Source organism: Aegilops tauschii, chromosome 5 (assembly GCF_002575655.3).
Source record: "Aegilops tauschii subsp. strangulata cultivar AL8/78 chromosome 5, Aet v6.0, whole genome shotgun sequence".
In the NCBI taxonomy this organism is placed as follows: Eukaryota; Viridiplantae; Streptophyta; class Magnoliopsida; order Poales; family Poaceae; genus Aegilops; species Aegilops tauschii.
This window is the reverse complement of record NC_053039.3, coordinates 509,682,124-509,754,212: the sequence shown is the minus strand read 5'-3', so window position 1 is coordinate 509,754,212 and position 72,089 is coordinate 509,682,124. Positions and strand designations below refer to the sequence as shown.

Genomic DNA, 72,089 nt, shown 5'->3' with positions numbered 1-72,089 from the left:
GGCACAAGCATCTCCGCTTCCGCCCGACTCTCGATCTCTGGGAAGTTGAGGTGCGACCGAGGCCTCTCGGCACGCCACAACGCCACGTCGCAGGCACGCGCGGCCTCGTGGGCGGAGGGGTACGTGCCGATCCACCAACGCCTTCCGGCGTCGGAGAACTCCACTCCGAAGTTACCGGAGGGCTTCTGCCTCACGCCGAAGAAGCCCGACTTGCCCTTCGGCGTCTTCTTCGGCGCCATCGGAGAGCGGTGGAGCGGCGGCGGCGTGTGGCCGGGGCGGTGGCGGACGGAGCCGGGCGGGGCGGAGCTGCGGGGCGGCGACGACGTGCAGGGCGGTGGCGGATGGAGCTACGGCGGGTGGGGCGGTGGCGGACAGAGCCGGGCGGGGCGGATCTGCGGGGCCGCGGCGGCGTGCGGGGCGATGGCGGACAGAGCTACGGCGGGCGGGCGGGCGGCGGGGCGGCGTGGAAACAGCGGCGGGGGGCGGGGCGGCGCCGGATCTGATGCGGGCGGCGGCGGCGGGGTGTGGAGGCGGCGGGGCGGCGGCGGACGGGCGGGAGGTCGCGGGCGGGCGGGCAGGAAAGGAAATGAAGTGGCGGTTGGACGTTCGCGGGCGGCGGCTGGTTTGGACGAGATGCACCTCGTGATGTAAATTTGTACCGCGAGGTGTTGTATTTTACATCACGAGAAGGCCGCGGTCCAATTTTTTTTACATATGAAACGTCTCTTGGAATTGCGTTTTTGGCCTCAGACGGTTCAAAAGTTAGTTACTTTTATATTTAGACCATATATTGGAGATGCTCTTAGTCAACTAACATTTAGCTAATGTGTTCCGGTTTGGATCGATAAAGTCCCATGAGAGGGTTTTCTTTGAAATTTCCTTGCCAGCCCGAAACATGAAAAGTCTTCATGATTCCTTCAAGTAACGGGTTGAGAACAGTTCCGCCAGCCAACGCGTGCGCTTCAACTAAACATGCCGCCACCTTTCATTTAATCCGTGAACGATATGATAGCAAGAGGCGTACAGTGACTTTTCCAAATTAGGCAGATCAAATCTCTTGGATACATACACACGAAAAGCTATAGATATCGCCATATCAGCAGTGAGGCCGAGATCGAGATATAGTATCAACGACTCGATCCAAACAATATCTTTGGCGGACTGGTAGAGGGTAGATATCTGGTGATACGACCAAGAAAATGCTCCCGTGCTCCAGGTCAATTTGGAGCGTTCGATCTGTACTGACGAACAGGATTAAGCAGTCTCATGTCCTTCTAGTAAATATACAGAGGCACCCTTGGTTATTCAGCAATTCATGACGAAGTGCATACATGTTCCTTCCCTTCCTCCAGTACGACTCGTTCGCTTCGAGTGTTTCTCCACAGCCCCGACAAAAAAAAAACTGTTCCCCGCCGCCGCCGAACACATCGAGCATGTACCAATGCCACCGGCCACCGTAGCATATGCCTCGTCTGCTCTTGTTAGCCCCAATCCAGAAGCTGCTCACCATTTTTTGCAGTGAAAAACAGTCTCTGTCTTCATGGTCCTCTAACCAGTATGATGTTTGTGTTATTTATTTTAGTGAGCCCCATCTAGTGGGCTAGATCTTGATGTTTGCAGCACATGGCCGGCAGTGGTGTCGAGACCTTGAGGCTGAATGAAAGTGAGGATAGGCCGAACATAGATTAGTAGTTTACCTTTGTTTCTAACCGTGGACAGTACTGTTAGCGCGTCATCAGTTTGAGTGCTGAAAGTGGAGTGATGGAAGAACATCGATTAGCAGTTTACTTTTGTTTCTCTGAACATTTCATACAATAAGTGTCCAGTTTTCTCTAGAATGGTCACTCTGTTCCAAAGAAGTACCAAGTGATCCGCTCTTCTTTGAAACTTCACATTTAGATCACTAGGAGGAGATGTTGTTTGTTCTATTGTTTTAAAATTTCGGAGAAATTAGACACTGTTTCTTGCTTGTGCTGAAAGTGCATTTTTTAAGGCATATATTTGTTTATTGTAGTCAAGCACCTAGTTGGTGAAAGGAGATTTTGCATCACCCATCCACGCACATGTTGTCTACAGTGAGTTTGTATTTTGTTGTTTACCTTTTCGGAGTCAGGAAAGCTACTTTTCTTGGTTTATCTCACACTTATGCCAATTGGCTGTGAAATACTCTCCGGCTCTTTTGATTGAGAATAATGTCCTATGAGGTTGGCCATATATACTTTACTCAATGCTTGTGCGTGTGCAATTCATCATGCAACGATTCATATATGCCCATTTATTGTCCTGTATGAAATACGTCATGCAGCGATTCATATATGCCCATTCGCTGACCTGGATGTATGGTTGCAAATGCATTGGACGTGGGGAGTACATTGCAAAGACATGATGTTTCCAGGGGGCAAGATACAAATGTTTCAAGGGGGCATACTGAAATAGATCGGTCAGTTGATCCTGCCCCTTCATGCATATCTGACGCACCAAGAGGTACCGTAGCAGCGTAGCATCCCACCGGCTGGAGCACCCGATATTTTCCCGCGGACTGGTCACACTGGGACTGATATCGACATGGTTACACACAAAAAGGGCGTGGGTCACCATGCATTTCGTGCATGCAGATGCAGTACCCTCTTTTGAGAGGATCCTATTTAAATTTTGCTTCTATTGAGGCAAGCAAGTAGCGTCCTTGGGTTGTCGAAAAAAAAATGTAACGCCCTTGGACCATGGGCGCGGCGTCGAAGAATCGCTCCTTTGCATGCATGCAACCCGGGCTGAGTTATGGGTGTACGTGTCCGTTAGAATCGATAGATATAAGCATGTGTGAGTGTGAGTACTCCCACGTCGGGCTTAGTCTTTTCACGTTTGTCTTCACGGACCTTACATGCGAACCAGTGCGTGCGTGCGTGCATGCATGCACGGCCACCCAAAAACCAAAGCCACGCCATGCATATGGCGCTACAAAATATGGATTGAAGATTGAACCATGCATGCTTGCTTGCTTGTAGTATCAAAGTGCACGTGAACATTCACGCGATTACTGTTCCAGGGCAAGCTACAGCGTACGTCCTCGGCAGTAGGCGCCTACGTTTCGAATGGGACAAGCATGCACAAGCAGAGGCCACCACGAAGGCTACACGAGTTGCACCAAAATTAAGGTGTAGATAAACCGCAAGCCAGGTCTGTTTTACCCGGCCAGGCGCCACATGTAGTAAGTGAACGGAGAAGCGTACGTATTTGGTTTGATTATTATTACTACACGTACATCTACTTTTCCAACTTTAATTCGTGTACGTCTTGCTATACGTACGTACGTGTGTATGCGCAACAGTGATCGGATAGCTAGCTAGGAAAGGAAGCATGGATCAGCTTTAATTGCACGATGAGTCTCTGGGATAGGACACAGCTAGGGAGCTAGCCATGCATGCAGGAGGAGCCGCGCGCTAGCTAGCCTGTGTACACTGTACACATCTCCCGTCTCCAGACCTATACATCCAATGCACGTCCGTCCTGCCATGTACACATATCACGTGTCGCGTCAACATAGCATTCACCCACATGAAAGCGGCAATACCTACAGGTTTTTCCAAAGAACACCCTCAGAAGTAATGTAATGTACACACACTGTTAAGACGTAAATACAAAATCCTCAACACTCTGTACCTGCATGAATTGCGATGTGATGAACGTACCATTCTTAATTTGTGTTGAATTAGCGACAGTTATTTCGCAGTCGCTTGAGAAAATAGCGAAATTGTTTGTTACAACGTCAACGCCATCGAGCTAGCCGATTTTTCCACCATTTTTCCTAGAGTCGCGCCAGCGGTCTCCCTCCGACTCACGATCACGAGCCAGGCCGGCCACTGCCGCGGATGATGCGCGTGTGACGCTGCTGCTGCCCTCGCTCCATATGCTGATATGATCACTAGGCAGCAGCAGTAATTAAGCTGGCTAGCTATCCCAGCAACATGGTACTCCCTCCGTCCAAAAATACTTGTCATCAAAATGAATGAAAAGAGATGTATCTAGAACTAAAATACATCTAGATACATCTTTTTTATTTATTTTGATGACAATTATTTTCGGACGGAGGGAGTAGATCATATCGATCAGGAATGCATAACCCCAACACATGCATGATGCATGCACGAGTAAACATGCATTGCTTATGGGCAGGATTAGAGGTGGCTGCATGATGGGCGCGCGCAGGCATGCGTGTGTCTGTGAGACAGCCATGGAGCCCCCGTGGTTTAGATCTAGACCCCTGCCCTGCCCCGGCCCCGGCCGGCCGTCCGCGGCAGCTTCGCCGCTGGGTCCGCGCTCGCCGTACTCGGAGGAGGGATCATTCTGTTTGCTTCTTTCCTAACCCTATCCTGCTTAGTTCCCAAAGCAAATAGTTTATAGTTTATGTAGTCACTCTCCGATCCATGGCCTTGCACACTGGCCAGAGCGGCATAGGATCTTGCTTTGAGGCGCAGTTCATGGCTGGTCCCCGTACGTATCATGCATGCTCGCTTAACATAGCTCTCGTCCCCGTTCTGTTCTCCCATGCATGCAAATGGCTGGTCCCGGTGCGTACGTGCCACGCTTCGATTTTACTACCACTATGCATCTTGAGGAAACCTAGGATCCACTTGTGCTTCCCTTGGGCCCTGGACCCCCCGTGTCAGCGATCGAGAAGGAATTAGCGAGTAGTTCCTGCCAAGTTGAGACGCGAATGAGTGTTCCTTGGCAGAGGCAGTTCGCTGGCTGGTCAGAGAGGATGGATGGATCACTTCGCCGGTCGATCATGGTGTTATGCTGCTGTAGCCTGTACGTGCTGAGCAGTGGTGAGCGAGGAAGCAAGCAAGCATCAATGATGCACGTTTGGGATGGGTTGATCATCACCCGCCACGGCTTTTGGGAAAGGCGTGCAGGCGGTGGTAGAATCCTGGATTCGCTAGCTTTGCTACTACCTAGCTTCTCCGGCTCCATGCAAAGGGGGTGGGGCGTGGTGGCCTGCTGTGCTGGCTTTTCTATTCGCGTCGCGGGACGGGGGCGACTGGCCGGCCTCGCGGACCGTGCGCGGTGTGCCCCTCCGCTCCCCGCGCCTGCCCCCGTGCTCGGCGAATGTTTTCTATCCTGCCACCGGCCGGCCGCCGCCCCACACCGCCGTGCACATGGCCGGCGAGGTCGCATATTGAAAGGAGAAGAAAACTCGGTCCGGCCCCCGGCTGCCTCCTCTCGCCGGCAGTTTTTTAGGCCAGCGAGTCGCCGACGAGTGTCCTGCGCCACGTGTAGCATTCATGAGGCGATCGGGGAGAACACTTATACTTCCTCCATCCCAAATTGCATGTCTTAGATTTCCTTAGGATAGAATTATTTATCTTAAATTTATCTGTATTTATGAAGGGGCTGACCAGGGCATTCACAATGAGTATGAAAACACATATCAGTGTTGGAGCCGCGTCGAGTTCAGCTGAGGAGATTATCCGTCATTTTTTTCTTCGGTGGTTGTTGTGGTGGTGCCGGAGGCAAGTGAGGGGCGTTGATGTCAAGCTCAGAGATGTTTAGCTATCTTTTCAGTTTTGTCATGTCGATCCTTACTTGACTTGTACTTTAATCTTTATGATATGAATAAGACACATATTACCATGAAAAAAAAAACTCACGGGACCTCATACTCGGCGCGCTAGGTGCTGTCGAACGAGTCAGCGCGGAGCCCCATCCCAGCCCGCCCTTTTTGGGCCAGCCCATGTACGCCCAGTTTTTATCAATTCATTTTTTTGCATTTTTGTTTTTCTCTTCTATAAATAATTTTGGATTTCTAAATTTTAAAAATTTGTGATTTTTTTATAAAATACTCAAGAAATTTAAAATGTTCGTGGATTTAAAAAAAGTTCACATATTCAAAAACAATTCTTGATTTTGAAATGGACTGGACTAACGTCCGGTCGTTCTGTTTTTAAGGAACAGATCCGAACGCCCAATGTACATGCATGCATTCGCATGTCACGCGCTTAATAACCTAGCGTTTCTATTTTATTTGTTGACCTTTTGTGATTACGAGAAGCTTTCACGTGCATGTGTTGAATTCTCATATACAAGCATGCATATAGGACGAAGTTGCTGATGTCAATAAAGATTCTTATAAAATTCTAAATTCAAAATATTTTGTAGATCAAACTGTAGCTCCGATTAAAAATTTGTTTTGACATAAAAGACTCGTCTCGACGAGACGATCGAAACTAGATCCCATGTTGGTATCTTTCGATGACTTTTTTTCTCGTAAAAAGTTACCAGACCAAGACTAAGTAAGTTATCACGTCTATGATACATAAATTAGCATCTTATTTACATAAAAATTACCGGGGCATAAAAAGTGGTCCTCCAATTCTCCCACATGCAAATGGATTAGAAGACCGAAATGTTGATGTCATCCTTCATTCCCCCTTATTTTGAATCTTCGAAATGTTTTGTAGCTCAAACCTTCAGTCCGATCAAAAAATCATTTTTCACATGAAAAACACGCCGCGAAGAGGTCATAGAAAGTAGATCCTATGTTGATATGTTCCGATGACTTTTACTTCGGATCAAAAGTTACCACTTCTCGGCTAAGTAAGTTATCACACATGTGCTACATATGTTATCATGTTGTTTACACAGATATTACCGGGGCATAGACCTTCTAACCTTCTTATCAGCTCTGGTTAAGGTTACTACGGTGATTGTGCATTTGTTATCACGTATGCGATGCGTATAGTACCAAAATATTTACACGATAGTTGTCGGGGTATGTTTTTAAACAACTCACTCGCCAAAGTTATCAGGACCGAGGCACATAAGTTATCAGGTCTGAGATGTGTGAGTTACCATGCTATTCACACAAAAGTTAACGGTGGTATATTTCATCAACCCTCCCCCTCCACACACACCCCATGCCAAAGTTATGAGGACCGGGGTACATAAGTTATCAGGTCTGCGATATGTGAGTTACCATGCTATTCAGATAAAAGTTACCAATGAGATATTTCATCACCCCCCACCCTATGCCAAAGTTACCACGACCGGGGTACATAAGTTATCAGGTCTGCGACATGTAAGTTACCATGCTATTCACACAAAAGTAAACGGTGGTATATTTCATCAACCTCCCCCCTCCACACACACCCCCATGCTAAAATTATCAGCATCGGGGTACATAAGTTATCATGTGTGTGATGTGTGAGTTACCATACTATTCACACAAAAGTTAACGGTGGTATATTCCATCACACCCCCCCCCCCCCCCCCCCCCGCGCACACACACACCCCATGCTAAAGTTATCAGGACCGGGGTACATAAGTTATCAGGTGTGTGATGTGTGAGTTATCATGTTATTGACACAAAAAGTTAACGGTGGTATATTTCATCACCCCCCCACATACACCGCCATGCCAAAGCTATCAGCACCGGGGTATATAAGTTATCAGGCCTGCGATGTGTGAGTTCTCATGGTATTCACACAAAAGTGAATGGTGGTATATTTCATCAACCCCCCCCCCCCCCCCCCCCCCCACACACACACACGCACCCCATGCCGAAGTTATCATGACCGGGTTACATAAATTATCAGGTGTGTGATGTGTGAGTTACCATGCTATTCACACAAAAGTAATCGACATCAACCCCCCACCCTCCCTTCCTGGCGTGAGAAAATTACCACGGTGTGATCAACTCGAGACGAGTTGGTAAAAAATCATCATGAAACTAGATATCATGATGATTGTATGTGAGTTATCACGGAAATCCAAGAAAAGAACTAGAAAAATTGCATTTTTTGCTCGTATAGTAGTAAAAAGGTTCAAATACCTTGTTGCCTTCGTTTAGGCAACAACTAATAGGTGGTGAGATGGCAAGTGCGGTCGGTATAAATTCGGGAGGTGCTTGGTTTGATTCCCACACCAAGCAATTTTATTTATTTTTCGCACCAAGATTTTGGAGAAAAAAAAAGTAGGCGACAGTTGGGCTCGCGTGCAATTCGGTCAAGCGGGCCAATCACGATCCGTTTAATACGGTAAGTCAACTAATGGTGCGGGAATATAGCGATGACGTCGGGAAAGTGCAACGCGAAAAGATGGCCAACGCCGTTTGATCGAGAATGGAGGAAATCCACATCGTGCGGATCTGTTGCAAAAACAAGGACGGCAGGATTTTAGCTTTGTCGTCTTGAAATAAATCAGGAAATAAAAAAATGTCCATGATATTAGAAAAATGTTCGTGTTTCCCAAACTATTCGTGAATTTGAACAAACGTTCATAAATTCCAAAATATTTATGTGTTTTTAGAAAATGTTCAAAAAATCGAAATATAATCATAAAATTACATAAAAAATTCATCGATTAAAAAATTTACCTGATTCAAAAAACAATTCAAGCATTTCCGAATTTTTTTGTCGAAACTAAAAAAATGTTCGTGAATTTCAACATTGGTTCCTCAATTTCAATAATTAATCGTCTATTGAAAAAATATTCACGGGTTTCATTAAACATCTTCACGATTTTGTCAAAAATGTTCATGAATTCTTGAATTGGAAAAATGTTTACAATTTCATAAAAAAATTCACGAATTCGAAAAATGTTCATTATTTCAAAAATGAAAAGTAAATAAAATGAAAACTAAAAAAGACGAATATAAGAAAGGAAAAATGGAAAATGATAAAATAAAAGGAAAAAACAAAGAAAAAAGAGAGAAAAGCCGGCGCAAATGTATGTAGCGGCAACGGGGGGTACGCGCTCGGTCGCTAACTAGCGAGCTATTCACAAAATAGGATTCACTAAAACTCACAGCTAGGCATGGCCTGTGCGCTCCCTCCTTCGGGCTTCAAGCCTGCGGTTGTAACCGTAAAACCTATATCTCGCTTGCAGCGGGTGCCCCTTCCTTGTTTTACCAAAAAAAAGGAAGGGGCACCCGTTACAAGTGAGATATAGGTTTTAAATAAGAGTGCCCCTTCTATCTCGCCAGAAGCTTTCCACCGTGGTGTAGCTATTGCGTCGGCTGAGTTTTATCTTTTTTCCTCCGGTTTTCGTTCGGGGTGCCCTTGTTAGGTTTTTTCTGGTTTCCCCCCTTTTTATGGGTTTCTTTGTTTCCTCATTAGTTTCTTTGTTTTCTTCCTTTTCCATGGTTTCCCTTTTGTTTTATATTTCTTCACCAATTTTCTTTGGTTTTCCCTTTTCTTCTTCATTATGCCCTAGTTTTTTGTCTTCAACTTTGTTTTTTGTTTTTTTCCTTCTTTATGTGTTGGTTTTTTTGTTTCTTCATTTGCTTCTCTTTTTTTACTGTTTTTCCCTTTCATGTTTTTTTGTTTCTTTCTCGGTTTTCAGTGGATCCTAAATAGATCATGTATATCTTTGACATACAAGTTTTGAACATTTTTTTATTACATGGTATCCATTTTAAAAGCACACGGTGACATTTTTTAATGGGAAAAATATTTTTCAACAAACAACATACATTTTCTATATACATCATGAATATTTTTATATACATGTTTAATATCTTCTAAATTCAAAATTATTTTTCTAAATATGATTTTTGTCTTCTACTTTTATTCAATGTAAGCTGTATATTTTTCTGTGCAATAGGAACATTTTTTAATGCATGTTTAACATTTTTTAAATAAATGATCAATATTGTTTCGTACATGAGAAACATATTCTACACAGATTTAAGATTTCCAAATTCTTGATTAGCAGACTACAAATGCTTGATTAATAATTTTTCTTACACATTGTATATGTTTTATATAAATTTTTTGATATAGATTTTAGAAATTTCAAATGCTTGATTAACATTTTAAAATACTTGATTAACTATTTTTAAATGCTTAATGAAAATTTTCAAAAATACATGAAGAACATAATTCCACTATGTATACATTTTTCGCATGCAGGAGAAAGCTTTTTCTATAAATATTTAACATTTTTCAAATGTTTGATTAACATATTTGAAATGAATTTTGCATAGTATTTTTTGTAACATATATATCGAATATTTGGAAGTAGAAAAAAATAAGCAAGGTTGTGGCCTGGTGCGCTGAGCCGGTCAGTTTCGCGCTCGCGTTTAGGCAACCCCTGAGCGACCGCGGCAATCACGCGTAGCCATTTACAGGGTCGCTCAGCTCGAGTGTTTCATTCATTTTCGTATGTTTCTTAACAGTTTTTCATTCATTTCTAGATAAATAAACAACTACTTTTTTCTCTTTCATCTGTTTCTTTCTCATCCCTCTACCACTACAACAGGTTTGAACCAATTTTTTTCTCCTACAAATACCAACTAAAAACCAGCTATTGCTGAATTTTAAAATGTTTTCTAATTCAAAAAATGGTCATGCATTTAAAAATGGTGTGAATGTCAAGAAATGTTCGCGGATTCAAAAATTGTTCACTAACTCAAAACAATATTAGTAAATTTTAAAAATATTCATGAATTAAAATAATGATGCATTGATATGAAAATGTTTACAAATTTTGAAAATGTTCAAATTTCATAAAATGTTCACAAATTCAAAAATTGTTCATAAATTCAAAAATGGTAATGAATTCAAAAAATGTTTACAAATTTGAGAAATCTTCAAGAATTTCAAAAAATTATGACATAAAAAAATCATGAATTCAATAAAATCTAATAAATTAAAAATATTCTAAAATTTTAAAATGATAGTGTATTAAAATGTCCGTGAATCTGTAAAACATGGCAAAAATAAAAAATACAAAAGCCAAAAAATCCAAATGAAACCCAATAGAAAACACACAGACACAAAGAAGAATACCGTTTTAGGGAAGGTTCCCAAAACTGATGGAATGCATACAAGAGAAACAACAAAATGTGTCGGCCCATGTAGCAACGCGCGTTGCATGGTATTCACTGTGTTACATGGGGAATAGGATTGGCGCTGCTTGACCAATGTTAGATGGTTGATTTCCTAGATCGTGGTATGTGGGCTTGGTGGGTGTTACTCCAAAGTCCACAGCTGAAACAAATACTAGGTCTAAAAAATTGAAACAAGAACCATGGATGTTGATTTTTTTAAATATCGAGCATCACTCTTCGATTTCTTCTATTAAAGAAACCGATGTGTTGACCAATACAAAGTAGAAAAAGTGAAAAATGTTGGAAAGCCAAAAGGTAGAAGTGACATAAGGGATCAACACCACACAACCACACATGACTATTTATTACATCACAAGTCTAAGATTTGATCAAACCCTCATTACCATGCACATTTGTAATGTGCAACAAGAGGTTTTGAAAAGAGATTGCACAATCACTATGTAAGTATTTTGCAGACTTCATCTCGCGAGCATTCGTTTTAAGAAACTTTAGAGAAAGGACATCAAGGGAAGTATCAATGAAGAAGATCAGCTCCCCCCATATGTGATTCTGGAGATCATAGACTTCATTCACCACCTGCTTCATCTTAAGGAGCCCATCATCAATGCTTATTCGTTCTTGGCTTTTTCCACGGGATGACCCAGTTTAACTAGTCCCCAAGAAACGTGGTTGTTGATGAGAATGCATGATCCTTCGATCATGGAACTATGGTATGATGCAAGTGAAAGGATCGATATAGTTGACTAGAGTAACTATATCCACCAACTCAGCCCGCGACACGCGATACTACCGCGCCATACAAGCGGTACTACCGCAAGGGCCCGTGGTACTACCGCGAAGAACTGCGGTACTACCGCTGGCACGGTAGGGGCTAAGAACAGTCCTGATGCGCTAAGGCAGGGAGCGGTAGAACCGCTGGCGCGGTACTACCGCGCACCCTTGCGGTACTACCGCAAGGCAGGAATGGTCTAGGTTGGGAAGGCACGGACATATAAAAATACATCCGTGACTACTTCCGCTGAGTTTTGATCTATGCAAAAATCCGACACGGTACTACCGCAAGCCTGGAGCGGTACTACCGCGTAGGGCGCGGATGTAAAAAATTACATCCCCCTACTTCCGCTCATGCTGCTGTGCCTGGCCAGACCCCACGGTACTACCGCGCCCAAGGAGCGGTACTACCGCGTAGGGCGCGGATGTAAAAAATTACATCCGCCCTACAACCGCTCGAGCAGCTGCGCCTGGCCTGAGACCACGGTACTACTGCTCTCTAGGAGCGGTACTACCGTGAGCACCTGCGGTACTACCGCGCCGATGGCCGATACTACCGCAAGGTCCTGCAGTACTACCGCTCCGAAGAGCAGTACTACCACATGCCCCAGTTCAGCAACACTAGGAGTCCTTCATTTTGTAGAGACACGGAGAGACGGAGGATGCTCCAAAGAGCCAAAGGAAAGGTGGTGCAAAAAGGAACAGACGTGTACGTGTTGATTCCACCCAAACCTTTCCAACGCGGACCCCTTCTTAATAGTATGGCTTTCCTACGACTCAAATCCACTGAAAAGAAACATAGAGAAACGCCGTCTTCAATAGTCTTCGAGGGGCACCAAATCGTCTTGTGGCTAGACATGATATATCTGAAATGCTCAATTCACACGATTAGTCCGCAAAAGCATTGTCATCAATCACCAAAACAACTAAGGGATAAATATGCCCTTACAGTGATACGTCTCCAACGTATCTATAATTTTTGATTGCTCCATGCTATATTATCTTCTGTTTTGGATATTATTGGGCTTTATTATACACTTTTATATTATTTTTGGGACTAGCCTATTAACCGGAGGCCCAACCCAGAATTGCTGTTTTTTGCCTATTTCAGAGTTTCGCAGAAAAAGAATATCAAACGGAGTCCAAATGGAATGAAACCTTCGGGAACGTGATTTTCGGAACGAACATGATCCAGAGGACTTGGACCCTATGTCAAGAAAGCTACCAGGAAGCCACGATGTAGGGGGCGCGCCTACCCCCCTGGGCGCGCCCTCCACCCTCGTGGGCCCCACGCTGCTCCACCGACGTAATTCTTCCTCCTATATATACCTACGTACCCCCAAACTACCAGATACGGAGCCAAAAACCTAATTCCACCGCCGCAACCTTCTGTACACGTGAGATCCCATCTTGGGGCCTGTTCCGGAGCTTCGCCGGAGGGGGCATCGATCACGGAGGGCTTCTACATCCACACCATAGCCTCTCCGATGAAGTGTGAGTAGTTTACTTCAGACCTTCAGGTCCATAGTTATTAGCTAGATGGCTTCCTCTCTCTTTTGGATCTCAATACAATGTTCTCCCCCTCTCTCGTGGAGATCTATTCGATGTAATCTTCTTTTGCGGTGTGTTTGTTGAGACCGATGAATTGTGGGTTTATGATCAAGTTTATCTATGAACAATATTTGAATCTTCTCTGAATTCTTTTTGGTTATCTTTGCAAGTCTCTTCGAATTATCAGTTTGGTTTGGCCTACTAGATTGATCTTTCTTGCAATGGGAGAAGTGCTTAGCTTTGGGTTCAATCTTGCGGTGTCCTTTCCCAGTGACAGTAGGGGCAGCAAGGCACGTATTGTATTATTGCCATCGAGGATAACAAGATGGATTTTTTTATCATATTGCATGAATTTATCCCTCTACATAATGTCATCTTGCTTAAAGCGTTACTCTGTTCTTATGAACTTAATACTCTAGATGCATACTGGATAGCGGTCGATGTGTGGAGTAATAGTAGTAGATGCAGGCAGGAGTTGGTCTACTTGTCTCGGACGTGATGCCTATATACATGATCATACCTAGATATTCTCATAACTATGCTCAATTCTGTCAATTGCTCAACAGTAATTTGTTCACCCACCGTAAATACTTATGCTCTCGAGAGAAGCCACTAATGAAACCTATGGCCCCCGGGTCTATTTTCCATCATATTAATCTTCCAACACTTAGCTATTTCCGTTGCCTTTTATTTTGCTTTTATTTTACTTTGCATCTTTATCATAAAAATACCAAAAATATTATCCTATCATAAAAATACCAAAACTATTATCCCACCGTAAAATATTTATGCTCCTGAGAGAAGCCACTAGTGAAACCTATGGCCCCTGGGTCTATCTTCCATCATATTAATCTTCCAACACTTAGCTATTTCCTTTGCCCTTTTGTTTTGTTTACTTTACTTTGCATCTTTATCCCAAAAATACCAAAAATATTATCCTATCATATCTATCAGATCTCACTCTCGTAAGTGACCGTGTAGGGATTGACAACCCCTTATCGCGTTGGTTGCGAGGATTTATTTGTTTGTGTAGGTGCGAGGGACTCGTGCGTAGCCTCCTACTGGATTGATACCTTGGTTCTAAAAAACTGAGGGAAATACTTACGCTACTTTGCTGCATCACCCTTTCCTCTTCAAGGGAAAACCAACGCAGTGCTCAAGAGGTAGCATACAACAAGGCTTTGGATCTCGCCTTTGATCTTAACATCAGGAAACCAAATATTGCTTCAGATCACTAGAATGTAGTGAGTGACATAAACATGGGAAGCCGAGGTATTTACAACACCATTCTCCTAGAGACTGACCATTATCGTCATCAACTTGAGGATATTTTCCTTTCACTCTCAAAGAAGGAAGTCGAATGCTAGACATATTGTATAGGAAAGTTTGCTCTATCTCTGTCCGCATGTATGTTTGTTAGATTCTCTAGATTTAGTTTTTATACCTCAAAATATTAAAAACTGGAATGAATAACAGACAACAGCAAGAGAGCAGGTTAAAACAGAGGCACATCGTTTCCTTTTCTATTACATTCATTATGGGGAGGTTAATACATGTGTTCATAATTATTCATGAAGCACTTTTGGCATGGTGGTTGAGGAGAGATCCAAATGAGGAGAGACCTTTGATGAGGCAAGGTTTAAACATGGAGTTAGAGGGTCAAACTTTGAGGCACAGGCTTTAGCTAAGGTGACAATCATCATTTGCGTTGTTGTTATTATTGGATGGAGCTCCCCAGGGCCCAGACATTGCTTGTTTTCATGTATTCAGCGAATTAATCAATAAAGCAAGCTGGGGTAAACAGAGGCACATTAGGCGAGGCACATGACACCTCCAATTGTTGAATTGCCTGAACATCTAAACATGTCTACTCTCTTGACCCCTCATGATACTATTGTGCCTCACCGGATGCCCGACCTAGGAAATTCCCAAAGATCAATATGCGAGGCTTTTTAGAAGAAAAAAGTTTAGGGCTTTTGCATCCGCAATGAGCAAGGCATGAGAACGGAGGGGCTCAACATCATTTAAGACACTCTTCATGCGAAAACTAAATCTCCTCTCAGGGTGTTGCATTGCAATTTGCGGCCGATACAGGTATGGGTTGTGTGATGCTTGAAATTGATGTGACTCTTAGGAATGCATTGATGAGCAATGACCTTGAATAATCTAGGAACATTGTCATTGTTGGACTGATTTTTGGCAGATCCGCCAATAGGGTGTATCGGCTAGACAAATAGATTAGAGGGGAAACATGAGATGGTTTACCCAGGTTAGGCCCTCGGGATCGAGTTAAAACCCTACTTCCTGCTCATTTTGTATTGGTTGATGTATATGGGTGTACAATGATGATCGATGGATTGAGAATAATCTCTAGGTTCTCTGTCTACCAACTAGCCCTCCCTCGGCTTATAAAGGATACTTGGGTCTAGGGTTTGCAAGCTCCTAGTCGATTAAGATAACGGAGGTGTCCTTCTGGCCGTCGGCCTCCTTGTCTTGTATTCCAAGTCTACTGGGTCCTTCTTTCTATATGGCCCATAGGACGGGATGTCAGCCCAGGGCATAAACCGACCTAGGGGGCCACAGGCCAGCCTACTTGGGTCGGCTTCCGGTATGAGGAGGCACCCCTAGGCCGTAACACCGTCAGTCATCTTCCTGAACATGAATAATCTTTAGTCCGACAGTCTGCAATTCTATTTCTCACATGGGATGTGAATTATCTATTATTTTCCATTTTGAAAATGATTTTTTAGCCTTTCATTGATCCCTGATGTTTTACTAGCTTCATAGAGCCCAATGTTGTTTATTGTGATCGCATAGTTGATGTATATTTTAGCTATCATGATTGTAGTGGAAATAATTTGAAAGTAGGGGGTATATCATTGTTAGTGAAGTAAACTTAGCGGGTATGTGTATGTGGGTCTTATGTGAAGGCCCCCGTACAACAAGACAAATTCAAAACATCTATGTTTTTTGAATGGATTCTCTTGCCTCGTCAGTGTGCGATTTCATCCTATGTTGGGTGAGGCCACGAATGTAGAATCTCAACTACTGGCTCAGAACAAAGATAAGGTCGCCTCGAGACTCCGCTCGCTTTGACAGAAGTGTTCGACTGGTGGCTTAGGTTGAAGATAAGACCACCTCAAGGCACCCCATCTCTCAATGTCATCCATCCTTTTCGTGGCCCATCTTTGGTCTTCATTGCTGGCCGCTCGAAGGAGCATGCCTGGAACTGATGCCTGTTGTTGACTAGAGGGTGAAGAATGGGTCGCGCTATTCGTCACCCTGGGTGAGGAATAGTTATTCTTCACCCCCTCTCTATTTTGACGTCAATGCACTGTATTTTTAGGTTTCATAAATTTTGTCTTATTTCATACATAAAAAGAGAACGTAAGAAAATATATACTCGCAGTAAAAAATATTTTATGTTACGTAAAATTACGAACGTAAAAACATAGTATAAAACATTCACAAAATGCGATATTTCTGGTCTTATAACCTTTTTTGTTTTCTTATACCAAATTTTACGTAGTGAATCAATATGAATGTAACTATTTGTATTCCAAACGTAATTTATTTATGAAGCGATCTTAAGATTACCTCGGGTGAAGAATAACTTATTCTGCATCATGAGTGATGAATAGTATTATAGGGATTGACTATTCGTCACCCTGGGTGAGGAATAGTTATTCTTCACCCCCCTCTATTTTACCATCAATGCACTGTAATTTTACGTTTCGTAAGTTTTGTCTTATTTCTGACGTAAAAAGAGACCGTCAAAAAATATATAATTGCCTAAAAAATATTTTATGTTATGTAAAATTACAAACGTAAAAACATAGTGTAAAATATACATAAACTCCAAATTTTCTTGTCTTATGACCTATATATTTATTTTCTTATACCAAATTTTACGTAGTGAATCAATAGGAATGTAACTATTTGAATTTCAAATGTAATTTAATTATGAAGTGATTGTAAAATTACCTCGGGTGAAGAATAACTTATTCTGCACCCTGGGTGATGAATAGCATCATATATATATATATATATATATATCATATATATCATATATATTCACATTTTTGAATGGCGCCTCAATGGATGCTATTACATCTATCCACTACCTTTCCCGAGATCTGTGCAGGTGAGATAATGAAAGTGAAAATACTCATATCGTGTACATGGTGTATATATTTATCATCTCAACATACCATACACATATTTGTAGTAGGAACATACTTTTGCAACAATACTTGCATACAAAAAAATTGGCATCAAATAAGAGCCAATTCAGATTACAATTTTAAAATTTGTTGCAACAATATTAGGCACATTGACTATGCATGTTTACTATGTACATTGAAGATGTTGCATCAGTGTTCCTTCATAGCAGCAAGTTGTCTCGGCATCGGGGGCATATCAATCTCCCGCAGACCCTCGAGAATCTTGACCACTTCACCCATCGTTGGTCGATCAAACTCATTATCTTGGATGCACCAAAATGCAACTTTGCAAATCCGTTCAGCCTCTTCCAAGTTGAAGTCACCATGTAATTTCGGGTCCACCAAACTTCCCACGTCACCACCCTGAAGCTTGTTGATGGCTTTAATTGGAAAATATTTGACATAGTAGCTCTCACTAGTATTGTATGTTTCTGGCGAATTCCTACTTCCAGATAAGATTTCCAAAAGTACCACACCAAAACTATAAACATCAATTTTCGGTGTAATAGCAACTCCGCTAAGCCACTCTGGGGCAATATAACCCGCAGTTCCTCTTAATGTGGTCAGGATTCGACTAAAATCCCTTCCCACTAATGTTGCCAACCCAAAATCTGCAACTTTGGGAACAAATGATGCATCTACAAGTATATTCTCTGGCTTAATATCACAATGTATGATGCATTCATGACAATTATGATGCAAGTAGGACAATCCTCTCGCAACTCCAAGGGTTATTTGATATCTGGTGTTCCAACTTAGGACAACAACATTAACATTGTCCTTCTTAAATAGATGGCCATCAAGAGATCCATTTAACATGTGTTCATACACAAGTAGCCTTTTATCACCTTCGCTGCAGAAACCAATCAATTTGACTATGTTGATATGCTGAATCAGCCCAACTGAGCTCACCTCTGCCCTGAATTGCTTCTCTCCTTGATAGGCACTATCAAGCCTTTTCACTGCTATACTAGTCATGTCACTTAGTATTCCCTTGTATACAGAACCAAAACCACCTCCTCCTAGCTTTTCTGAGAAGTTTCTAGTAGCATGGACTAAATCAGTGTATCTAAAGACTATAATCCCTCCACAACTGCCTTGATTATCATATAAAGGCAAACCAAACCGCTTGAATCTGTTCCTCCAAATCAGTAACAACACTATGAGCATTATTAATCCAAAACCAATAATGCTTGCAGCAGCAATAACTCCAATGTTTGGTTTTCCTTTGTTTTTTCTCCAACTTAGTAGAAAATAATTTTTGGCAAGGCGAACGTAAAGAACATCTTCAGCTCTATTATCAGTGCCATAATTCAGATTTACACTAAGCAATTCTCCATTCCAGATAGAGCATAGTTGATTGGTAAAGGAATACGCAGTGCATGAGCAGGAACTAAGGCAAACTTCTTCGCAGTTTCTTTGACTGCTAACAACGACTATTATTTGGGGCTTGTAAGGCAATTTAACTTGAGCAATGCGGTGAAACACGTCTGTTGAACTTGTCATGTTTCTGTCACTAGTGCTGCAATGTAGTGGTGTATTTCGGATGCATCCCCCTGTTCGATCATTAGACTCCCAGTCCATCGGTGACTTCTTAGAGAATCCCTCCATACAATCACATAATCGATATGCATTGTTGTTGCAGACTGTGAAAGGTCCGCATGTAGCAGGAGTAGTGCATGGATCGTAAGGTTGGGCATGTATGGTTTCCCAAGACTGTTTGGCTTGCGACCAAAAGTTTAGTTTTATCCGACCAGAGATATCTAGTGACACAAATATGGAAGATGAATCATCCAAACAAGTGTACATGTAGTACTCCTCTTGCTTGTTATTAACATATGTTGGGTTAATCAATCGTTTGGCCAGAGGATCCAAATATACCAGTGACTTGAGTATCAATGATGATTGTTTGGATGATGCATATTGCCAATACACTACGGAAGGGTCGTTGCGGCGCTTGAGGACGACCCTGCTGGTGCCTTCTAGTTCAACACTATATGAGCCAAGACATGGATCAGTGAGGCTCTTCTTTGAAATGATTGAACAACTCAAGCCGGTGACCTTGTTCCGACCAAACTTGGCGCCGGGAAGCAAAACATCTGTTGGGTAGTCGAAGCTCTGCCACACGATCTCTTGGCTATTTGTGAGTAGGGCAAGGTTTCCACTGTTCAAGAGAACAATGGCACTACTATTTTTGTTGTTGGTTTGTGTCCTATTGACAATATGAGTGGACCAAACAACGGATTCCTTGCTGGCATCAGCATGGTTTACGACAATGACAAGATTTCCATCACTTGAGATCTTGAGCTGTGTTGAGTTGAGTTTGGGATGTGTGATGGGCTCCACCCTATTAGCTACCCACACAGTAGTAAAAACAGGGATTTTATTGAACCATATGCCAAGGTACCAACTGGAGCTGGTGTTGTGGTGGAACTTACTACCGCTGCTGGTGCATGCAGTGTTAGCTGGCTGGAAGAAGCCCAACGCGAACTTGCCGTTTCTTGAGATGAGCTTGCTGCCACCGACGGCAGCAAGCACTTGGCCTGCCATGAGAGTGTCCCTTGCAGAAGAGCACCGAGGAGCTGTGTGCGAGAGTAAGAGAAGCCCGAGTAACATGTAGAGGAAAGCAGGCATGGAGAAGTGTAGTGTGAGGTGAGTTGTTGGAGAAGAGAGGAGGTCTGGATGGATGGATGAATGTTGTGCTCTGCTATCCGGAGAAGGAAGAAGACGATGTGTGTGTGTGTGTATATATAGGGAAGGAAAATGCATCATCCTCCTACCTACTAACGGGTGTACGTACGTTGTTACAAGGCTGAAATCAGTAAGCAGGCAGGAAGGTCACCACTGGGTTCGGTTAACATATATTCAATCAGCTCATCTTCTCTTGCTATACCAAGTCCTTCTGTTTTACGCAGTCAACTCTTGCTTCTTGACCTTCAACGTATGGACGGACCGCCGCCTTGGACGACAGTTCACGCACCATGCATGCACCCAGCTGTTCACCATTGTCCTAATCCAGGAGCCTAATTTAGTTAGCATATGGAGCTGCGCCGAAGTCACCACCCAGAAGCCCGGGCAGTTCTACATGCAAACACAACCTGTTGAGCCCTGTGACTCCACTGGAACAACCTGGCTCTCCACTTCAACTTCAACCAACAAAGAAGATCAGGCGTCCGGGTGCCGGGATGCCTCACTTGGCTGGAATCTGAAAGAGCCTGGGGATTCTTCAATTGCCTGAGGAGACTAAGCAAGATGCGCCCGCTGGCGTGGAGATCCCAGTTTGATTGTTCTGATGCTATGTCACAGTCTTGTAGCAGCTATGAGGGTGGTCTTAGCCCGTAAAATGTATTTTTTTTCTTTTTGAACCTGCTTTGGCATGCTTGTCGGACTCGGGAGCTCTGATTTCGTTATGTTAATAATGGAATCGGGGGGGGTTTCGGCCCTCCTTTCAGTCTAAAAAAATTTAGTTAGCATATTCATACAGTTTTGTAGGATTCTGAAAGTCCACGATGCTGGCTAGAGAAGACCTAATTTAAACCTCTTTTTTTGACAGATCAATGTTTCTGTTGGGTATAGAAAACCGTTCCTTCAAATAACAAACGGACAAGTTGAGTACATGAAATATTAGTCAAAGGTCATGTACGTACTGTACTAGCTAACCATGTAAGTTGAAGCTTCCTATGAAGAATTGCGAAGGGTGATTGGTTTGCGCTCTATCAGGTGTTAATTAATCACTAAACAAATATTTCATCTACAGTAAACTTCATAAATCAAATCAATGTAAGAATGTTTATCAAGATCTAACGAATTCCAGTTGCTAAATTATATTATCGATCGTGGGGAGTTATAACTCCATAGGTCCACGGTGAGTGAGTGACGAAAAAGATTTATTTGACTAAGTAGTGACAAATAAAATTAATCTCCCCGCCGGCACCATTTTCATATAGGGTTTGTACAACTGTATACACAACTATTATTATATATCATAGCAAATAGACCACACTTTCGTGATAATTTTATAGATGTGTACACTGACCGTACGATGCAGATGTTGAGAGCAATTTATGTACATGTACAAAACTGTTGCACATGTGTCAGGTGGTTAGCGCGTTGTTAGCCAGCCCAGTTGATAACTTGAGTTTAATTTTAAACAAGAGTATAATTTAATGGATGGCGGCTAGCTAGTCCTATGTTATTATTATATACGGTTAGGAGAATTCGACCTTTGACTAGTGTTTTCTTTAATAGTTTCACAGCTTATTGACCTCTTTGCTTTTCATTGTTCATATATATTACTGAATGATTTAAGGGCCTCTTTGATTCGCATCTCAACACGTAGGTAGAAAAAAAATTCAAGAACATATATCATGATGGGAGAGTGTTTGATACCATAGAAAAAACAAAGACATTACATCAATAGGTTTGAGTGGACGGAAGTTTTCCTCTAAAATATAGCACAAATGAATCCTCCAGAGAAAAATACTAAGGATTTCAATCATTCTAATCAAACAACCATTATACGAAATATTCCTAAAGATCCAAATCCTCCAAAATTCCTATACAACTTTCTTTGAATCAAAGGAGGCCTAAGTGTGTTTGCTAGCTAGTAAGGTTCATTTTGTTGTAAGAAAGAAAACTCTCTATGCTAGTACGAAACACCATGGCCCACATGGCTAAAATGACTCACTGCACATAGAACTTGGGCCCATTCCTACCACCATGTTGCTAAAATCCGCTTCATTCATGTGCATGCTGCTACTGCTACTGCTACTGCTACTACTTATAAAAGCATGAGTTTGGTGAATCCAAACGATCTCAACCATGCAATCACCTATGTCCAACATTCCACGTCGCTCCATTGATGTATCCATCACATCACCACAATTTGGAAACAACATTGATTGCATTAATTGTAGTTATCTATTACTACTTATAAAAGCGTGAATTTGGTGAATCCAAATGATCTCAATCATTCATCACCTATATCCAACGTCCCACATCGCTCAAATGTTGTATCCATCACATCACCACAATTTGGACACAACATTGATTGCATTAATTTTAATTAACCTTGAAAACATCATTAATTTCATTGGTTGGAATTAATCTTCAGAATAAAATAAATCTACCACTACTTATAGAAGTATGAGTTTGGTGAATCCAAACGATCTCAACCATTCAATCACCTATATCCAACATCTCACGTTGCTCCAATGATGTATCCATCACCATCACCACAATTTGGAAGCAACATTGATTATATTAATAGTAATTAACTTGGAAAACATCATTAATTTCATTGGTTGCAATTAATATTGAATTTTTTTGCATAAATTATCTTTGCTTAAACATTTACTCATTGCTCTCTCTCCCTTCAATTGTATTAGGCCACGACCAATTTTAAGAATAAGATGGGTGGGACGAAATGTGTTCCTACACTGTTGAGTACGCAATCTCTATTGTAGGCTACATGGCTGCCCGATCCCCCACAATTCAATGGTAGCGCATTGTCAAGCCACCCTACTGATGGTCCAAGCTGAGTCAACACCTAAAACTCAACCACATCAACCGGGAAGTAGCATCCCTAGATGGCGACCCCTATACCACAAACGAGGACCTTGTCACGCTGAGAAGCTGAGACAGAATGGCGTGACAGATCATTTAAAAGAGGACAGCCCTATAGGTCTACAACTAATGCACAGTGAGCATGACCATGTCGGCACATGACATAGCTCAGATTCCCAAGTGGCCAAACAATAGGCAACATCTGTTCGTCAACATGGGAGAGTTACGAGAGTGGGAGACCACAATGCAAAACTCCTTAAGATCATATCAAACTAGAGGTGTGTTGTGAAGGAAATATGCCCTAGAGGCAATAATAAAGTTATTATTTATTTCCTTATTTCATGATAAATGTTTATTATTCATGCTAGAATTGTATTAATCGGAAACTTAGTACATGTGTGAATACATAGACAAAAACAAAGTGTCCCTAGTATGCCTCTACTTGACTAGCTCATTTATCAAAGATGGTTATGTCCTAACCATAGACATGTGTTGTCATTTGATGAACGTGATCACATCATTAGGAGAATGATGTGATGGACAAGACCCATTCGTTAGCTTAGCATTATGATCGTTACAATTTCTTTGCTACTGCTTTCTTCATGACTTATACATGTTCCTCAGACTATGAGATTATGCAACTCCCGAATACCGGAGGAACACCTTGTGTGCTATCAAACGTCACAACGTAACTGGGTGATTATAAAGATGCTCTACAGGTGTCTCCGATGGTGTTTGTTGAGTTGGCATAGATCAAGATTAGGATTTGTCACTCCGTGTATCGGAGAGGTATCTCTGGGCCCTCTCGGTAATGCACATCACTATAAGCCTTGCAAGCAATGTGACTAATGAGTTAGTTGCGGGATGATGCATTACGGAACGAGTAAAGAGACTTGCCGGTAACGAGATTGAACTAGGTATTGAGATACCGACGATCGAATCTCGGGCAAGTAACATACCGATGACAAAGGGAACAAAGTATGTTGTTATGCGGTTTGACCGATAAAGATCTTCGTAGAATATGTAGGAACCAATATGAGCATCCAGGTTCCGCTATTGGTTATTGACCGGAGATGCGTCTCGGTCATGTCTACATAGTTCTCGAACCCGTAGGGTCCGCACGCTTAACGTTTGGTGACGATCGGTATTATGAATTTATGTGATTTGATGTACCGAAGGTTGTTCGGAGTCCCGGATGAGATCACAAACACGATGAGGAGTCTCAAAATGGTCGAGACATAAAGATAGATATATTGGAAGGCTATGTTTGGACATCGGAATGGTTCCGGGTGAGTTCGGGCATTTACCGGAGTACCGGGAGGTTACCGGAACCCCCGGGGAGTCAATGGGCCTTAATGGGTCATAGTGGAAAGGAGGAGGAGGCATCCAAGGTGGAGGGCGCGCCCCCCTAGCCCAATCCGAATTGGGTGGGGGGCCGGCCCCCCTTTTCCTTCTCTTCTTCTCCCCCTTCCTTCCCTCTCCTACTCCAACAAGGGAAAGGGGGAATCCTACTCCCACCGGGAGTAGGACTCCCCCCTTGGGTGCGCCTAGGAGGCCGACCCTCTCCCCCTCCTCCACTCCTTTATATACGGGGGAGGGGGACACCCCATAGACACACAAGTTGATCTTTGATCTTTTAGCCGTGTGCGGTGCCCCCCTCCATCATAATCCACCTCGGTCATATCGTCGTAGTGCTTAGGCGAAGCCCTGCGCCGGTAGCTTCATCATCACCGTCATCACGCCGTCGTGCTGACGAAGCTCTTCCCCGACACTCTGCTGGATTGTGAGTTCGTGGGACGTCACCGAGCCGAACGTGTGCAGATCGCGGAGGTGTCGTACCTTCGGTGCTAGGATCGGTCGATCGTGAAGACGTACGACTACATCAACCGCGTTGTCATAACGCTTCCGCTTACGGTCTACGTGGGTACATAGACAATACTCTCCCATCTCGTTGTTATGCATCACCATGATCTTGCGTGTGCGTAGGAATTTTTTTGAAATTACTACGTTCCCCAACAGTGGCATCCGAGCCAGGTTTATGCGTAGATGTTATATGCACGAGTAGAACACAAGTGAGTTGTGGGCGATAATAGTCATACTGCTTACCAGCATGTCATACTTTGATTCGGCGCTATTGTTGGATGAAGCGGCCCGGACTGACATTACGCGTACACTTACGCGAGACTGGTTCTACCGATGTGCTTCGCACACAGGTGGCTGGCGGGTGTCAGTTTCTCCAACTTTAGTTGAATCGAGTGTGGCTACGCCCGGTCCTTGTTGAAGGTTAAAACAGCACATACTTGACGAAAAATCATTGTGGTTTTGATGTGTAGGTAAGAACGGTTCTTGCTAAGCCCATAGCGGCCACGTAAAACTTGCAACAACAAAGTAGAGGACATCTAACTTGCTTTTGCAGGGCTTGTTGTGATGTGATATGGTCAAGATGTGATGAGATATAAGTTGTTGTATGGCATGATCATGTTTTGTTAAAGTTATCGGTAACTGGTAGTAACCTTATGGTTGTCTCTTTATTGCATAAGATGCAAGCGCCATATAATTGCTTTACTTTATCGCTATGCGATAGCAATAGTTGCAAAAGCAATAGTTGGCGAGACGACCATGTGACGACACATTGATAAAGATCAAGATGATGCAGATCATGGTGTCATGCCGGTAACGATGGAGATCATAATGGTACTTTGGAGATGGAGATCAAAGGCACAAGATGATGATGGCCATATCATGTCACATATATTTTGATTGCATGTGATGTTTATCTTTTATGCATCTTATTTTGCTCAGTACGACGGTAGCTTTATAAGATAACCCCTTACTAAAATTTCAAGGTATAAGTGTTCTCCCTGAGTATGCACCGTTGCAACAGTTCTTCGTGCCGACACACCACGTGATGATCGGGTGTGATAAGCTCTACGTTCACATACAACGGGTGCAAGCCAGTTTTGCACACGCAGAATACTCAGGTTAAACTTGACAAGCCTAGCATATGCAGATATGGCCTCGGAACACTGGAGACCGAAAGGTCGAGCGTGAATCATATAGTAGATATGATCAACATAGTGATGTTCACCATTGAAAACTACTCCATCTCACGTGATGATCATGCATGGTTTAGTTTATTTGGATCACGTGATCATTTAGATGACTTGAGGGATGTCTATTTAAGTGGGAGTTCTTAAGTAATATGATTAATTGAACTTTAATTTATCATGAACTTAGTCTTGGTAGTATTAGCATATCTATGTTGTAGATCAATAGATCGCGTTTAGCTCCCCTGTTTTATTTTTGATATGTTCCTAGAGAAAACTAAGTTGAAAGATGTTAGTAGTAATGATGCGGATTGGATCCGTGATCTGAGGATTATCCTCATTGCTGCACAGAAGAATTATGTCCTTGATGCACCGCTAGGTGACAGACCGATTGCAGGAGTAGATGCAGACGTTATGAACAATTGGCAAGCTCGATATGATGACTACTTGATAGTTTAGTGCACCATGCTTTACGGCTTAGAATCGGGGCTTCAAAGACGTTTTGAACGCCACGGAGCATATGAGATGTTCCGAGAGTTGAAATTAGTATTTCAGACTCATGCCCATGTCGAAAGGTATGAGACCTTTGACAAGTACTTTGCCTACAAGATGGAGGAGAATAGCTCAGCTAGTGAGCATGTGCTCAGAATGTCTGAGTACTACAATCACTTGAATCAAGTTGGAGTTAATCTTCCAGATAAGATAGTGATTGACAGAGTTCTCTAGTCACTATCACCAAGTTACTAGAACTTTGTGATGAACTATAATATGCAAGGGATAACAGAAACGATTCCCAAGCTCTTCGTGATGCTGAAATCGATGAAGGTAGAAATCAAGAAAAGCATCAAGTGTTGATGGTTGACAAGACCACTAGTTTCAAGAAAATGACAAAGGGAAGAATGGGAACTTCAAGAAGAACGGCAAGCAAGTTGCTGCTCAAGTGAAGAAGCCCAAGTCTAGACCTAAGCCTGAGACTAAGTGCTTCTACTACAAAGGGACTGGTCACTGGAAGCAGAACTGCCTCAAGTATTTAGCGGATAAGAAGGATGGCAAAGTGAACAAAGGTATATTTGATATACATGTTATTGATGTGTACTTTACTAGTGTTTATAGCAACCCCTCGGTATTTGATACTAGTTCACTTGCTAAGAGTAGTAACTCGAAACAAGAGTTGCAAAATAAACAGAGACTAGTTAAGGGCGAGGTGACGATGTGTGTTGGAAATGATTCCAAGGATGATAAGATCACATCGCACACTCCCTTTACCTTCGGGATTAGTGTTGAACCTAAAATAAATGTTATTTGGTGTTTGCGTTGACCATGAATATGATTAGATCATGTTTATTGCAATACGATTATTCATTTAAGTTAGAGAATAATTGTTATTCTGTTTACATGAATAAAACTTTCTATGGTCATACACTCAAAATAAATGGTTTATTGAATCTCGATCGTATTGATACACATACTCATAATATTGTTGCCAAAAGATGCAAAGTTGATAATGATAGTGCAACATATTTGTGACACTACCGTTTACGTCACATTGGTGTAAAGCGCATGAAGAAACTCCATGCTGATGGGCTTTTGGAATCACTTGATGCTTGCGAACCATGCCTCATGGGCAAGATGACTAAGACTCCGTTCTCCGGAACAATGGAGCGAGCCACTGACTTATTGGAAATAATACATACCGATGTATGCGGTCCAATGAGTGTTGAGGCTCACGGCGGGTATCATTGTTTTCTGACCTTCACAGATGATTTGAGCAGATATGTGTATATCTACTTGATGAAACACAAGTCTGAAACACTTGAAAAGTACAAAGATTTTCAGAGGGAAGTAGAGAATCATCGTAACAAGAAAATAAAGTTTCTACGATCTGATCGCAGAGACAAATATTTGAGTTACAAATTTGGCATTCAATTAAAACAATGTGGAATAGTTTCACAAACTCATGCCACCTGGAACACCACAGCATAATGGTGTGTTCGAACGTCATAACCGTACTTCATTGGATATAATAGTGCAATCTATGATGTCTCTTACCGATTTACCACTATCGTTTTGGGGATATGCATTAGAGACAACTACATTCATGTTAAATAGGGCACCGTCTAAATCCGTTGAGACGACACCATATGAACTATGGTTTGGCAAGAAACCTAAGCTGTCGTTTCTTAAAGTTTGAGGTTGCAATGCTTATGCGAAAAAGTTTCAACCTAGTAAGCTCAAACCCAAATCGGAGAAGTGCGTCTTCATAGGATACCCAAAAGAAAATGTTGGGTACACCTTCTATCACAGATCCGAAGGCAAGATCTTTGTTGCTAAGAATGGATCCTTTCTAGAGAAGGAGTTTTCTCGAAAGAAGTGAGTGGGAGGAAAGTAGAACTTGATGAGGTAGCTATGCCTACTCCCTTATTGGAAAGTAGTTCATCGCAGAAATCAGTTCCTTTGACTCCTACACCAATTAGTGAGGAAGCTAATGATGATGATCATATAACTTCAGCTCAAGTTACTACTGAACCTCGTAGGTCAACTAGAGTAAGATCCGCACCAGAGTGGTACGGTAATCCTGTTCTGGAGGTCATGTTACTTGACCATGACGAACCTACGAACTATGAGGAAGCGATGACGAGCCCAGATTCCGCGAAATGGCTTGAGGCCATGAAATCTGAGATGGGATCCATGTATGAGAACAAAATATGGACTTTGGTTGACTTGCCCGATGATCGGCAAGCAATAGAGAATAAATGGATCTTCAAAAGGAAGACAGACGCTGATAGTAGTGTTACTATCTACAAAGCTCGAATTGTCGCAAAAATGTTTTCGACAAGTTCAAGGTGTTGACTACTATGAGATTTTCTCACTTGTATCGATGCTTAAAAGTCTGTCCGAATCATGTTAGCAATTGCCGCATTTTATGAAATTTGGCAAATGGATGTCAAACCTGCATTCCTTAATGGATTTCTTAAAGAAGAGTTGTATGTGATGCAACCAGAAGGTTCGATCCTAAAAGTGCTAACAAAATATGCAAGCTCCAGCGATCCGTCTATGGACTGGTGCAAGCATCTCGGAGTTGGATGTTTTGATAGTGTGATCAAAGCATATGGTTTTATACAGACTTTTGGAGAAGCCTGTATTTACAAGAAAGTGAGTGGGACCTCTGTAGCATTTCTAATATTATATGTGGATGACATATTGTTGATTGGAAATGATATAGAGTTTCTGGATAGCATAAAAGGATACTTGAATAAGAGTTTTTCAATGAAAGACCTCGGTGAAGCTGCTTATATATTGGGCATCAAGATCTATAGAGATAGATCAAGACGCTTAATTGGACTTTCACAAAGCACATACCTTGATCAAGTTTTGAAGAAATTCAAAATGGATCAAGCAAAGAAAGGGTTCTTGCCTGTATTACAAGGTGTGAAGTTGAGTCAGACTCAATGCCCGACCACTGCAGAAGATAGAGAGAAAATGAAAGGTGTTCCCTATGCTTCAGCCATAGGCTCTATCATGTATGCAATGCTGTGTACCAGACCTGATGTGTGCCTTGCTATTAGTTTAGCAAGGAGGTACCAAAGTAATCCAGGAGTGGATCACTGGACAGCGGTCAAGAACATCCTGAAATACCTGAAAAGGACTAAGGATATGTTTCTCGATTATGGAGGTGACAAAAGGTTCGTCGTAAAGGGTTACGTCGATGCAAGTTTGGACACAGATCCAGATGAATCTAAGTCTAAATCTGGATACATATTGAAAGTGGGAGCAATTAGCTAGAGTAGCTCCGTGCAGAGCATTGTTGACATAGAAATTTGCAAAATACATACGGATCTGAATATGGCAGACCCGTTGACTAAACTTCTCTCACAAGCAAAACATGATCACACATTAGTACTCTTTGGGTGTTAATCACATGGCGATGTGAACTAAGATTACTGTCTCTAGTAAACCCTTTGAGTGTTGGTCACATGGCGATGTGAACTATGGGTGTTAATCACATGGTGATGTGAACTATTGGTGTTAAATCACATGGCGATGTGAACTAGATTATTGACCCTAGTGCAAGTGGGAGACTGAAGGAAATATGCCCTAGAGGCAATAATAAAGTTATTATTTATTTACTTATTTCATGATAAATCTTTATTATTCATGCTAGAATTGTATTAACCGGAAACTTAGTACATGTGTGATTACATAGACAAAAACAAAGTGTCCCTAGTATGCCTCTACTTGACTAGCTCGTTTATCAAAGATGGTTATGTTTCCTAACCATAGACATGTGTTGTCATTTGATGAACAGGATCACATCATTAGGAGAATGATGTGATGGACAAGACCCATTTGTTAGCTTAGCATTATGATCGTTACAATTTCTTTGCTACTGCTTTCTTCATGACTTGTACATGTTCCTCAGACTATGAGATTATGCAACTCCTGAATACCGGAGGAACACCTTGTGTGCTATCAAACGTCACAACGTAACTGGGTGATTATAAAGATGCTCTACAGGTGTCTCCGATGGTGTTTGTTGAGTTGGCATAGATCGAGATTAGGATTTGTCACTCCGTGTATCGGAGAGGTATCTCTGGGCCCTCTCGGTAATGCACATCACTATAAGCCTTGCAAGCAATGTGACTAATGAGTTAGTTGTGGGATGATGCATTACGGAACGAGTAAAGAGACTTGCCGGTAACGAGATTGAACTAGGTATTGAGATACCGACGATCGAATCTCGGGCAAGTAACATACCGATGACAAAGGGAAAAAGTATGTTGTTATGCGGTTTGACCGATAAAGATCTTCGTAGAATATGTAGGAACCAATATGAGCATCCAGGTTCCGTTATTGGTTATTGACCAGAGATGCGTCTCGGTCATGTCTACATAGTTCTCGACCGTAGGGTCCGCACGCTTAACGTTTGGTGACGATTGGTATTATGAGTTTATGTGATTTGATGTACCAAAGGTTGTTCGGAGTCCTGGATGAGATCACGGACATGACGAGGAGTCTCGAAATGGTCGAGACGTAAAGATCGATATATTGGAAGGCTATGTTTGGACAACGGAATGGTTCCGGGTGAGTTCGGGCATTTACCGGAGTACCGGGAGGTTACCGGAACCCCCCCGGGGAGTCAATGGGCCTTAATGGGCCATAGTGGAAAGGAGGAGGAGGCGGCCAAGGTGGAGGGCGCGCCCCCCTAGCCCAATCGAATTGGGTGGGGGTCCGGCCCCCCTTTTCCTTCTCTTCTTCTCCCCCTTCCTTTCCTCTCCTACTCCAACAAGGGAAAGGGGGAATCCTACTCCCACCGGGAGTAGGACTCCCCCCTTGGGCGCGCATAGGAGGCCGGCTCTCTCCCCCTCCTCCACTCCTATATGGGGGAGGGGGGTGTTGGGGATCATAGCAGAAATTAAAAATTTTCTACGCATCACCAAGATCAATCTATGGAGTCATCTAGCAACGAGGGAGAGGAGTGCATCTACATACCCTTGTAGATCGCGAGCGAAAGCGTTCAAGTGAACGGGGTTGATGGAGTCGTACTCGTCGTGATCCAAATCACCGATGACCGAGCGCCGAACGGACGACACCTCCGCGTTCAACACACGTACGGTTGGAGAAGACGTCTCCTCCTTCTTGATCCAGCAAGGGGGAAGGAGAGGTTGATGGAGATCCAGCAGCACGACGGCGTGGTGGTGGAAGTAGCGGGGATCTCGGCAGGGCTTCGCCAAGCTCAGCGAGAGGGAGAGGTGTCACGGGAGGGAGAGGGAGGCGCCAGGGGCTTGGGTGCGGCTGCCCTCCCTCCCCCCTCTTTATATAGGGCCCCTGGGGGGGCACCGGCCCTAGGAGATCCAATCTCCAAGGGGGTGGCTTCCCCCCCAAGCGTCACCGAACCTTAAGTGTGTAGACCCTACGGGTTCGGGAGACATGCAGACATGACCGAGACGACTCTCCGGTCAATAACCAACAGCGGGATCTGGATACCCATGTTGGCTCCCACATGTTCCACGATGATCTCATCGGATGAACCACGATGTCGAGGATTCAATCAATCCCGTATACAATTCCCTTTGTCAATCGGTACGTTACTTGCCCGAGATTCGATCGTCGGTATCCCAATACCTTGTTCAATCTCGTTACCGGCAAGTCACTTTACTCGTACCGTAATGCATGATCCCGTGACCAAACACTTGGTCACATTGAGCTCATTATGATGATGCATTAGCTCCAGTGTTGTCACAGAAGAGGGTGATTGGCCCCGACGCATTGGGTATGACTCCTAGGTCGGTGATGAACTCCTTCATCCAGATTGCTTCATGCGCTGCCTCTGAGGCTGCCATGTACTCCGCTTCACATGTAGATCCCGCCACGACGCTTTGCTTGCAACTGCACCAGTTTACTGCCCCACCATTCAAAATATACACGTATCCGGTTTGTGACTTAGAGTCATCCAGATCTGTGTCAAAGCTAGCATCGACGTAACCCTTTACGATGAGCTCTTCGTCACCTCCATAAACGAGAAACATATCCTTAGTCCTCTTCAGGTACTTCAGGATATTCTTGACTGCTGTCCAGTGTTCCATGCCGGGATTACTTTGGTACCTTCCTACCAAACTTACGGCAAGGTTTACATCAGGTCTGGTACACAGCATGGCATACATAATAGACCCTATGGCTGAGGCATAGGGGACGACACTCATCTTTTCTCTATCTTCTGCCGTGGTCGGGCATTAAGCCGTGCTCAATTGCACACCTTGCAATACAGGCAAGAACCCCTTCTTGGACTGATCCATATTGAACTTCTTCAATATCTTGTCAAGGTACGTACTTTGTGAAAGACCAATGAGGCGTCTTGATCTATCTCTATAGATCTTGATGCCTAATATATAAGCAGCTTCTCCAAGGTCCTTCATTGAAAAACACTTGTTCAAGTAGGCCTTTATGCTTCCCAAGAATTCTATATCATTTCCCATCAACAGTATGTCATCCACATATAATATGAGAAATGCTACAGAGCTCCCACTCACTTTCTTGTAAACACAGGCTTCTCCATAAGTCTGTGTAAACCCAAACCTTTGATCATCTCATCAAATCGAATGTTCCAACTCCGAGATGCTTGCACCAGCCCATAGATGGAGCGCTGGAGCTTGCATACCTTGTCAGCATTCTTAGGATCGACAAAACCTTCCGGCTGCATCATATACAATTCTTCCTTAAGAAAGCCGTTAAGGAATGCCGTTTTGACGTCCATTTGCCATATCTCATAATCATAGTATGCGGCAATTGCTAACATGATTCGGACGGACTTCAGCTTCGCTACGGGTGAGAAAGTCTTATCGTAGTCAACCCCTTGAACTTGTCGATAACCCTTAGCGACAAGTCGAGCCTTATAGATGGTCACATTACCATCCGCGTCTGTCTTCTTCTTAAAGATCCATTTATTTTCTATGGCTCGCCGATCATCAGGCAAGTTAGTCAAAGTCCATACTTTGTTTTCATACATGGATCCTATCTCGGATTGCATGGCTTCTAGCCATTTGTCGGAATCTGGGCCCGCCATTGCTTCTTCATAGTTCGAAGGTTCACCGTTGTCTAACAACATGATTTCCAAGACAGGGTTGCCGTACCACTCTGGCGCGGAACGTGTCCTTGTGGACCTACGAAGTTCAGTAGGAGCTTGATCCGAAGTACCTTGATCATCATCATCATTAACTTCCTCTCTAGTCGGTGCATGCCCCACAGGAACATTTTCCTGAGCTGCGCTACTTTCCGGTTCAAGAGGTAGTACTTCATCAAGTTCCACTTTCGTCCCACTTACTTCTTTCGAGAGAAACTCTTTCTCCAGAAAGGACCCGTTCTTGGCAACAAAGATCTTGCCTTCGGATCTGAGGTAGAAGGTATACCCAATGGTTTCCTTAGGGTATCCTATGAAGATACATTTTTCCGACTTGGGTTCGAGCTTTTCAGGTTGAAGTTTCTTGACATAAGCATCGCATCCCCAAACTTTTAGAAACGACAGCTTAGGTTTCTTCCCAAACCATAATTCATACGGTGTCGTCTCAACGGATTTCGACGGAGCCCTAGTTAAAGTGAATGCGACAGTCTCTAAAGCATAGCCCCAAAATGAGAGCGGTAGATCGGTAAGAGACATCATAGATCGCACCATATCCAATAGAGTGCGATTACGACGTTCGGACACACCATTTCGCTGAGGTGTTCCAGGCGGCGTGAGTTGTGAAACTATTCCACATTTCCTTAAGTGTGTGCCAAATTCGTGACTCAAATATTCCCCTCCACGATCTGATCATAAGAATTTTATTTTCCTGTCACGTTGATTCTCAACCTCACTCTGAAATTCCTTGAACTTTTCAAAGGTCTCAGACTTGTGTTTAATTAGGTAGACATACCCATATCTACTCAAGTCATCAGTGAGAGTGAGAACATAACGATAGCCACCGCGAGCCTCAACACTCATTGGACCGCACACATCAGTATGTACGATTTCCAATAAGTTGGTTGCTCGCTCCATTGTTCCGGAGAACGGAGTCTTGGTCATCTTACCCATGAGGCATGGTTCGCACGTGTCAAATGATTCGTAATCAAGAGACTCTAAAAGTCCATCAGCATGGAGCTTCTTCATGCGCTTGACACCAATGTGACCAAGACGGCAGTGCCATAAGTATGTGGGACTATCATTATCAACCTTACATCTTTTGGTACTCACACTATGAATATGTGTAACACTACGTTTGAGATTCATTAAGAATAAACCATTAACCAGCGGGGCATGACCATAAAACATATCTCTCATATAAATAGAACAACCATTATTCTCGGATTTAAATGAGTAGCCATCTCGAATTAAACGAGATCCTTGTACAATGTTCATGCTCAAAGCTGGCACTAAATAACAATTATTGAGGTTTAAAACTAATCCCGTAGGTAAATGTAGAGGTAGCGTGCCGACGGCGATCACATCGACCTTGGAACCATTCCCGACGCGCATCGTAACCTCGTCCTTTGCCAGTCTTCGTTTATTCCGCAGCTCCTGCTTTGAGTTACAAATATGAGCAACCGCACCGGTATCAAATACCCAGGTGCTACTACGAGTGCTGGTAAGGTACACATCAATAACATGTATATCACATATACCTTTGGTGTTGCCGGCCTTCTTGTCCGCTAAGTACTTGGGGCAGTTCCGCTTCCAGTGACCACTTCCCTTGCAATAAAAGCACTCAGTCTTAGGCTTGGGTCCATTCTTTGGCTTCTTCCCGGCAACTGGCTTACCGGGCGCGGCAACTCCCTTGCCATCCTTCTTGAAGTTCTTCTTACCCTTGCCTTTCTTGAACTTAGTGGTTTTATTCACCATCAACACTTGATGTTCCTTTTTGATCTCCACCTCCGCTGATTTCAGCATTGAATATACCTCAGGAATGGTCTTTTCCATCCCCTGCATATTGAAGTTCATCACAAAGCTCTTGTAGCTCTATGGAAGCGACTGAAGGATTCTGTCAATGACCGCGTCATCCGGGAGATTGACTCCCAGCTGAGTCAAGCGGTTGTGTAACCCAGACATTTTGAGTATGTGCTCACTGACAGAACTATTTTGCTCCATCTTACAACTGAAGAACTTGTCGGAGACTTCATATCTCTCGACCCGGGCATGAGCTTGGAAAACCATTTTCAGCTCTTCGAACATCTCATATGCTCCGTGTTGCTCAAAACGCTTTTGGAGCCCCGGTTCTAAGCTGTAAAGCATGCCGCATTGAACGAGGGAGTAATCATCAGCATGCTGCTGCCAAGCGTTCATAACGTCTTGGTTCTCTGGGATGGATGCGTCACCTAGCGGTGCTTCTAGGACATAATCTTTCTTGGCAGCTATGAGGATGATCCTCAGGTTCCGGACCCAGTCCGTATAGTTGCTGCCATCATCTTTCAGCTTGGTTTTCTCTAGGAACGCGTTGAAGTTGAGGGCAACATTAGCGTGGGCCATTTGATCTACAAGACATATTATAAAGATTTTAGACTAAGTTCATGATAATTAAGTTCATCTAATCAAATTATTCAATGAACTCCCACTCAGATAGACATCCCTCTAGTCATCTAAGTGAAACATGATCCGAGTCAACTAGGCCGTGTCCGATCATCACGTGAGACGGACTAGTCAACATCGGTGAACATCTTCATGTTGATCGTATCTTCTATACGACTCATGTTCGACCTTTCGGTCTCTTGTGTTCCGAGGTCATGTCTGTACATGCTAGGCTCGTCAAGTCAACCTAAGTGTTTTGCATGTGTAAATTTGTTTTACACCCGTTGTATGTGAACGTTAGAATCTATCACACCCGATCATCACGTGGTGCTTCGAAACAACGGACTTTCGCAACGGCGCACAGTTAGGGGGAACACTTTCTTGAAATTATTATTATAAGGGATCATCTTACTTACTACCGTCGTACTAAGCAAATAAGAAGCAAAAGATGATAAGCATCACATGCAATCAAATAGTGACATGATATGGCCAGTATCATATTGCTCCTTTGATCTCCATCTTCGGGGCGCCATGATCATCTTCGTCACCGGCATGACACCATGATCTCCATCATCGTGTCTTCATGAAGTTGTCACGCCAACGATTACTTCTACTTCTATGGCTAACGTGTTTAGCAATAAAGTAAAGTAATTTACATGGCGTTATTCAATGACACGCAGGTCATACAAAAATAAAGACAACTCCTATGGCTCCTGCCGGTTGTCATACTCATCGACATGCAAGTCGTGATTCCTATTACAAGAACATGATCAATCTCATACATCACATATATTTCATTCATCACATCCTTTTGGCCATATCACATCACAAGGCATATGCTGCAAAAACAAGTTAGACGTCCTCTAATTGTTGTTGCATGTTTTTACGTGGCTTCTATAGGTTTCTAGCAAGAACGTTTCTTACCTACGTAAAACCACAACGTGATATGCCAATTTCTATTTACCCTTCATAAGGACCCTTTTCATCGAATCCGATCCGACTAAAGTGGGAGAGACAGACACCCGCTAGCCACCTTATGCAACTAGTGCATGTCAGTCGGTGGAACCTGTCTCACGTAAGCGTACGTGTAAGGTCGGTCCGGGCTGCTTCATCCCATGATGCTGCCGAAACAAGAGAAGACTAGTAGTGGCAAGAAAATTGACAACATCTACGCCCACAACAAGTTTGTGTTCTACTCGTGCATAGAAACTACGCATAGACCTAGCTCATGATGCCACTGTTGGGGATCGTAGCAGAAATTAAAAAATTTCTACACATCACCAAGATCAATCTATGGAGTCATCTAGCAACGAGGGAGAGGAGTGCATCTACATACCCTTGTAGATCGCGAGCGGAAGCGTTCAAGTGAACGGGGTTGATGGAGTCGTACTCGTCGTGATCCAAATCACCGATGACCGAGCGCCGAACGGACGGCACCTCCGCGTTCAACACACGTACGGTTGGGGAAGACGTCTCCTCCTTCTTGATCCAGCAAGGGGGAAGGAGAGGTTGATGGAGATCCAGCAGCACGACGGCGTGGTGGTGGAAGTAGCGGGGATCTCGGCAGGGCTTCGCCAAGCTCAGCGAGAGGGAGAGGTGTCACGGGAGGGAGAGGGAGGCGCCAGGGGCTTGGGTGCGGCTGCCCTCCCTCCCCCCTCTTTATATAGGGCCCCTGGGGGGGCGCCGGCCCTAGGAGATCCAATCTCCAAGGGGGTGGCTTCCCCCCCAAGCCAAGTGGGGCGCCCCCACCCCTAGGGTTTCCAACCCTAGGCGCAGGGGGAGGCCCAAAGGGGGGCGCACCAGCCCACCAGGGGCTGGTTCCCTCCCACTTCAGCCCATGGGGCCCTCCGGGATAGGTGGCCCCACCCGGTGGACCCCCCGGGACCCTTCCGGTGGTCCCGGTACAATACCGGTGACCCCCGAAACTTTCCCGGTGGCCGAAACTAGACTTCCTATATACAATTCTTCACCTCCGGACCATTCCGGAACTCCTCGTGACGTCCGGGATCTCATCCGGGACTCCGAACAACTTTCGGATTTCCGCATACTAATATCTCTACAACCCTAGCGTCACCGAACCTTAAGTGTGTAGACCCTACGGGTTCGGGAGACATGCAGACATGACCGAGACGACTCTCCGGTCAATAACCAACAGCGGGATCTGGATACCCATGTTGGCTCCCACATGTTCCACGATGATCTCATCGGATGAACCACGATGTCGAGGATTCAATCAATCCCGTATACAATTCCCTTTGTCAATCGGTACGTTACTTGCCCGAGATTCGATCGTCGGTATCCCAATACCTTGTTCAATCTCGTTACCGGCAAGTCACTTTACTCGTACCGTAATGCATGATCCCGTGACCAAACACTTGGTCACATTGAGCTCATTATGATGATGCATTACCGAGTTGGCCCAGAGATACCTCTCCGTCATACGGAGTGACAAATCCCAGTCTCGATTCGTGCCAACCCAACAGACACTTTCGGAGATACCCGTAGTGCACCTTTATAGCCACCTAGTTACGTTGCGACGTTTGGCACACCCAAAGCACTCCTATGGTATCCGGGAGTTGCACAATCTCATGGTCTAAGGAAATGATACTTGACATTTGGAAAAGCTCTAGCAAACGAACTACACGATCTTGTGCTATGCTTAGGATTGGGTCTTGTCCATCACATCATTCTCCTAATGATGTGATCCCGTTATCAATGACATCCAATGTCCATAGTCAGGAAACCATGACTATCTGTTGATCAACGAGCTAGTCAACTAGAGGCTCACTAGGGACATGTTGTGGTCTATGTATTCACACATGTATTACGATTTCCGGATAACACAATTATAGCATGAACAATAGACAATTATCATGAACAAGGAAATATAATAATAACCATTTTATTATTGCCTCTAGGGCATATTTCCAACAGGGGGTACCCTATAGACACACAAGTTGATCTTTGATCTTTTAGCCGTGTGCGGTGCCCCCCTCCACCATAATCCACCTCGGCCATATCGTCGTAGTGCTTAGGTGAAGCCCTGCGCCGGTAGCTTCATCATCACCGTCATCACGCCGTCGTGCTGACGAAGCTCTTCCCCGACACTCTGCTGGATCGTGAGTTCGTGGGACGTCACCGAGCCGAACGTGTGCAGATCGCGGAGGTGCTGTACCTTCGGTGCTAGGATCGGTCTATCGTGAAGACGTACGACTACATCAACCGCGTTGTCATAACGCTTCCGCTTACGGTCTACGAGGGTACGTAGACAACACTCTCCCATCTCGTTGCTATGCATCACCATGATCTTGCGTGTGCGTAGGATTTTTTTTGAAATTACTACGTTCCCCAACATGTTGCGCGTACATAATAACTAGTAGTACTAGGTGGGACACCCGTGTAAGATTATAGCAATTCCCTCGTTCCATTTTGTGACGATTATGGAAGCCATCAACGAGAAATTAGGCAAGTAAGCAGTGTTGAAAGTCGGTGCTTCGACTTGGAGAGTTGATGCGGAACTAAGTTGACAGAGGTGAGTGGCTTCACGGCTCAAAGGGTCCGACTGGCTTTGAGTGGGCGAAGGCCAGTGAAATTGTGGTATCAAGGCTCTGTGTGAAGGTGACGGATAAGACCGACATCGTAGCTTCAAGGGTCCATGTAGCTTTTAGATTGGTGAAGGCAAGCTACGTTGCAATGTCATAGCTTCATGCGAGCATCAAAAGTGATGCGGATGAGCGACATCATTGCTCCAAGGGTACGCGCCTTCTACTTGGTGAAGGCGAGCGACTTTATGGCATTGAGCCTCCATGCCATACGAAGGCAAAAGAGACAAGTGGCATTGTAATATCGAGGCTTCATGAAGTATCATGGCGATGGAGACTACTGTCGTCACAACTAGGGTCCGCATAGCTTCTGGTTGGCAAAGGCAAGTGGCATAGCAACATGGAGGCTCCATGCGGCATTAAAGCGACCGATATGAGTGCCGTTGCGGCTCCAAGGATCTCTTGAGGAGTCTATCGCTTTCCTGAACCTGCAAGGGTATGTATTCTATACTTTCAGCATGTTAGATGTCAACTTTACCTTATTCATTTATTTTATGAAGCTTTAGGTTGATGCGTCTTGCTTTCGGTGAGTGAAGTTTCAGCTTTGGTCGGAACTTGCTTAGGCAAGGCCTTCTAACTTCCTTAGCTTAACACAATGGTTGATCTCGCACACGATGGCGCTAGTGTTGTTTCCATGCAAACAAAATGAGAGTAGGGGGTAACTCATCATTAGTACTCACGGAGTAAAGTTAGCAGGGGTGTACATGCGCCTTCGTTATACTCAAAGATAAAATTTGACATGTCGTTGTTTCTTAATAGGTTTGGTCTCTTTACTGGAGTGCAATTTAATTCTATGTTGGAGAGGTGACGAGGAGACCATTTCGAGTAGCAGCTCATATCAAAGATAATATCGCCTCCAGACTCCTTCCTTTTGACGAGTGAAGTGCTTGACTAGTCACTCAGATCGAATACAAAGCCACCACAAAGGTCCGCTTCCCTAGATGTAATCTAAGCCTTTTGAGGTCCCTCGAGTTTGTCCCAAAACGCTGAGCCATGAAGGGATTCTATTCAAGTGCAAGTGAATGTTTATATGCCCATGTGTGGCTTATATATGCTAAGGGTTTTTGACATATGGTCAAGAATATCATGGTAGTGGTCGGTAGAACGGTACAATAACAAGGTTTAACATTTAATTAAAACTTGTTCACCGTGTTGTTTAAAAAATATTCAACATGATAAAAAATGTTCATCATGTTGCAAAAAAATTACTGTGTATTCAAAAAATATTATGTATAAATATTTCATTTCTTAATAACAAAAAAACCCAAAGAAAACAGATAAGAAAATAAACACAAAAGAAAAAACGGAAATCATTAAAAAAATGAACAGAATAAAAACAGAAAATAATAAGCGAAAAAGAAAACCTGGCATGAAACAACGACCGCAAAAGAAAATCTGTTAAAATGGTCCGGCCCAGAATGTATGCAAGTTTTAGATATTATTATTATTGGACGGTATGAGTGGCGAATCCTATATGACGCCCGTGTGCGTCCGATCGGCGCTTCCTCGCTGAAGCGAAGGGAGCGAAGGAAGCGACACGGGCTGGCCCACTTCGAGTAGGTTCTCTGAACTGGGTTTTTTTATTTGTTTTTGTTTATTTTTACCGGTTTTCTGGTTTTCTTCATGTTTTTCCTTTTTTGTTTTTTGCTTCTTTCCTTATTTTCTTTTCTGTTTTCCTTTTTTTTTGTTTTTATAAATTCGAATTTCTCAAAAAAGTGTCTGTTTTTATTCATAAAGGCCTTTCCATAAAAAAAGTTCTCGGGGAACTAGGTAGGCCCACGTCGAAAAGTGCTGGGAATGCTTAACTGGGCCAAGGCCCACGCTGATGCGCCCTACGCGCTGCTGCGCCAACTGGCGCATAAGGTGCCGAAGAGGAGCTCTCTGTTGGCTCTATCGGTTGCGCAGACGATCTTCTTTCTTTCTTTTATTTTCAAAATAACGTCCCCCCCCCCCCCCCCCCCCCCCGCGACCCGGGGGCGACTAGGGTTTCCCCCCGGCACCGCCACCCCCTCCAGCATCTCCTCCCCTTGCCGCCACCTGAGGGACGCCAGGCAAGCCGTGGCGGCCGCCGATGAAGGTGGCGGCGAGGTCCCTCGTCGCTTCGTTCCCCTCGCGAAGGACCACGGACTCCGGGGCGGCGGCCTCGGTCGGCGAGGCGGCGCGGCCTCTGCGACAGGCGGCGTGCGCGAGATGTGGCGGCCGGCCTCCTCGGCTGCTCGGGCGGGGCGGAGCCGGCGGGGGGTGGTCGAGGCGCGGATTTCTTCCGATCCAGATCTGAAGGTCGGGCTGTTTTCTCCTCCTCTGCTCACTCCTCCCCTCTGGCTGTCCGCTCTACAGCTCTGGCTGCCAGTTCCGGTGCCGGCGGTGTGCTGGTGGCATAGTCTGAGTCCGGGGGAAACCCTTGGTAGGCTCTCCGACCACGGCGGTGATGGCGCGTGCGCGCATCGCCTTTCTCCTTCGAGGCACTGCTGAGGACTCCCCTATCCATCCCCGTCCCAGATCCCGGGTGAAAACCCAAAACTCGTCTCGGGTTGGGCGGTGGCGGCGCCCTGCGCGTCGTTCCCTCCTTGGAGGCGCCGCCTTGGGTCGTCTGGTTCTCCGTGTGAGTGGCGCCGAGGTAGGAGAGCGCCCGTCGGCTGCGAGTCCAAGCAGAGGCTTCTCCAAGCTTCGCCCTTGGGTCTTTGCAGCTGGTTTCTTCGACAATCCCCCCAACGGCTTTCCTTCTGTTCTCGGTTGCCCGGGCGGGTGGCAGTGCAGCTAGTGGTGTGAGCCTACGACGTGGTGAGAAACATGAGCTATGCCTGTTCTGGGTTACGACCGGCATATGTCCGTGCTCTCGGGTGAGCGCCCAACGACCCGCCGGTGCGGCCTTCGAGCCTAGGCGAGAAGATTGGGGTCTTCTTCGGCGTTGGAAGACAGGTTGCGGGGTCTCAATCCCATGATCCGGCTACTCTCAGTGCTTGCAGGCCTTTGGCTGATCCCCGAGGCTACTCTGCTTTCCTGCTCTTGGTGTCGATGTGCAGCAGGTTTCGACATTACTTGCAGATCTTTCATGTCTCTTCCTTTGTGTGCAGTAGTGTGCGTTGCGTTGTAAGCTGCTCAATCAGCTCCCTTATATCTTTCGGGCGCTCTTGCTTGGTGGCCTTGTGCAATCCTGGCCGGTTGATGGCTTTGTTAATTCAAAATCGGGCTCCTCTTAAGCCTTCGTTCTAGAAAAAAAATAAGGCAACGTTCAAGGTCCGGGTGTCAACTAAGCGTGTCACGTCTCGTACCCGAGTTTGTCTCTGGGATCCGTTGGTACATCTGGTGGCAACGTCGCCTGATCAGTAAAGATGAACAGGTGCAGATTCCAGTTTGTACCGAACCAGCGATTCTAGCACTGGCCTTGAACTGTGTTCGCGCTGCTAGGAAACATGTATCTAATCCGAGAACAAATCGCTGGAAGAAGCCATTGGCAGGAAACCAAGCTCTAAATGTCGACGCTTCTTTTTCAGAAGATGATCACTCGGGTTCATGTGGTGCCATTGTCCGGGTCACAAAGGAATTTTCATTGGTGCTTCTACAGCTAAACTGGAGCATGTCGCGATTGTAGTCTCGGCAAAAGCAGCAGCAGCAGCTCTTACGGAGGGTTTAAAATCTGCTCTTAGCTTTGGGTGCAATTCATTTCGTGTGCAAAATGGATAATCTGGTGGTTGTAGAAGCCTGAATTTAAACACCAGACACTCAATGGTGGCAGCTCCTATACTTGATGAATGTCGCAATATGTTGAACGATTTCGGAAATGTTTTAATCGAACACTCTAATAGGGAGTCAGAAATGGTATGGGCTAGCTTAGCAGGGGCGAGTTGACCCTCCGCCAGTGTGGTCGGACTTTCCCCTTGCTTTATTTCTAGTTTATTAGCTGACTATGTAAGTGTTATTTTAACTTAATAAACCGAGCCATAAAGGCCTTTCCATAAAAAAAAGTGTGCCTACCCCCGCAACGAGTCATAGTAGGCCAGACTAGTTCTTGCTCGTGTATCTTGTGTCTGTTTGTTCGCTGTTTTTTCTTTTTTTTCCATTGTGGCTTTTGTATTTTGTTTTTTATTCTCCTTTTGTTATTTTTTACAATTATTTATTTATTTAATCATTTTCCTTTTTTTATTTTCCTTTCTCGGTTTTCTCCTTCTGTGTTTGGTTTTTCTTAGGATTTTTCTCTTTTTTGATTTGTTTTCTCCTGGTTTGATTGTTCTTTTTTTCTCTTTTTGTAGGTTTCCACACTTTCAATATTTCTTCTATATAATATACTAAAAACATATTTTATATGCAGTGAACTTTTTCTAAAGTATGCCAAACTTTTTATTTAATGTACGATGAACATTTTCAATACAAATCAAACTTTTTAAATTTAGAAATTCTTTTCTATATACAGTGAACTTTTTTGACATATGGTGAACACTTATTTTATGCAAACTAAACTCTTCTTATGTATGGTAATTTTTAATATGTATTAAAATTATTAATACACATGAAACTCTTTTGAAAAAAAGGAAAAAAGCTGATAAAACACCCAGTAGCTAGTTTTTCAAAAACAATTGAACCGAAAAAAATCACTAGAATTATCTCGCCAGATTAAGTCCGCCCAGTGCACTTTTCGACGCCTATGGGGCATTGACTAGGAAAGGTCTGCATAGCAACTCATACCGAGAGTCCCTAGCCGCCGCTCGTGTGCGGCAAGAAGCTGCGGCTTCGCTGAAGCCTGGCAGGAATGGGCGGGCCCACCCTGATTGCGCACGTTTTTTTTCTCTTTGTTTTTTGGTTGATTTATTGTAGTGGTACATACTGTAGCATCTAGTTTACAAAAATGGGACATGTTTTTATTTTGAAAATATTAAAAAATCACATTGAACATTTTGTAATGTCTATTGAACATTTTCTTAATGTAGGATAAACATTCTATTAATACATGACAAAATTTATTGTATTATATGATGAACTTTTTCAATATACGATGATCACTTTTGAAAAAAATATGAATATATATGCTGAACGAATTTCGTATACGCATTGAACATTTTGTAATATACGTTGAACAATTTTGGAATACACATTGAACATTTGTGTAAAGATATGCCGAACAAATTTTAAAAACGCAGTGAACATTTTTATATTCATTGAACAATTTCTAATGTACAATAAACATTTTTATAATGCATGATGAACTGTTTTTAGCATTCCATAAACTTTTTTGAGAAATTCTAATTTATAAAAACAAAAGAAAAAACAAAAAACAAAAAAGGAAAACAGAAAAGAAAATAAAGAAAGAAGCAAAAAAGGAAAAAGGAAAAACATGAAGAAAACCAGAAAACCGGTAAAAATAAACAAAAACAAATAAAAAAACCCAGTTCAGGGAACCTACTCGAAGTGGGCCAGCCCGTGTCGCTTCCTTCGCTCCCTTCGCTTCAGCGAGGAAGCGCCGATCGGACACACACGGGCGTCATATAGGATTCGCCCTAGCTCAGCCTCCCTCAATCGGCCACCGTTTTTTTTAAACGATCAATCACACTCCTTTGCTAGTTGCTCGCTCGGTTAGTATAGTTCACTTTTTTTTTCTATTCGTCTTTTGCTAGCTAGTTTCATGTTTTAGGAAAATTCCATCGGGTTTCTTCGGTTAAATTACAAAATTTGGTAAAAAAAGTGTTCATGTATTATGGAATAAGTTTACAAATTTGTAAACATTTCCTGAATTATAAAAAGTTCATGAATTTAAAAATGTTCATGAATTTGAAAAGGTTCACGAATTTGAAAAAGGTTGACGGATTTAGAAAAAATAATAATCAGTAGGAAGAAAAGTTCAAAAATTTGAAAAACATTCACCAGTTTTGAAAAAGTTCATTAATTTTGGAAAAATTTCATCAATTTTGAAAAGAGTTCAGACAATAATAAGAGTTCTTATATTCTGTAAAAAAGTACATTGATTTTGAAAAATGTTCACGTATTTGAAAATTTCCATCGACTTTGGAAAACCTATTCAGAGGTTTTTTTTAAAATTCACTAAATAAAGTTGCAAAAAACTGAAATTAAAAATCGAATATTTGAAAAAGTTCATTGAAATGGAAAACAGTTCACTAGAAATTTAGCACAAAACTGAAAAAATAGACGAATTTGGAAAAAAATGTGAAATTAGAAAAAAAATCACGCATTAAAAATGAAAGCATGAAAAATAAGGATAAATAAAAATAGAAATAAAATAAAAACCATGTAGAAGCCGAAGAAAAACCGGCCAAAATAAAAACTACAAGCTAGCCATGGAAGTTGATCCGTCTGAGGTGGTTAGCCTTTTCCAAATACACGATGAACTTTTTTTTGAATGACATGAAACATTTTTTTGAAATGTTAACATTTTTTACATTTCTATAAATACTTTTGTAAAATATCATGATCATATTTTTTTAATGTGTGATTTCGAAGAGAAGAAGGTGATGCTCGAAAAAAAGAAGGTGAAGCAACCGATGCGGAGGACGCCAAAATGTTGTCCTTGAATTTGGAGTCTTTGGATGCCGACGCTAGAATGATCGTGCAAGTCGTCTGCTACAAGATGTTGCAGCGACAGAAAAATGAGTTGGAGGCGACAGAGGAGGAGGAGGCTACCTACACGGCAACGACGACACCTTAAGCAAGGAGGCTTGAATTGCCGGTTCTGCAAGGCAGAGAATCTATGCTTTTTTCACGGACTGCCGAACTGATATTCTTTTGCGATCGGGCAGGTAGAAACTAAGCATAATTGCTTCTTTTTAGTTGTGATCGAGCATACAACCCGGCGCTGGTGTGATCCAATGCGTGCTATGTATCAGACTTTATTTAAATTTCAAATTACCCTTTACTGATGGACATATACAAGATAACACTGGATGGCCGGCTCCTGCCCGTGGACTGGTCCCCCTATCCGCGGACGGATGCGGGAGAAAATTTACCGGTATGCCCTATGCGGGAGAAAACTAACCGAGGGATATCATCAGCAATCGTCGCACCTAAGACTGGACACACACACACACAGTCTCGTCAGACTCTCAGTGCCACACAATCACACAAAGCCCCTGTTGCAGCGCGTGCGTGCCAAACTATGATATGCTCACTGCTCGTCGTTGGTTAGACGACGTGGCAGAAGACAGCCAAAGGCCACTGTTGCTCTCTCTTACTCGTACTAAAAAGAAAAGGGAGGGGCCAGCGCTGTTGCTGCATTTCAGGTGCACGTTTTCATGCCCACTTGTGCGCGTCTTGGGGCAAAGTTGCCAACCAAATTAACCACGATTATTTACAAACTAGAGCAGGGTACTCCCAGAGGCCAGAGCCGGCCATTCGCAACACAAAATCCCAAAAAGAACCCCAAGAAGCTCAGTAGCGTTATAACTCGAGCAAATTTGCCTCGGAGGTTCACCACAGCCATCAACACGCAGTTCGCCCGTGGCAGATCGAGGCGACGTATAGGTTCTTTGCCCATTGCTCCTGAAATATTGGATCAGTGACAATGTTTTAAAACATATCATTGATGAAACACATGCATGCACCTTATGGCAGAAATTGAAGGAGTTGTTTTTTCTGAAAGGAAAGTACATCTTAATTAAACAATTGGTGTGTGGACATGCTCCGGAGTATATGGCTTTTGGGTGCATCCTTTTAAGACGCTAGCACGGGGCTTATTCAACCGATTTGGCTGGTTATGTGACCGAGTCATGTAATCTTTTTTCTGACCGATTGTGGTCTTGTATTTTAGTATTTTTGGTCTTGTGGGGCTCTTTTGAATATCTGACATCTTTTAGTAAACATGATAGTGTGCATCATATGGATGCAAAGGCCGGGGTTATCCCCTTTATATATATAGAAAGTGAACAGGTCGTCAGATTTGGAGAGCAATTCAGAGCTAGCAAAATATGCAGGGGTACCTTTATAGCCTTGCAAGGGAAAGCAGAAGTTAGAAGTGTTTCGTCCATCGGTTTCTTCTTGGGCTTCTTGGCTCTGCTCATGATAAAAGCGGCCTGGTCAGGCGTTGCTGCACATGAGGTTATTCTGTAACCGGCGTCATACTGCCGACGGAGTCCTTCACTTGGATACAGGAAATCTAACTCAACAACCTGCAGGGTGCAAGATAGATTCAGTTTTGCCACTTGCCATGAGGCAATGCTACATTGATCGCATTAATTTAATGAGTGTTCATCGCGGATGAAATTATAACATGAGGAACCACCAAATTCATGAAAATGATCTATCGCGAAGGAGTGCAGGCAGAGTGTTTTAACCTGGTAGGAGTATCCTGCATTCCTCGACATGACAACACCCCAACGACTCCCAGCAGTGCCCATAGATGTTACATGAAAACCTTCTTTCCACTGTTTACTAATCCACATGTACGGAAAAGATTCACTGACTTTGTATGTCTGCAGTGTGTAAGGAGTTCCTGTGATTGCATCAAAAATCAGATTAGAAGTATATATCATGGATAGAAAGTGATCAACAGTCCTCCGTGCTCATATATGAAATAGCAAGGATGTACACAGTAGACAGATGTTGATAAACTTTGTTTAATCACCATATGGTCACGTCATATGAAAATATTTTAAAACAGAAAACTGGTACAATGTTTTCTCAGCGCTAGTTTAAAGAACAGTGACCAAAGACAAATCAATATTGACATGTCCAGGACACACTTACGAATTGTGCCCCAACAATGCTGCGTGACCTCCACGCACAAATTCTGAATTTCTTCTCGAACACGCACCTAAGTGTGTACCTTTTGTATCATAACCGAGAAGGCAGAGAGTATTATAGCCAAGACCCAAAAATCATAAAATAAAAATAAACAGAAGAGAATTGTACAGCTACCCTACATGCAAAAGCAAATTCTGAATTTCTGACGACCCCTACATAACCTTTGCGTACAGGATGTTCTACTAAATGCTTGTTTCAAGATAACTGTTCTTTTTCGGAAGGCATTGACTGCACGTACGACAAAATGCGGTATAAAATTGGTATAACCATAATCTCCTCCGCTCTGACCCCACATAAGCTGTGTGATAAAACGCCGCTGTGATGTATTGGATTAAGACAATACTGCCAGTCTGCCACACGTACAGAGGCATTCTATTCGACAATATAATCTTCACGAAGGGGGCAGTTAAAGCAAATGACAATAGGCCAGTAAGAACAGCAGTTATCAGCAGAGCGCAGCTATTTACAAACCTTTGGACATTACAACCAATGAGCTTCCATTGATTGTTCCAGCTATTGCTGTTATGTAATAGTCATTCCCCCACTGCTCTATAATCCAATTCTACATACAAGGTTAGAAACATGAAAGTGTCAGGATTTTGGATCCCTAAAAAATGCAAACTAGAGAAGACAAAGATAGTGGCACACCTCAGGAAGGAAAATCTGTGAAAACTTGTAAACTTGAGAATGAAGGCCGGTCACAGCATCCATGATGAGAGCCCAATGATTTGCTGAAGAAGAAGCTATACAGCTAATTGAAATGCCATCCCCTTTATCTTTTTCTATATGATGATCCAGCCTTGAGTCATCTACATTGTAGTGGTATCTAAAAAGGGCAGGATACATATATTTACAGTTACATTAGTTAATACCATATTTTATTTAGGAAGGTTATAAACATTGATCAATAACTACTGAAATAGGCAGGCTTCAGATCTCTCAAACTCTAGAACAAGCAAGCGAGTGTAGCCATAGAAACAGGAGCTTCTTAGGCTTAGATCAAAATAAACGGAAACCAAACGCTTTCATACCTGACAACTAGGATGAATGGTTTAATTACTGAAAAGCATAATCATATTGTTTCGGATACCTGCTTTCACCAGGATATCAGGTACAATGAAAGTCATCATTAGTTCATTACTGCAGATGACATTTAAAAAAAAGTGGAATTCACAACATCGATCATCATCATAAGGCAGTTTTGTTTTCAGCGAAAATCACTACAAGACAGTAACTGGGCCACCTAATGGTTAAAGTCATCTTGACATTGATCTCAGGTATGAAGAACCTATGATGATAATGTGCCTATGAGGCAAGTAGGGGAGGGGGCGGCGAGTGGCCAGGATCTCATGGCACTTGAAGAACTATGAACAGACCACTTGTAAAGGGCAAGGAATGACAATTCATAAAAGAAATAATGCCTGAGCAAACAAACATTAAAAATGAAGAATATGCCATTAATTTATATTTAAAAACAATTACCGCTGCTTCATGGGCGGCCTAGCATTATAAACAGATATCCATTCAGTTGCTGGGCTCCCCAACCGAACTTTTTTCATAGGTTTTTCATCTTGTTCAGGAGTTCCGACCATTCTTCCACGTTTATGTCCAACCTATAATGATGCATGGCCAAATATAATACACGCAAATTAAACTACCGAGTATAGAAGCATGCTGTGGTTAAAGCAGTACAGACCTCTAGAGCTCCATCGATTCTGATGGGTCTTGAAGCAGGTCTTTCGATCAAATCATCAAAGAGAGAAATAAGTTTTTGGTACTTTGGCTCTTCTTCAAATTTCATAGTAGTAACCATCTCAAGAAAATGTTTGAATGGAGCTGGATAGGATCTACACAGCACCTCGGGAGAAGTCTCCATTTTCTTCTTACAAACAAGAAAGCTCTTGTTATCTCCCTGCAATAATAAGCCAATCAACACAAAAGTAGATTTAAGAGAGCTAGTAGAAAATAATAATCAAACTCTGTCGACTTGTCGAGCACATTGAAGACTACCTGACAGTCTTGCCATGGCAAGCTTCCTCTTAACAAAAACAAAAGGGTGTATGCTAGTGACTCCAGATCATCCCTCCTACTAGCTGTACGACCTAAATGGGCATGGACGCTGGCATATCTAATTGTTCCCCTGGGAAATGGGAAAAGGAAAAAAGTCAAATTTGTACAGTAATTATGTACAGAAAAAGTAGTAAGAACAAACCTAAATATGTCTGGCCTCTGGTCATACTGAACATGCTTGCTGGATGATCCTCTTTTCCAGTTGGATGCTGCATAATTTTAGTATCAGAAGAACCATGCGAAAAAGGTTAGTGGGGCATAAGATGCATCAACAATCTATCAAGTAGCCAGTTCCTCTGAGCAAAGGGCATAGTGTTTTGAGAACACCAAGCTGAATATCTTCATGTATGGATGAAACTATCTTATGTAATAGCATACCTAAGCCAAAGTTTATGAGAAAACGCTTATTTTCTTGAGCAGATCCAGGCTGACCGAGCAAAAAGTTTTCAGGTTTGACATCACCATGTACAAAGCTGGGAATAATAGCAGGAGCAGCAAGTGTTAACACCACTGGGGAAAAAAGCAGCAAGTGTTAACATCAGTGAATAAAAACTATGGGAAATGCAACTCAAAAACATCAAATGGCTTTAAATTACCCTTTGGAGTGAATCTTCTGAAAAATTGATATGGCATCAACGGCAATACGAGCAACCATTTGAAATGGCATCCTGTTAGGGGAGTTCATACTTTCAGCAAGTAGTAAGGAGAACAAGCAGAGAGGGTGAAAAGATGGACAGTATACTTCTTCTGTTCCAGTGAATCCTGAACATCCCAGAGGTTAGGACCAAGCATATCCATTATCTGAAATTTAGAGTGATTGTTCAGTGAAAATAGCATAATGAGTTGAGAGGCACTTCTGAGTGAATTTTTTTCTCTCGGAAAGTTAAACTCACAAGAGTGTGGTAGTCTCCTTGACGACCCATGTAGTGTACCGATGGTATGCCATAACAGCCATTGAGAGTCCTGCTCACAAAAGGATAACATGACATCCTCCATAGAAAACTATACAAATGTAAAAAAGGGATGATTGTGTATAATTCTTACTGATATACTTTCCACTCTAATGGGGTGTCATAGCAACCTGCTCTGCCTTTTCGATGCTCAAATTTAAGTGCAACCTACACGAAGATAAGATTCTTTTTAGATAAAAGAGGATCTCATCAAGCCTCTGATGCACAAACAAATGTATATTATCAAGAACAGATTTTGGTGTCCATTTAATGCAGGTAGATAAGAGAACCTCGTGTGCATTTCGACCGTCGTATGCTCCACCAGGCATATCTATTCGTCTGCCAACATAGACCTTGCCAGAGCTACATTTACTTAACTTCCTACCAGTTATATATTCTGGGGGGTCACATACTACCTGCATCCAACAGTTGAATAAGATTTAGGATTTAGGAGCTTAATTCATGGCAGCTAAACTCTAGCATATAAACTGATATTGGTAGATCAGTAATAATAGCAGCACACGAGAGGCAAACTCAGAAAAACTATGCATCCCGAGCAATATATGATAAAACTATTTTGGTGATGAATTTTTATGCGAAAAGACATTGCAAGTTAGTTCTGATGCCAGAAAATGCACTATTTCTAGAACTAGCCAGCAGAGGTGTCAAGGTTGAGAAATTAGGAAAGGTGTTCAGCTCTGCTACACATATTACGATCTATGAAAGTTGTTTCAGTGAAATATGAGCAGCCACGGGACAATCAGGAAAGCATACCCTCTTTGGCACCGGCGGAATCGTCATGGTCTGAAAACCTTCAGAGATAGCTCCTGGGATGTCATTTCCTTTAGGCTTCGAAGCTGGGCTTTCTCTTCCGACAGTAGCAGAACAATTAACAGCCTATGAATATAAATACTCCCTCCATTCCCTTATACAAGGCCTCTATAAAAAATACATTTTGCATCTATACAAGGCCACTAACAGTAACCGAGGCAAAAATTAATGAAGTTTCCTCATACTAGCAACTTATTTAATACTGCATGCATGTAGTCATAATGACATTGTGCTACTTTCTTCTCATTCCTTCCTTGCATGCATGCAAGCGTATTAATGAGCCCGATTAACGAAAAGAAAAGTTAAATTGCAAAGCAATCATTAAATTTTATCTTGGTACCTGTTCTGAGTTTGTGACCCTGTATAAGGGAATGGAGGGAGTAAACACTTAACATTCAGTGCGAATGTAAAAAAGGGGGCGTGAAGAACAGAACACGAAGTCATGCTCATGCATACCCTCTCAGGTGCTACCATGGCCTCACTTTCGGGCTTTTCAGCCACTGCACATCTATCGGCGCCTTCGGGGAGTTGGTCAGTCTGCACACCAATATCCTTGAACCCCTTGCCCCCAGGCTTGGAAGCTGGCCTCGGTCTTCCCTCGGCAGTGCCACCGCCACCACCACGCCTTCCAGTCCTCCCCCATGGGGTTACATTGCCAATTTGATGGTGCAAAAGCTACCAAAACGAGTTAAACAGTCAGGCCGGAGCAGGCAGAGATTTAGTCTGGTGATCAGCGAGAGGAATACCATACACATGAATCAAACCACGGTAACCACACCATTGCAGCAGGCAATGACCATGAAAGTGCAGTTAATCAGCTGGCAGCACGGATCATGCTACGATGCGATGAACAAGAGAAGCTTGCAGAGTACACTTTTTCTGACGATAAACAAAAACAAAGGGGAAACGAGCCGTACCCTTTCCTGTGCCGCCTGTGCTGATCCATCAGTGGCGCTATCGTCGCCCCTTCCCGAGCAATCGGCAGCCCTGGCGCCGCCCTCGTCGCCGCCGGCTGCCTTGTTAAAATTGGCCGAATACTTCAAAGTAGATCTTGAACACAAGAATCGTGTCCGGCTCTGCAAACCAATTCCACATACCACCGTAGAGAGTATAATATTCCACGAGTCTAATCTGCTGACAATTTTTCCATAGCGCGACATCACACTGTGGCTCGGTCATTATTCGAACCATTTTCTTGACCCGTTACCGCACATTTTGCGAGGCGGTTTTACTGACACGTCTTGTCGAAGCAGAGATCGTGTCCCCTTATCACGGGATTCTCATCAATACGGGTGTGGGTAACCCAAACGCGCCATCAACACGGCGCTTGGGGAATAAGCGAGTTTATAGGGCAAGTGGGGAGGCGCATGGTTTCTACCGCCTTTATAAAGAGATAAGGATTCCCCTTTGTCACCCACGCATTCTTCTTCCTCTGCTCATCCATTCTCTCTCGCTCGAGCTCCAGCGCCCAAGCTTTCACCTTCTCCGCAAAGTCATTCCGAATATGTCCGGAGCGGGAGGCAAGTGGATGGCCTCCTCCGTCACGGAGGAGGACATCACGAAGCTTCGGGATGCCGGATTGTTGGAAATATGTCCTAGAGGCAATAATTAAATGGTTATTATTATATTTCCTTGTTCATGATAATTGTCTATTGTTCATGCTATAATTGTGTTATCCGGAAATCGTAATACATGTGTGAACACATAGACCATAACATGTCCCTAGTGAGCCTCTAGTTGACTAGCTCGTTGATCAATAGATGGTTACGGTTTCCTGACCATGGACATTGGATGTCATTGATCGGGATCACATCATTAGGAGAATGATGTGATGGACAAGACCCAATCATAAGCATAGCACTAGATCGTGTAGTTTGTTTGCTAAAGCTTTTCTAATGTCAAGTATCATTTCCTTAGACCATGAGATCGTGCAACTCCTGGATACCGTAGGAATGCTTTGGGTGTACCAAACGTCACAACATAACTGGGTGGCTATAAAGGTGCACTACAGGTATCTCCGAAAGTGTCTATTGGGTTGGCACGGATCGAGACTGGGATTTGTCACTCCGTATGATGGAGAGGTATCTCTGGGCCCACTCGATAATGCATCATCATAATGAGCTCAATGTGACTAGGTAGTTAGTCACGGGATCATGCATTACGGAACGATTAAAGTGACTTGCCGGTAACGAGATTGAACGAGGTATTGGGATACCGACGATCGAATCTCGGGCAAGTAATGTACCGATTGACAAAGGGAATTGTATACGGGATTGCTTGAATCCTTGACATCGTGGTTCATCCGATGAGATCATCGTGGAACATGTGGGAGCAAACATGGGTATCCAGATCGCGCTGTTGGTTATCGGCTAGAGAGCAGTCTCGGTCATGTCTGCATGATTCCCGAACCCGTAGGGTCTACACACTTAAGGTTCGGTGACGCTAGAGTTGTAGAGATATTAGTATGCGGTTAACCGAAAGTTGTTCGGAGTCCCGGATGAGATCCCAGACGTCACGAGGAGTTTCGGAATGGTCCGGAGGTAAAGATTTATATATAGGAAGTCCAGTTTCGGCCACCGGGAGAGTTTCGGGGGTCACCGGTATTGTACCGGGACCACCGGAAGGGTCCCGGGGGTCCATCGGGTGGGGCCACCTATCCCGGAGGGCCCCATGGGCTGAAATGGCGTGGGAACCAGCCCCTGGTGGGCTGGTGCGCCCCACCCAAGGGCCCAAGGCGCCTAGGGTTGGAAACCCTAGGGGGCCGTTGCCCCCTGAGGGGGCGTGCGCCCCCCCTGGTTGGAAACCCTAAGGGGGCCGTTGCCCCTCGAGGGGCCGCCGCCCCCCCTCTAGATGGGATCTCCAAGGGGCATTCTCCCCCTAGCCCCTATATATAGTGGAGGGGAGGGAGGGCAGCCGCACCCTAAGCCCTAGCGCCTCCCTCTCCCTCCCGTGACACCTCTTCCTCCTCAAGTAGCGCTTGGCGAAGCCCTGCTGGAATCCCGCTGCTTCCACCACCATGCCGTCGTGCTGCTAGATCTCCATCAACTTCTCCTTCCCCCTTGCTGGATCAAGAAGGAGGAGACGTCTCCGCTCCGTACGTGTGTTGAACGCGGAGGTGCCGTCCGTTCGGCGCTAGGATCATCGGTGATTTGGATCACGACGAGTACGACTCCATCAACCCCGTTCTCTTGAACGCTTCCGCTCGCGATCTACAAGGGTATGTAGATGCACTCCTCCCCTCTCGTTGCTAGTAAACTCCATAGATTCATCTTGGTGATGCGTAGAATTTTTTTAATTTCTGCAACGATCCCCAACAGTGGCATCATGAGCTAGGTCTATGCGTAGTTTCTATGCACGAGTAGAACACAAGTTGTTGTGGGCATCGAGTTTGTCAATTTACTTGTCGTTACTAGTCTTATCTTGATTCGGCGGCATCGTGGGATGAAGCGGCCCAGACCGACCTTACATGTACGCTTACGTGAGACAGGTTCCACCGACTAACATGCACTAGTTGCATAAGGTGGCTAGCGGGTGTCTGTCTCTCCCACTTTAGTCGGATCAGATTTGATGAAAAGGGTCCTTATGAAGGGTAAATAGAAATTGGCATATCACGTTGTGGTTTTGGCGTAGGTAAGAAACGTTTTTGCTAGAAACCTATAGCAGCCACGTAAAAGTTTGCAACAACAATTAGAGGACATCTAACTTGTTTTTGCAGCATGTGTCATGTGATGTGATATGGCCAGAAGAATGTGATGAATGATATCTGTGATGTATGAGATTGATCATGTTCTTGTAATAGGAATCACGACTTGCATGTTGATGAGTATGACAACCGGCAGGAGCCATAGGAGTTGTCTTAATTTATTTATGACCTGCGTGTCAACTGAAACGTCATGTAATTACTTTACTTTATTGATAACCGCTAGCCATAGTAGTAGAAGTAATAGTTGGCGAGACAACTTCATGAAGACACGATGATGGAGATCATGGTGTCATGCCGGTGACGATGATGAACATGGCGCCCCGAAGATGGAGATCAAAAGGAGCAAAATGATATTGGCCATATCATGTCACTATTTGATTGCATGTGATGTTTATCATGTTTTACATCTTATTTGCTTAGAACGAAGGTAGCATAAATAAGATGATCCCTCGCTAAAATTTCAAGAAAGTGTTCCCCCTAACTGTGCACCGTTGCGAAGGTTCGTTGTTCCGAAGCACCACATGATGATCGGGTGTGATAGGTTCTAACGTTCGCATACAACGGGTGTAAGCCAGATTTACACACGCAATACACTTAGGTTGACTTGACGAGCCTAGCATGTACAGACATGGCCTCGGAACACAAGAGGCCGAAAGGTCGAACATGAGTCGTATAGCAGATACGATCAACATGAAGATGTTCACCGATGATGACTAGTCCGTCTCACGTGATGATCGGACACGGCCTAGTTGATTCGGATCATGTATCACTTAGATGACTAGAGGGATGTCTGTCTGAGTGGGAGTTCATTAATAATTTGATTAGATGAACTTAATTATCATGAACTTAGTCTAAAATCCTTACAATATGTCTTGTAGATCAAATGGCCCATGCTAATGTCAACCTCAACTTCAACGCGTTCCTAGAGAAAACCAAGCTGAAAGACGATGGTAGCAACTATACGGACTGGGTCCGGAACTTGAGGATCATCCTCATAGCTGCCAAGAAAGCATATGTCCTTGAAGCACCACTAGGTGAAGCACCCGTCCCAGCAAACCAAGACGTTATGAACGCCTGGCAAACACGTGTTGATGATTACTCCCTAGTTCAGTGCGGCATGCTTTACAACTTAGAACCGGGGCTCCAAAAGTGTTTCAGTAGCACGGAGCATATGAGATGTTCCAAGAGCTGAAAATGGTTTTCCAAGCTCATGCCCGGGTCGAGAGATATGAAGTCTCCGACAAGTTCTACAGTTGTAAGATGGAGGAGAATAGTTCTGTCAGCGAGCACATACTCAAAATGTCTGGGTTGCACAACCGCTTATCTCAGCTGGGAGTTAATCTTCCGCATGATGCGGTCGTTGACGGAATCCTTCAGTCGCTCCCACCTAGCTACAAGAGCTTTGTGATGAACTTCAATATGCAGGGGATGGAAAAGACCATTCCTGAGGTATATTCAATGCTGAAATCAGCGGAGGTGGAGATCAAAAAGGAACATCAAGTGTTGATGGTGAATAAAACCACTAAGTTCAAGAAAGCCAAGGGTAAGAAGAACTTCAAGAAAGACGGCAAGGGAGTTACCGCGCCCGGTAAGCAAGCTGCCGGGAAGAAGACAAAGAATGGACCCAAGCCTGAGACTGAGTGCTTTTATTGCAAGGGAAACGGTCACTGAAAGCGGAACTGCCCCAAGTACTTAGCGGATAAGAAGGCCGGCAATACCAAAGATATATGTGATATACATGTTATTGATGTGTACCTAACCAGCGCTCGTAGTAGCTCCTGGGTATTTGATACCGGTGCGGTTGCTCATATTTGTAACTCAAAGTAGGAGCTGCGGAATAAGCGGAGACTGGCGAAGGACGAGGTGACGATGCGCGTCGGGAATGGTTCCAAGGTCGATGTGATCGCCGTCGGCACGCTACCTCTACATTTACCTACGGGATTAGTTTTAAACCTCAATAATTGTTATTTAGTGCCAGCTTTGAGCATGAACATTGTATCTGGATCTCGTTTGATGTGAGATGGCTACTCATTTAAATTCGAGAATAATGGTTGTTCTATTTATATGAGAGAAATGTTTTATGGTCATGCCCCGCTGGTCAATGGTTTATTCTTAATGAATCTCGAACGTGATGTTACACATATTCATAGTGTAAATGCCAAGAAATGTAAGGTTGATAATGATAGTCCCACATACTTGTGGCATTGCCGCCTTGGTCACATTGGTGTCAAACGCATGAAGAAACTCCATGCAGATGGACTTTTGGAGTCTCTTGATTATGAATCATTTGACACGTGCGAACCATGCCTCATGGGCAAGATGACCAAGACTCCGTTCTCCGGAACAATGGAGCGAGCAACCAACTTATTGGAAATCATACATACTGATGTGTGCGGTCCAATGAGCGTTGAGGCTCGCGGTGGCTATCGTTATGTTCTCACCCTCACTGATGACTTGAGTAGATATGGGTATGTCTACTTAATGAAACACAAGTCTGAGACCTTTGAAAAGTTCAAGGAATTTCAGAGTGAGGTTGAGAATCAACGTGACAGGAAAATAAAGTTCTTACGATCAGATCGTGGAGGGGAATATTTGAGTCACGAATTTGGCACACACTTAAGGAAATGTGGAATTGTTTCACAACTCACGCCGCCTGGAACACCTCAGCGTAATGGTGTGTCCGAACGTCGTAGTCGCACTCTATTGGATATGGTGCGATCTATGATGTCTCTTACCGATCTACTGCTATCATTCTGGGGTTATGCTTTAGAGACTGCCGCATTCACTTTAAATAGGGCTCCGTCGAAATCCGTTGAGACGACACCGTATGAATTATGGTTTGGAAAGAAACCTAAGCTGTCGTTTCTTAAAGTTTGGGGATGCGATGCTTATGTCAAGAAACTTCAACCTGAAAAGCTCGAACCCAAGTCGGAAAAATGCGTCTTCATAGGATACCCTAAGGAAACCATTGGATCTTTAAGAAGAAGACGGACGCGGATGGAAATGTTACCATCTATAAAGCTCGACTTGTCGCTAAGGGTTATCGACAAGTTCAAGGAGTTGACTACGATGAGACCTTCTCACCCGTAGCGAAGCTGAAGTCCGTCCGAATCATGTTAGCAATTGTCGCATTCTACGATTATGAGATATGGCAAATGGACATCAAAACGGCATTCCTTAACGGCTTCCTTAAGGAAGAATTGTATATGATGCAGCCGGAAGGTTTTGTCGATCCTAAGAATGCTGACAAGGTATGCAAGCTCCAACGCTCAATCTATGGGCTGGTGCAGGCATCTCGGAGTTGGAACATTCACTTTGATGAGATGATCAAAGCGTTTGGGTTTACACAGACTTATGGAGAAGCATGTGTTTACAAGAAAGTGAGTGGGAGCTCTGTAGCATTTCTCATATTATATGTGGATGACATACTATTGATGGGAAATGATATAGAATTCTTGGAAAGCATTAAGGCCTACTTGAATAAGTGTTTTTCAATGAAGGACCTTGGAGAAGCTGCTTACATATTAGGCATCAAGATCTATAGAGATAGATCGAGACGCCTCATAGGTCTTTCACAAAGCACATACCTTGATAAGATATTGAAGAAGTTCAATATGGATCAGTCCAAGAAGGGGTTCTTGCCTGTATTGCAAGGTGTGAGATTGAGCACGGCTCAATGCCCGACCACGGCAGAAGATAGAGAAAAGATGAGTGTCATCCCCTATGCCTCGGCCATAGGGTCTATTATGTATGCCATGCTGTGTACCAGACCTGATGTAAACCTTGCCGTAAGTTTGGTAGGAAGGTACCAAAGTAATCCCGGCATGGAACACTGGACAGCGGTCAAGAACATCCTGAAGTACCTGAAAAGGACTAAGGATATGTTTCTCGTTTATGGAGGTGACGAAGAGCTCGTCGTAAAGGGTTACGTTGATGCTAGCTTCGACACAGATCTGGATGACTCTAAGTCACAAACCGGATACATGTATATTTTGAATGGTGGGGCAGTCAGCTGGTGTTGCAAGCAAAGCGTCGTGGCGGGATCTACATGTGAAGCGGAGTACATGGCAGCCTCGGAGGCAGCACATGAAGCAATCTGGATGAAGGAGTTCATTGCTGACCTAGGAGTTATTCCCAATGCATCGGGGCCGATGACTCTTCTGTGACAACACTGGAGCTATCGCCCTTGCCAAGGAGCCCAGGTTTCACAAGAAGACCAGGCACATCAAGCGTTGCTTCAACTCCATTCGTGAAAATGTTCAAAATGGAGACATAGATATTTGTAAAGTGCATACGGATTTGAATGTGGCAGATCCGTTGACTAAACCTCTTCCAAGGGCGAAACATGATCAACACCGGAACTCTATGGGTGTACGATTCATCACAATGTAACTAGATTATTGACTCTAGTTCAAGTGGGAGACTGTTGGAAATATGCCCTAGAGGCAATAATTAAATGGTTATTATTATATTTCCTTGTTCATGATAATTATCTATTGTTCATGCTATAATTGTGTTATCCGGAAATCGTAATACATGTGTGAACACATAGACCATAACATGTCCCTAGTGAGCCTCTAGTTGACTAGCTCGTTGATCAATAGATGGTTACGGTTTCCTGACCATGGACATTGGATGTCATTGATAACGGGATCACATCATTAGGAGAATGATGTGATGGACAAGACCCAATCCTAAGCATAGCACTAGATCGTGTAGTTCGTTTGCTAAAGCTTTTCTAATGTCAAGTATCATTTCCTTAGACCATGAGATCGTGCAACTCCCGGATACCGTAGGAATGCTTTGGGTGTACCAAACGTCACGACGTAACTGGGTGGCTATAAAGGTGCACTACAGGTATCTCCGAAAGTGTCGGTTGGGTTGGCACGGATCGAGACTGGGATTTGTCACTCCGTATGACGAAGAGGTATCTCTGGGCCCACTCAGTAATGCATCATCATAATGAGCTCAATGTGACTAGGTAGTTAGTCACGTGATCATGCATTACGGAACGAGTAAAGTGACTTGCCGGTAACGAGATTGAACGAGGTATTGGGATACCGACGATCGAATCTCGGGCAAGTAACGTACCGATTGACAAAGGGAATTGTATACGGGATTGCTTGAATCCTTGACATCGTGGTTCATCCGATGAGATCATCGTGGAACATGTGGGAGCCAACATGGGTATCCAGATCCCGCTGTTGGTTATTGGCTAGAGAGCGGTCTCGGTCATGTCTGCATGATTCCCGAACCCGTAGGGTCTACACACTTAAGGTTCGGTGACGCTAGAGTTGTAGAGATATTAGTATGCGGTTAACCGAAAGTTGTTCGGAGTCCCGGATGAGATCCCGGATGTCACGAGGAGTTCCGGAATGGTCCGGAGGTAAAGATTTATATATAGGAAGTCCAGTTTCGGCCACCGGGAGAGTTTCGGGGGTCACCGGTATTGTACCGGGACCACCGGAAGGGTCCCGGGGGTCCACCGGGTGGGGCCACCTATCCCGGAGGGCCCCATGGGCTGAAGTGGCTTGGTAACCAGCCCCTGGTGGGCTGGTGCGCCCCACCCAAGGGCCCAAGGCGCCTAGGGTTGGAAACCCTAGGGGGGCGTTGCCCCCCGAGGGGGCATGCGCCCCCTGATTGGAAACCCTAAGGGGGGCGTTGCCCCCCGAGGGGCCGCCGCCCCCCTCTAGATGGGATCTCCAAGGGGGGCATGCGCCCCCCTAGCCCCTATATATAGTGGAGGGGAGGGAGGGCAGCCGCACCCTAAGCCCTGGCGCCTCCCTCTCCCTCCCGTGACACCTCTTGCTCCTCCAGTAGCGCTTGGCGAAGCCCTGCTGGAATCCCGCTGCTTCCACCACCACGCCGTCGTGCTGCTGGATCTCCATCAACTTCTCCTTCCCCCTTTCTGGATCAAGAAGGAGGAGACGTCTCCGCTCCATACGTGTGTTGAACGCGGAGGTGCCGTCCGTTCGGCGCTAGGATCATCGGTGATTTGGATCACGACGAGTACGACTCCATCAACCCCGTTCTCTTGAACGCTTCCGCTCGCGATCTACAAGGGTATGTAGATGCACTCCTCCCCTCTCATTGCTAGTAAACTCCATAGATTCATCTTGGTGATGCGTAGAATTTTTTTAATTTCTGCAACGATCCACAACACGGATACCTGTCCGCAAACATCGCGCACCGGCTTTTGGCTGAAGGGCAAATCATCCTCACCCTGAAACCTCGGGAGAGTAGTATTCCTCGCTCACTTTGTCCGCGGACTGGGATTCCCCCTCCACCCATTCGTCCGCGGACTTATGTTTTACTACGGGCTGGACTTTCATGATCTGGCCCCCAACTTCATCCTCAACATCTCGGCGTTCATCGTCGTGTGCGAGGCTTTCCTCCGCATCACGCCCCACTTCGTCCTATGGCTGAAGACCTTCAACGTAAAGCCAAAGGTGGTGGGCGGCCAGCAAGCGGAGTGCGGGGGCGCCATGGTGGGCAAGATGCCCAACGTCACCTGGCCCGAGGGCTCCTTCGTGGAGACCGTGAAGGGGTGGCAATCGGGGTGGTTCTATATCACCGAGCCGCGTGGCGCCAACTGGGCGGCGACCCCCGAATTTCGATCCGGCGTCCCCATGCGGCTAACCTCCTGGAAAGAGAAGGGCCTAGCCTGGGGCTTAGTGGAAGAGCTGACCGGACTTCAGACCTGCATCCGGAATATGATAAGCAAGAAAATCAAGCTTGTCAAAATAGTCCAGGTTATGCTTCTCCGCCGGATCCTCCCGTGCCAGAGACGGGTTTGCAATCTGTGGGAGTCCGACCCGGCCGAACACCAGACGCTGCAAGAGCTCTTCGGCACGACACACAAAGACGTCTGGAAGGTGCTCTTCAAGGGCACCGAGGTACCACCGCCCATAACCGAAGATCGCGGACTTAGTGCAAAGCGCCCAGCCAATCCGGTAAGTTTTCATACTTTGCCAGATATGCCTTTTACTAGCACATCCATGGGACGTACCTAAACGTCCATGCTGACTTCACAAGCCTGGGTTGCGATAGCGGAGCAAATTGACTACCCAGCTCCGCTACCTGAAGATCTAGAATCGCCTCTTCTGACGAAGATGCTGTTTCCGACGCCCTATGAGGTGCCAGAGAAGAAGGCCAAGAAGAAGGCCGCGAGGACCAGAGAAGGTCTCCGACGCAAGGTTACGTCAGACGTAACGTCCGACGACGTCGAGATGCCCTCCTTCTCCAAAGGCGAGGAGGAGGAGGAAATCCCTCCCTCCCCTATCGGAGGGAGAAATATGGGAAGGGCCGCCCCGCATGGGGAGGCCGAGGTGTCCAAGAAGGGAAAAAACTTCCTTCCGGACAACCCCACCGCAGCCACCTACAGCGACGAGGAGTGGGAGCCCAGGGCCAAGCCCCTGGCCAAGTCGTAAGTATCCGGACACAATAGTATTTCCGGTACGTATGCTCTTATCGCTTCTTATTATGCCGAACGTGCACCTGCACTCCGGCCAACTCCCACATCGATGTATCCTCTTCGGAGGGGTCTCTGGCCCCGTCGGCGATGAACAACGATTCACTCCCGACAGCCTCCTCCCCCAGGCCCGCGGACGACACCGAGGTGTTGTCTCAGAGGATACCGGGCCAAGGGGAGACAGTTCCGGAGACGCCCCCAGGCGAAATCCCAGTCGCCGGGCACATGGGGGGGGGGGGGAAGACCCCCATGGACTCAAATAATGGGGGCCGCCGCAAGATTGACCCCCAGCCGAATACAGCGCCAGAAACCCAAGTGGTTCCGGATTCAGGCTGGCAGCCTCTCTCTAAGGGGGGCCAGCCGCCTGTACCGATGACCTCTGTCCATCCAGAGGCATCAGACAACTTGTTGGAAGCGCTTTGCGGCACTTCCATTGATGAAGAACACCGTACTCTTATGAGTACGGTGATTGAGAAGGTTCGGTCCGCCAAGAGCGGGTTGACCGAAGCCTGCGCTAGCCTTCTAACAGGCTTTGAGGTAAGTAATAAAATCGTAAGAGAAGATCATAGTATAGACAGTGGCCCCTGATGCTCTGTTTGGTGTTCGGAAAGAAAAGCTGAACAGAGGATCAAATAACATTCGCAGGAGTCTAACAAAAGATGTCTATGTGAATAAGTAGGCATCGCTGCTGGCCGCTGCCGCTCGTACTGCGGAGGTCTCCGGATTGAAGCAGGACCTGGAGCGGACTGAGGGAGAGCTCGGCCTCGTGAAGAGGCAGCTCAAGGAAAATCAAGGTACGTAATACCCCGCCTGTATATTTATAAAGGAAAAATGGTTTCTGCTAATGGAAGCGTCATGAATTTTACTAGGGGCCACGACCGAAGTGGCGGCCCTTAAGAAGGCGCTGACCGAGGCCGAAGACAAAGTGGCCAAGGAGCGCGCCGAGCGCGAGAAGCAAGAGGCCCGGGTCAACGAGGTCCGGCAAGAGCTCCAGGATTTCGTCCAAAAATACAAGTCCTTGGAGCGTGACTCTAAGACTCAAGAGTCCGAGCTTGCTAAGGCCTTCTCACGCGAGACGCCAAAGCCGAAGCCCAAAAGGCCCTCCAGGAGATTCAGGCGGTCAAAAAGATTGCGGCGGGTAAGGCATTCATTATGCAAAGCAAGCATGTGAAGGAGACTTTCCTTTTACTTACCCGAATTTGGAGCTCTCCAGGAGCGTTCGCGGATCTACCGTGCAGCATATCTGATGCCGCAGAGTTCTACCGAGCTGAAGAAGGGGACTCGACGGAGAAGTTGTTCTGGTCTCAGTATATTGGGACCGAACATCCGATGCCCTTGAGCGACCAACTGAAGCAACTGGTCGAACTGCACAAGGCGGCCGAACTGTCCATGAAGGACCTCATAGTCCGGCTGTGGCCTGCCGAGCCTCTGCCCCGCAGCTACTTTGTCCTTGTAAAGCGGCTTGTGAGTGCCTGCCCGCGGCTTGAAGTCATAAAGCGGTCAGTTTGCATTGAAGGTGCGCGAATGGCCTTCGCCCGCGCAAAAGTGCACTGGGCGAAGATGGATGCCGAGAAGGTGATGACGGAGGGGCCACCGGAGGGCAAGGAGCACCGCCAGCCCGAAAAGTATTATGACAGTGTCCTGAAGGGCTCCCGCCTTGTGGCAGAGTAATGTGCTAAGGATGTAATCTTTGAGTGAATGTACTCATTTTATCCTGTAATATGAAACAAGTTCTTTTGCGCAATATAACGCTTATTGATTTAAAATTTTACCTTATGTGCGGCCGTTTATAAAATTTGAGAGTTGGCCAGTAGTCGGCTTCTGCCCCATGTAACTAGTACAGGGGTGTTCGGGATGAATCTAAACACTCTTTATCCAAATTTTTGGTCCTTTAAGGAGGTGTTTAGCGCAACGAACAAGGCAATCGGACTATACAACTTTATCACCCTCACTTAGCCATAGAAGTTCTATAATTTTAAATTTTGGCGTAGCCCCTGGTATTCGGAAGGCCGAACTTGGGGTGCTATACACGCCTAAATTGGACAAGGACCGATTCCTCGCCTGACGCGGAAAAAATCTTTAAGGATTTGAAACCTCTCGAACAGCGACCAGCTCTCGCCGCATCATGACAGTCAGTGTTCGGCTTTCTCTACTGAGGTGCTCGTCCGGAAGAACCGGGACACAATCGCAGTAGTTCTCCTGGTGCCACCTTAGCCGTTAGAGCAGAACGTAAGGTAGCAAAACACGGGAGCCGGGCAAACCCAACTATTGACCAAAGACATGATTCGGAGCTGATGCATATAATGCTATAAGTTCGGGGTGCCGCACTGTCAAAAGTGTTCGGACTTTCTTGTCGTGTTATGGGGTACACTGAAGCCCCTAGCGAACTGAACGTACCAGAGTGTACGGGTGCGATTTGTAATAACTAAACAATCAATGAAGAAAGAAAAAGAAATGTAGCAATAAGCTGACGCTGTACATTATTTTCCATTGTTATTTGAATGATACGTCAAGTCGTATGTATACAAGTAGTGCGATAAGTAGAATAGGACTATTTGACATGTCCTAACCAAGAGCGAGCTGCGCGTGGGTATGTAAAAACAGGTATAGCGATCGTTATCAGAGACCACCTGGGGATTCCCTCGTACGTCAAAGCTTCTTGCCTCCTTGGTGTTTCCGTCCCGTAATGGGTCCGATAATCAATTTATCGGAAGAGCCTCAAGAAGATAGGGACCTGAAAAACAGGAATGAAGGTGTATGGGTCCTGGTGCGGTTGAGCCGCATTGTGGACCGCATTATAGCTGTGCCTCCGCCTATGCCCATGGTATTTTAAGTGCGTAATTATGTACGCGCAGCACAAATTTCATCGCTTGACTGGGACTAGGACAGAGGCCGGATTGCTAGGCGAGCTCTGGACGGGTCGGATGATTCTGTTGCAGAGTACTTCGGACTCGTTTGACTGTGTCCGGGGGCTTTATTGCCGAATTGGAGGTCTGCCTAAGGAGGCTGCTCTGTACTTCTGCTGCAAGGGCCGCAGTGTGCTCCTCCGTACGGAGGGAGCGCTCTGTGTTTCCATTGACTGTTATAACCCCGCGAGGTCCGGGCATCTTGAGCTTGAGGTAAGCATAGTGCGGCACCGCATTGAATCTAGCAAATGCGGTTCGTCCGAGCAGTGCATGATAGCCACTGCGGAAGGGGACGATATCAAAGATTAACTCCTCGCTTTGGAAGTTGTCCGGAGATCCGAAGACTACTTCCAGTGTGATTGAGCCCGTGCAATAGGCCTCTACACCTGGTATGACACCTTTGAAGGTGGGTTTGGTGGGTTTGATCCTTGAGGGATCGATGCCCATTTTGCGCACTGTATCCTGATAGAGCAGGTTCAGGCTGCTGCCACCGTCCATAAGGACTCGCGTGAGGTGGAATCCGTCAATCATAGGGTCAAGGACCAGTGCGGCCGAACCGCCATGACGGATACTAGTCGGAGGTCCCTGCGATCAAAGGTGATCGGACAAGAGGACCATGGGTTGAACTTTGGGGCGACTGGCTCCATCGCGTAGACATCCCTTAGTGCACGCTTCCGCTCCCGCTTGGGGATATGGGTGGCGTATATCATATTTACCGTTTTTACTTAGGGAGGAAATTTATTCTGTCCACCTGTGTTCGACAGCCGGGGCTCCTCGTCGTCGTCGCTATGCGGCCCCTTTTCCTTGTTTTCGGCATTTAACTTGCCGGCCTGTTTAAATACCCAACATTCTCTGTTGGTGTGGTTGGCTGGTTTATCAGGGGTGCCGTGGATTTGACACGAGCGATCGAGTATGCGGTCTAGGCTGCACGGGCCCGGATTGTTCCTTTTGAATGGCTTCTTCCATTGACCGGACTTGGAGCCACTAAATCCGGCGTTGACGGCCGTGTCTTCGGCGTTATCGCCATTGCTGCGACACTTGTGTCTGTTGCGCCGGGGCTTGCCGTTGCTATCTCTGGCATCTGAGGTGCCAGGATTTCTTGATGTGCTGTTGCTACGAGCTAACCAGCTATCCTCGCCCGCACAAAAGCGGGTCATGAGTGTCGTGAGAGCTGCCATGGATTTCGGCTTCTCTTGGCCAAGGTGTCGGGCAAGCCACTCGTCACGGATGTTATGCTTAAAGGCCGCTAGGGCTTCGGCATCCGGACAGTTGACAATTTGGTTCTTTTTAGTTAGGAACCGAGTCCAGAATTTCCTGGCTGACTCTCCGGGCTGTTGGGTTATGTGGATTAAATCGTCAGCATCCGGTGGCCACACATAAGTGCCCTGGAAGTTATCCAGGAATGCGTCTTCTAGGTTCTCCCAACTACCAATGGAGTTTGCCGGCATACTATTCAGCCAATGTCGAGCCGGTCCCTTTAATTTTAGTGGGAGGTACTTGATGGCATGTAGATCATCGCCGCGGGCCATGTGAATGTGGAGAAGGAAATCTTCGATCCACACCGCGGGGTCTGTTGTCCCATCATATGGTTCGATGTTCACGGGCTTGAACCCTTCTGGGAATTCATGATCCATTACTTCGTCAGTGAAGCATAGGGGGTGTGCGGCGCCTCTGTGCCGGGCTATATCACGACGCAGTTCAGATTAGTTTGGTCTGCTGTATTCGGCCCGGACGTATTTGTATTTAGTATATCCGACGTGGCGGTCATCGTCACGCGTTGGGGCGCGCCCCCGTGATCCGTAGATCGATCTTGACTGTCCTGCTTTGTTTTCCAATTCGCCTCGCAGGTCCTGCGTGTAGCCCCGGGCCTTCATGTTTTTATTTGCTTGGCAACGGGGTGCGGGCTGGTGTTTGGGCTGATACGCCGCTTTGTCTCGGCCACGAGGTGGCCGGTCAGCCGCATCCTGCGCTGGTAATGTGGGCTCTAATGCTTCATCCTCGAATTGAGGTAACAACCTGCGCCTCGGGTAGCTTTTGGTAGGGCGCTCGAGTCCGTATTCCTCGGCTGCCAGGACCTCAGTCCATCTATCAGTTAGCAGATCTTGATCAGCTTGAAGCTGCTGCTGCTTTTTCTTCAGGCTTTTTGCAGTGGCTATAAGCCGGCGCTTGAAGCGCTCCTGCTCGACGGGATCCTCAGGCACAATAAATTCTTCGTCGCCGAGGCTCACCTCGTCTTCGCAGAGGGGCATGTAATTTTTGTCCTCCGAGTCTCCATCCATTGCCTGTTCATCAGGGCTAGCTTGCCCATCCTCCCGTCCGGCTTGCTCGAAGCTTGGCCGGGCGGGATTGTTTTCGTCTTTGGCGTCATCCAGAGTGCTATTGTCTCCTATGCCGGTATCGCTATTTTTGCTATGGCGGGGCTTAGAGCGGCGCCGCTGATGCCGACGCTTAGATTGCTTCTCAAGAGGATCACCCTCCGTAGCATCCTTTTGACCCTCGCCATTGTCTCCTTTGGGTGTGTCCACCATATATATGTCATATGATGATGTGGCAGTCCAGCGCCCTGTGGGCAGTGGTTCCTGTTCTTCTCCGGCATCGTCGTCCATACCGTCGATGTCTTCGGAGTCGAAATCGAGCATGTCGGTTAGGTCGTCGACAATGGCTATTAAGTGGGTGGTGGGTGGGTAACGAATTCCTTCGTCGTCCGCTTCCCACTCAAGCCGGACATAGTTTGGCCAAGGGTCTCCTGACAGGGAGAGAGATTTTAATGAGTTTAGCACATCGCCCAAGGGCGAGTGCTAGAAATATCCGCGGAGCTAAACTCCATGATCGGTGCCCAGTCAGGTTCGAGGGGCACGGATGCACGCGGTCCGGAGCCTATGGCTGGAGACGAGTCCAAGGGTTCGATGACACAGACCTCCTTGGAAGTGAGATCTGTGTTCGGCTCTATCGCCGCTAAGTGTGCGGCCTCCGTGGCGGGGTCCATCCACCCGTCCTTGGATGGCACGATCTGCTCCGGATTTAAAGCCAGGGCAGCTGCAGGTGCGATCTCCTGAACACCGTCCGACGGCAGATCTAAGTCATGCTCATCGTGACCGTAGGGTGCACCTGTTATGGGCTCGAATCCCTCAAAGATCAAGTCCCCGCGGATGTCGGCAGTGTAATTCAGGCTTCCGAACCTGACCTGATGGCCAGGGGAATAGCTATCGATCTGCTCCAGATGGCCAAGCGAGTTGGCCCGCAGTGCGAAGCCGCCGAATACGAAGATCTGTCCGGGGAGGAAAATTTCACCCTAGACCGCATCGTTGTAGATGATTGAAGGAGCCATCAAGCCTTATCGTGACGACACAGTGGAACTCTCAATGAAAGCACCAATGTCGGTGTCAAAACCGGCGGATCTCGGATAGGGGGTCCCGAACAGTGCGTCTAAGGCTAATGGTAACACGAGGCGGGGGACACAATGTTTACCCAGGTTCGGGCCATCTCGATGGAGGTAATACCCTACTTCCTGCTTGATTGATCCTGATGATATGAGTATTACAAGAGTTGATCTACCACGAGATCGTAGAGGCTAAACCCTAGAAGCTATCCTATGATTGTGATTGTTCTTGTCTTACGGACAAAACCCTCCGATTTATATAGACACCGGAGGGGGCTAGGGTTACGCAGAGTCGGTTACAGAGAAGGAGATCTACATATCCGAATTGCCAAGCTTGCCTTCCACGCAAAGGAGAGTCCCACCCGGACACGGGACGAAGTCTTCAATCTTGTATCTTCATAGTCCAACAATCCGGCATAAGTATATAGTCCGGCCGTCCGAGGACCCCCTAATCCAGGACTCCCTCAATCAGCAAATATGCTTTCTATTTTATTATATCCTAACACCTTGTATGCATACGTTGCTCCCCCATAAATTTTAGAGTCCGAGGTTGCATGTCCAGCAAGATTATCAAAGCAATCACATGCACGTGCAGGTTCTAAACGCACTTGTTTTCCTTTTACTAGGCCCGATTTGTATTCCTTTCCATAGTATTCTTTAGGCCGAACAACATTCATCTTCATTAGTATATCTCCATCTTGGAAAACGTCTGTAGTCTCATCAACATACGTTATTGTATCATCAACGATCATCTTAGTTAAAATACACGCGGTCGTATCAGAAGGCCTCAGGCGGCCGCAAGGCGAGGAAGAAGCTGGTCGAGACCTTTGACGGCGCGACTGTATTGCCCCCGCGTCTCCTGAGCGGGGGCGACCCGAGGGGGTGTTTCGGACCTCCTCTTCTTCGGCACGCTCAAGATTAAAGCAGCTTGCTCCGGCGTGCCTACACAACTTTGTGGGTAGTCCTCCCATCGCCGATGGACTCCGCCTTCACATGGATACCAAAATTCCAACTCATCATGGCAGAAAGGGCTACTGCACATAGGGATTTGGAGAGCGATCGATGAATCAATAACATAAGTCTATCCACACGCCTCCCAGTTGAAGACATCAAATAGTTCTTCAAGCTTTTGATGAGCCCACAAGAAGTGAACCTTATTGAAGAGACCGGCGACAAAATCATTTGGAAATTGGAAGCTCACTTCTTCTGAGGAATACTCAGCATCCTCGGTCTACTTCACCCAACCTTTTTATGGCCGGGCTACTCCTGTTGGAACCGCAACCCTCCCTCACTCTCGGCTAGAGGTAGAAGAAGACACAAGACATAAGAAATTTCGGGCCGGCGCACGAACGCCACCGTGGGCGCACGCACGCCCTAATCTTCTTTATCTTTTCAATGGCTACATGGCTGGCTCGGCTCCGATGCATCAACAAGCGGTACAGGGGGTATTTATACCTGGGCTAATACAGGTGCACACACACGACGCTGCCCACCTCTCTCTGGTGCATGCGTGATCCGCTTGCTCTGGGCGACGCCCACGATGGCTCCAACGTGCACACGACGCGGCGAGCCTCCAACAGAAACGCATGCCCAGCAATTACTGCCTGGAATATCTCCATGACCCAGCTACGCAACTAACAGCCACGCATGCACTAACTAATAGTCTAATCAAGATTACTGCTAACATTCTCCCTCCTAATCTTGAACTCGTGATCATGGGACAGCGCCACACGCCGTCGCAGCCACCATCTTCCTGGCGCACTGACGCCTGCCGCACTGACGGCTTTGTGGCTTCACTCGAGCTCGAACTCGACTCCGGGCACTGCCATTACAACGTACACGGGGGGTTTTATACCCAGGGATGCGCCGGGCACGCACCCACGTCCCAGCCCACGTCGAATGCCCGTCCCGCCCGCTCTGCCCGCGCCCCCTCCGACATGCACGGACACGTCTGGGCGCGGCGAGCCCGCGATGGACCAGCTCAACGCGCACACCCCCGCTCGCCAATGGCCACCCTACACCACGGTCCCGCCGCGCCTGACACGCCTGGCGCGCGCCCATACACGCGCCTGACGCATCCGACACGAGCGCCGCGGCTCTGTGCCACACGCCTCCACCGTTGTCGCGCCGAGCCGCCGTGACGCGCTCGCCGCGCCGTCGTCGTCGTTGAAGCCGCCACCACGCAGGTTCACCGCGACCTCCTCACCGTGCCGCCGCAGCCACCACGCAGCGCCTCGGCGGCCTCCGCGGTCGCCGTACATACGACGTCACCGCCCGCCGGCTCCGCCACGCGCCATGACAGCTGCAGCCCCGCCCTCCTCCAGAGGCTGACACACGGCCCGGAGCTCCATCGCGCAGCCACCGGCGAGCGCCGCCATCGCTGCCACGCCTCCGGC

General features: G+C 45.3%; 2 protein-coding genes and 1 pseudogene across 2 annotated transcripts; all 3 read right to left on the bottom strand.

The window, feature by feature from the left end:
* LOC141023082 (uncharacterized) overlaps window positions 1–239 on the bottom strand; it is a 575-nt pseudogene extending 336 nt beyond the window's left edge.
* Window positions 240–17,541: 17,302 nt separating this feature from the next.
* On the bottom strand, window positions 17,542–20,090 carry LOC109732837 (G-type lectin S-receptor-like serine/threonine-protein kinase At2g19130). The gene has a single exon (XM_020292037.2). The coding sequence runs from the start codon at window positions 20,023–20,025 to the stop codon at window positions 17,542–17,544; it is 2,484 nt and encodes an 827-aa protein (XP_020147626.1). The 5' UTR covers window positions 20,026–20,090.
* A 27,148-nt stretch (window positions 20,091–47,238) lies between these two features.
* On the bottom strand, window positions 47,239–53,394 carry LOC109732834 (casein kinase 1-like protein HD16). Its single transcript, XM_073498695.1, has 20 exons — window positions 53,152–53,394; window positions 52,691–52,909; window positions 52,575–52,593; window positions 52,178–52,269; window positions 51,694–51,819; window positions 51,498–51,571; window positions 51,347–51,416; window positions 51,141–51,254; window positions 50,832–50,880; window positions 50,596–50,662; window positions 50,394–50,523; window positions 50,080–50,295; window positions 49,866–49,996; window positions 49,474–49,523; window positions 49,415–49,442; window positions 49,032–49,209; window positions 48,855–48,945; window positions 47,915–48,072; window positions 47,561–47,749; window positions 47,239–47,430 (listed from the first exon to the last, which is right to left on the bottom strand). The coding sequence occupies exons 1-20, from the start codon at window positions 53,392–53,394 to the stop codon at window positions 47,239–47,241; spliced, it is 2,436 nt and encodes an 811-aa protein (XP_073354796.1).
* Window positions 53,395–72,089: the final 18,695 nt, after the last annotated feature.

Excerpts from the sequence above, each read along its gene's own strand:
- LOC109732837 (XM_020292037.2), bottom strand. The coding sequence starts at position 20,025 with ATGCCTGCTTTCCTCTACATGTTACTCGGGCTTCTCTTACTCTCGCAC.
- LOC109732834 (XM_073498695.1), bottom strand. The coding sequence starts at position 53,394 with ATGTCGCGCTATGGAAAAATTGTCAGCAGATTAGACTCGTGGAATATT. Across the intron at positions 50,663-50,831 it reads TCTCATAAACTTTGGCTTAG|CATCCAACTGGAAAAGAGGA; the intron begins GTATGCTATTAC and ends AAAATTATGCAG. Across the intron at positions 50,296-50,393 it reads TGCCATGGCAAGACTGTCAG|GGAGATAACAAGAGCTTTCT; the intron begins GTAGTCTTCAAT and ends TTATTATTGCAG.